The sequence below is a fragment of the Empidonax traillii genome, unplaced genomic scaffold, assembly GCF_003031625.1.
Source record: "Empidonax traillii isolate 1590-97213 ecotype Southwest subspecies unplaced genomic scaffold, ASM303162v1 scaffold489:size526811, whole genome shotgun sequence".
NCBI classification, from domain to species: Eukaryota; Metazoa; Chordata; class Aves; order Passeriformes; family Tyrannidae; genus Empidonax; species Empidonax traillii.
The window spans coordinates 184,611-256,699 of NW_020955682.1; the positions used below are offsets into that span (position 1 = coordinate 184,611).

Sequence of the window (72,089 nt, forward strand, 5' to 3'; positions counted from 1 at the left end):
TGATGGGTTAACAGTAACATATCACTTTGACATCACCGACATTGCCTACACATACTATGTTTGAGGATCTGACGTTTCAGTCTGTTGATACCTGTCTCTCCAAAGCAGACAAAACAAATCAGCTTGTTTAATGAATAAGCTCAGGGGACTTTGTCAACAATATTTGTTTTGCTTTGGGGCCACATTTGCAGTAATAGTGAAGTACAAAGTAGTCAGCTTGTTTACATTCTTACTATATATTCTCTGAATGACAACTCTTATTAAGAATAAAAAATTTTTGTTTTTCCACAGAGACAGAAAATTCAAAAATATTCTTAGTCACCTAAATAGTTGTCACCTAAATTTAATTTGGTACATTTTACTTCTATTTAATTACAAATAGTCATTTAAACTGCAATCCTGGATTTCTTTTTCAGCATATAAATGGATAATATTATTTCAAATATTTTGATACCACCATAAGAATGTTATAAGATTTTCAAGGTATTACATTAGCTATACTTCTACACTTCTGTATTTGGTAGTACAATTCTAGTAGAAATTACCTTGTAATAATCATTGAGTGAATGGAAATCCTTCATAGATTAAAAAGCAGCCTTTATAAAGTTGCAAAACCTATAATGGAGCAACTCAAGAGGTGTAAAAACATCATACGGTTGTCTTATTTACCTAATTACTGATAACTGCAATTTTCCAGAAAGTTGGTGAGCTGCTTTGCACACTAGTCAATCCTTTGGGGGCTGCAATTGTTTGCAAGTGTTTTAGCAATAGTAAGAGGAAAGTAGCTTTTCCTGTGATTCAAGGAAGGTCAAAGACATTGCAGTAAAAACATTCCAGGGAGGCACATGCAGCCTTTGGCATTCTGTAGAGAAAGAGCTTTAAAAACAGCCAGTTCATGCTCTGCAGTATCTCGCAGCTCTGCTAGTCCAGCTTCAAGCTGTTGTGCACAGGGAAAGTGAGGAAAGAAGGGGTTAAAACCGCAAACCCCTGATACCCCTTCACTTTTTTTAACCTACAAGCATCTTGAGAAAGCTTGTGAATGAACTGGTTCCTCAAAATAGAGATCAAATGGAGTCTTCTGTCAATAAAAAAAAATCCAGTAAACGTTCACCTCCGGAAGTACAAGTGGCTGTGGCATCACCTGGGGCAGCAGCTCTATCAGAAGAAAAAAATTAACCAATGCTCAAATTCTGTATCACAGCTTAAGGGAGCAATTTTAGTGGAAAGTGGCAAGCATCAGTCATCACAGGCATAAAATTATAAATTTTTCTGCCACGAATACTGCTAACTGTCCTCCAGCTTGTCAGTATGATGCACTTTGGGTAAAAAGTCAAGTGTCTTTAGATCACTAATGCCAGCAGACCAAAAGGCGCACTATGCACAAGACTATCCACCATCACTCTATGTGGATGTAGAACTCTGTGCATGATGCCCGAGCTCATTACAGTTCTTAATTGTTTGCTTATCATCTTCTGTATTGTCTTGTACATTGTCTGAAAAGTATTTCTGCTAAAATGATGTCATGTGGGGACTTCCAAGGTTATTTTTTTCTGTATAGAAACATTGGGAAAATGCCAACAGCTAACTTGGAAAGTCCTTTCCTTCCTGAAGTACAGAGATATCTCTGCGGCCTTCTGAGAATTTTAGTTGATAAGTGATTAATTTCATTGATGATCAGTTCTAGAGATGATCAATCTCAGATCAAGGATCAATTTCATGAATTCACTTTTGACATTTTCCTGGGTTAAGAACATTAGGTGTTTCGGATACATTGCTAATTTACTGTGTTGCTTATGATAATGTCCCTGAATTTAGAATTTAGTTGTCAAAGACATATCGGTTTATGGGTTTTTTTTCCTTCCTTCTCATCCCTCATAAATATTTCTCTAAGCCATATTTGGCATAGATATGATATAGATGTCCCCTGCCCACTTAAAATCATGTTGCTCTTCTACCACCCATGGAAAAATAATTTTTCTGAGTAATAAAACTAAAAAGGCAAGATATTTTTTGGGGAACATTTCACAGCAGATGTCAATAAGATGTCTTTGCTATTGGACTTGAGAACACAGATATGTACTGCTAGATTGTATTTCATATTTGTAGAAAGAGACAGGGATCTGCCGCAGAGTGATTGCAAAATTAGATGTCTTGTTAAGGTGTTTGCAGTCTGGTTAACATGCAATTTTCTTTCTCTGCAGGATTCATCTGGACCTACAGTTTGTTATTCACTGCATAGATCAGTGTCTGTTTTTTGGATGTCAAAAGTCTCTTTTCCTTAAAATTCATTATAAGTACAGTGTTCCTCAGATTTATTGTTCACTCAGCTTCTAAATCAGATGGAAAAACTACTATAGTAGCAACTTTTTTGTGATAGATCAGCACATTTTATTCATTTTTACTGCAATACTCAGAAATTTAGGCAATGTGGAGATCTCCAGTACTGGAAGAAGCAACTCATTAGCTTAACACTGTTAGATATGCAAAATCATGACTAGATTCTGCTTGGATGGCAACTTAGGTCAGAATTATCTCTTGGTTTGAGTAGGAAGTTCTCTAGCACAGAAATTGCACATTAACTCACAAATTAAATCACTGCATGAAGAGTTTTTAATAATACATAAATGTTCCCTTTAAAAATTATTCATCTATATTACAGGAACATATTGATACTAATGTTTGTCTTTCATAAAATGTAAGCATTAATAAATAATATTGAGTCATGAATAAATAATGTCTTCTAAGTTAACCGGACAATTCCACAGAATCTCATTCTGTCAATCAGATTTTAATCTCATTTCATTACACGAATACCTGTTATACGCTTAGGTTAGATTTTATTTTGATAAGTTATTCTGTAAATTCTACAATAGCAGTCAACTCTGTAATTCAGCTACTGATAGACCAGGAATGCTCTCTATACCGTATTTAAATAGCCATTTACAGTGCACTCTGCACTACGAGTGTATTCCTTCTTCATGGGTATGCACATTCATTTGACATTTTCAAAGTGTATATTAACTGCATTATATTAATTAAACTACAGACTGTTTTTTACATGCCACCTTGTGGAAAATCAATGAAATTTTCTTATCCAACAGCTGATGCTAAAAATTCTGAACTCACAAAGAGCTGTTGGAAGTTATACAGCTATGAAAATGGATATTATAAAGAAGGATAAAATATTGCTGCAACAAGATATAGGTTCTGGTAATTCATTTGTATAGCATCTCTCACCTACAGCAATAAACTGAATGGAAAAAATAGGACATATTTCTGACCTAGGCTTCCTACCGGCATATTTTCACTATGGATTTCTCTAAATGTGATCAAAACACATTTCAGAGCTGAAAGAGTTAAAAGGTGTCATTCTTAACCAATGACTACTGAGTAAAATTTGTTAATTTAGTTAATAAGAGGTGGTTTTTCAAGCAAAAAGAAAGCTTTGAATCCTGTACTTTAAAACCATAATTACGGTACCAGTGTTCTAATGTCATTCAGATATGTGTTATTATATTTTTACAGCTGCCCTGCAACGTCTCAATCATAATTTACAGGAATAAAAAAAAATTGAACATTCATAGTTTACATATGTTAAACAATGCAAGCTCTCAGTACTATTTAGAAAATCCAGTTTCAGCAAAAGAAATCAGAACTATTTCAGCAGAGGTAAAATCTCAGCTATTATATATAAAGTTGAAAGTGTTTCCAGTTTTAATTTCTCCACGAATTTTGCATCTCCTTCTCCAAATCGTGTATGGCCTTCAAACAGGTATCTGGAAGGGAGAATTTTATAAAAAAAATTTGTCTTTGCTTAGAGTAATGCACAGAAATTGGAATATAATTTCTTTAATGGCCTATGGGACAATGATAGCATTTTAAGAAGTCTGGCAAAAATGTAGGGAAAATTACTACCCACTTTTTAGAGGTTTTGATCTGAGACTTTAGAACTTTGTATTTCAAAAACTGTTTAACAAATTGCTTAGTACAATATGGATGGTACTGTTTGTCCCACAGTTAATGACAGTCATCTTTGGTGTCATCTCAGACAGTAGTTAAGAAGATAGTAGCTTAGGTAATTAAATGGGCACCTTGAAGGTCCTTTAAAAAACACTAAGGTAAATGATATAAAGCAGTGACTCAGTCTGAACATGGAAAATAATGTGCTACCATGTAAACAAGAAAGATCAGCAAACTCTTGCTTTGTACTACATGTGCCTTCAACGAAACTAAGGGAAATAATTCTGAACTGCCTTACAAACTAAAACTGCATTATTTCTCCCAAGCTGTAAGTATTTTTTCCTAATTGCATATATTTAAAAGACTTTATGTGTGCGTTATGTATTGAGTACATAAATAGACAAATTATTGTACGTTATGGGGGGTGCAGTTATTCTTCACAAAAATCATGCAAATATGGAGTGAAACATATCTGATGTTCATGCAATTTCATACACTTCTTTGTAGGCTCAGAAAAAAAGATTTAAATTTTTCTATGACCCCTTCAGTTTCTTGGAAGGGAGCAGTTATGTGGGTTTTTAACTTGTATTTATCATAACAGTACATTGCCAAAAATATTCCCATCTCCCAAGGGCTCTAATGAAAGGCTATGTGTAGCTTAATGGATTATAATGAAAATCCAGAGTGTTCAAATGTGAAAGAAGGAAGGGGTGGTTTTTCTCTTTTATTTCCTCACATCTTTTTATTTTCTCTGAACCAAATGGCTCGCTAATGCATTTTGAGCTCACTCCTGTTGAAAAAAGCTGTGCCTCTAGCTGTGAAACAGCCCGACCTACTCAATAGCACATTTGCCCTACTCCTTCCTCCTACACCTACCGCTCTTTCCTTCCCAGAGAGCCTGTATAACTGAGCTGGCTGAACACAGAAGCATGAAAGAGTTTGGGCCCCTTTTTCTGGCCTCTCTGGGTGGAGAGATAAATAATCATCTACAGCTTCCCCCCTACTGAAAACACAGAGGAGCAAATCTTCCTCTCTCCACTTTGCTCACATTTCTTAGTACAGATGCAGGAAAAGGCCAAACAAGCCAGAAGGATTTCTGAGGAAACCTAGAAGGGAACAGGTACTGTTTAGAAACCAGGAAAATACAGAGAAAGACACAGAAATCCTTCTCTGGAAGACTAGCACACCAGTCCAAATGCATACAACCTCCCCAGGTCAGCTGCTGGACCTATTGCCAAGTGAAATAATTTCTTCCAAAGCAGCTACACAATATTGTGCAAGTTGTCCTATGTAGATTGAGGCCCAATGTACTGAGGAGTCTTTCTTGAGGTAATTGAAGATATCACCTACAGAGAGTATATAATTTAAAAAGACTGTCTAAGAAATTTAAGATTCAACATTTTACCCTTACTGCACCTTGAGATGGCCAGTAGAATGTGTCTGAAGCTAACCAGAAAGATCAACATTTGAAAGACACTTTCAGTGTTCATACATACCAATGACAGAAGCAGCAAGTCTAGAATAAAACAATCTTTATGTATCTTCACTAATATGCCCATTAAATAAAATTATTATTTTCTAAGTGATGTGGAAACTTCAACCCCATAACTTGTACCTATTTGTACCATAATGTACCTATTTGTTTCTCATTTTCTGTGGCTTTGTGCCCATGATTTATAGTGTTTGCTTATGAAAACAGAAACTCAATTCCCACAAACACATTAAACTTCTCCCTGGGAAGCTCTTTGAACAGACTGACAAACACTGTATTTGTTTTCCAAAATGTAGTTAAAACTGATCATCACTAAAATGCTTCTCGATAAGTTGTTGCCTTCTTTGGTAACTTATCCTCCTCAGAAAACCACCCATGATGAAACAGCCTGACAGGGTCCTGGACAAACTCCTTTATGAATGCAAGATTTTCAGAGGGCCGTTATGTACTGGGAACTTCTGATCAGATCTGAAAATGGGCAAAATTATTTCAACAGAAAAGCATCTCAAATACAATGCTTACCAGATACTTGCCTGCTTCCTGAGTTCTGCCAGGTCATTTGCCCTGAAGTATTCTGCTCTTGCAAAATCACAGAGTTGGAAGAACCACACTGTAGTGAAAAAAGATACATTTAATTATGAAAGGTTTGTGAACAACAGCACATCAGAATGGTTTCAATAAACCCCTTGACAATCTTTGAATCTGGGAAGTGGGAATTTTCAAAAGAACTGGAAGCAGTATCTTTATGAGGTTCAAGAAAGAAAATCCTCAACAGATATGAAATAGTAGATAATGTCCTATATAGTTCCCCTCTCTTCTTCTCCCTGTAATCTCTTTTAGAGGAATAAAATGTAGTTTGAAAGTTTTGAACATAGTTATCTGTATATAGGATAGATATTGAACTGACCACTAAAAATAGCTTAATAAACCACACTCCACTTGCACTTGATTTAGACACTGACTAATTATTGTTATTTGAAATTTCACTATCGTATTTAACAGCAGCAGGAAAGCTGGACACTAAATCACCTAACTAAGGACACCATCAGTGATTCCATACAGGACTGTAAAAATAGATAATGATGAAAATGGGGGTAAAAATTATTTTCAAGGCTTGACCACAGGAAGAGTTTTGTACTCTCTAAGGAAATTTCTAACTTAGCTTAGTGTGCTAGGATAACCTATATGTGTATTTAGGTGACCTTTCTGGTTATGATTTGTAGTACTATGGAACCTTTTATTGTAATGATCTTCAAGAAAACAAAACAAATGCATTTTCCTTGTATAAAATTATTACATTTATATGCAATCTTTATTGTACTATAAATAGAAATTTTATAATAATCATTCTGGGTGTTGTTATTCTTAAACCTAGCTCCCTCATGTATTTTCACTTCTACTGGGATAAAACAACTCTAATGTCTGCCACTTAAGCAATATTCCCTGTAAAATATATTCAGAGGTACTAAGCACCTTCCCAAGGTGTTAGCAGCACACAGCAAGACTAACAGGCAAGTGAGGAAATTTACTGTCCTTTGAAATATGACTTTTGACGTGTTCCCTCAGTTGTTAAGAGGTTTGCCCATCCTACTTCCAGAAGCTTGTTTAGGACGATGGCCTTTTAACAAAACACTCTTCTTTTTATTGATTCAGTCATTCACAAACTGTCTCACTATGGTCTGCTTTTTGAAACGAGTGATTTAAAGCTTGTGTCATAAAAAATAGTCTTTGAAGTACTCAATGCTCACTGCACTTTTGATTCAGTCTAACATTTCTTCCCTAAAAATCATGGTTGCTAAGATATGACTGTCTGAAAACGCACTCAAGCTGCTCTCCCTTAGTTTGTATTCTTTACTGCAGTAGTTTTCAGGAAGCCAGACAGAATTTAAAGAGCCCATTTTGCTGCACAGGCACTTTTATTTTCTTGCTAATACACTCTAGTTCCTAAGCCTTTTATTCCCTTCTGCCACTCAGCTGTACTTCCAGTCTGCATATTATGTTCTATGGTATATGCAACATTGTTAATTTATGACAATGAATCTCACATTTTACTAAGAGCTGCTAGATTTACTTGATTTTTAGAAAAGGTTGTCTATGGCTCAGTGACATATATTGTCATAGAGAAAATACTCCTGTTCTATTACTACCATAGTTAGTTCCTTTTGTTGTTATTACCAGTGGGAAAACCAAGATCTGTGGATGTCTCTGTTGCCATTTCTTTATGTTCAGTTAGAGTAAAACAAAGCCATTTCATTCCTGCTTGGAAGTTTTGACCCTATGCAAACTTTTTGAAAGACTTCAGTTCATTAGATCAAAGGCCTTCTCTGAAATAAAAGAAATGGCTCTTCATTCCTTTGAACAGAGAGATTTTAATTTTTTCAGTCGTACTTTATGTGGGATAAATCTAGTGGATCAGGTCAGAGAGAACTGGAACACATTAATTCTTGACAGAGATGATGATATAAACAGGATAATACCTTGGAGATATTTAACAATGGAGACAAGAAGATTGAATTTAAGGCTGGAAAAAAAGCTCAAGAGTTATGTATAACTTTTAGGTATCTTCTTTTGACTAGATTGTAAAAGCAAAAAGAACAGGATAAAAAGATAGGGCAGATAATCAGGTAAGGAAAAGCTTATAGTTTTATCTTAGCCGTGGATCCACAGAATTGCAGAACAAAGAAGTTGGACCGGATGCTGCAGGTCATCTGATACAAAGCCTACTGAGAGCAAGGTCAACCGGCTCAGTGAGACAGTGCCTTGCCTCATTGAGGTCTGAGCATCTTCAGCAATGAAGATTTCTCAGCCTGTCTGGATAATCTGTGCCAGTGTCCAGTCATCCTCACAGAACTCTTTTTTTCTACTATCTGGTCAAAATTTCCCTTGCGCAACTTGTGGCTATTTTCTTCTGTCCTGCAGCCATGCTCTTCTGAAAAAATCTGGGGCCAGCTCCCCTACACCCTACCACAGGAAGTAACAAGATCAGCAGAGAATGATGTACTGTTCAACCAGAGTGTTCTTACAAACTATCTATGCTTGAAGAACCTAGGTTATGATAAGGCAATAGGACAAAGGTTGGGAAGGTCTTTTCTTTGAATACATTAGTATTTCTTAGTATTAGTAGTTCTTCTTTTGTCTTCCTGTCACAGGTTCCCAGCCAAGGGTAGGGCAGTTGATTTCTAGTCCCATGCATTGTAGTCAAACTGGACAAAAAGTTGAATTCAAAAGTGTTTCCCCTTTGCCTGCCATTACAAAAGAAATGTTTTTTAAAAGACCATATAAAACTACTACTTTCAGGATTCCCAGTCTCAGACTTTTGAAACAAATCTGTCTTGGCTCAGAATAATTTTCTGATTCATAATGAGTATATATTGTGTTTGCACCAATTTTCTTCCTTAGGTGACTTTGCTTAGAATGACTGTAGATATAAAATAATAAATGAATTTAAGAAAAATTGAGCCCTTCCTGTGGATTAGTTATACTCCACTGATACATCTCAGTTTCTGTCCTCCAACTCCATTCTGTTTTAGTATTCTTCAGCTCAGGGAAATATCAAGAAAAGGATTATTGAATATTGCTGTACTAAAATGTCATATCTTGCTCTCTGTTTTGACATTTTCTTGATCAATAAGTTGTTAATGCAAAAAAAAGAGCTATTTAAATTTTTGTGTGCAAAGAAAGAATATGAGCTGTTACTGGATTTCTCAAAGGCCAACCAGTGGGACACAAAGGAAGCAGCCCATAATAGTGGGAAGCCTTACTGAGAGCAAATGGGACAGCAAAGGCAGAGATACTGTACCTTTGTAAATGAAACAAACAAACAAAAAAAAAAAAGATTGAGGAAAATGTTCTTATCTTCTAAGGGCTTCTATGGATACTCAAAATGTTTTTCTCTCTTACAATTCAAGATGCAGTTAAAGAGGAGGCAGGTCTGGTCATACAACTATAACAAATAAGATTTCGTGGTTTCTTTCTTCTTACCTGGTCATCCACACACAAATTGCCAAAAACTTGTGATACAGGCAAAACCATCTGCTTATTATCTGCAGTATGTACAAGGTAGAGTTATCTGACAATTTGAAGAAACACATAGAAGTGAAGGCTGTGGTGCAAACATTCCCTTGGGTTTCTTTTCTGGTAGCATGATCAAGCAAAAGTCACAGACAGAGAACATGTTTTTCCCACCTGTGTTCAGCCTGCCTTTGCTGGCACAACAAAATGGAACTTTCATTTCTAATGCTTCCAGTTGTGTTACCATTAGAACATCCAGTTTCTCCATGAAGAGCACTTTGTCACTCCTGACAGAATCAACTCAGGCTGCTGATTTTCAGACAAAAAACATCAAACCATTTTATGCGTATGCCTTTCAATCATCCATTGTAAATCAGAAATGCTAGGTTTGATCTTTAGAGTCTTAGTTACTTTAGATGTCAACAGTAAAATAAAACCTTATGTGTGTGGCTCCAACAAACTGATGTCCCATTCCTTTGCAGTTACAGAAATACTGCATCTCATTCTCGCCAAGGTCAGTGAGTCCTTGGGAAAGCAGCCAGTGAAACAGGGCCTTGGGAGAGGGAGAGACTTTCACAATTCCATCTAAAGAATAAGAAGGTAGCAGCAGAGCTCCTTTGTTACATGTTCCCCACCGTAGCTTACAACAAAAAACCTGATCACACTTTTAAAATCCTTGTTGTGGGATCTTGCTCATGTTCTTAAAGAATAATTGCACTGTATCAGTTTCCACTCCTACACGAAATTCTGGATGATACTTTGCCATTTCCAAAGCAGATACAGAGTCTGTTTTTTTCTAATTTTATTTAGATAAAGTAGTGCTTAGCATTAGAAATTTTAAGGAAAAAAAGAATATACAGCGTTCAATCAGGATTATGCCAAAAGCTTTCTATGCTAACTGAGTTCAATGGTCTGAGTATTTAAACACACATTGCTTTAACAGTCCTTAGTACTGATAAGTGAAGAAAGACTGGTTTTGGAAATCGGCTATGGAAATGAAGTAGGCCTAAGTGCAAATCTGTGTTTTCTGTATTTATTCTTACTTGTTTTCCATTTCTAATAGAGTAGGATGTGTTTCTTCATATATGTGTTTTCTTCTTCAGCTTTGTACTGATGTTCTGCTCTTTTGACTACTGGTAAAGCTGCTAAATCAAAATCGGTGAATAAACTTCACATCACAAGGTACTTACTTATTGTAATTACTTTTCCACATTCTGAGAATATCTGTAAGGTGATTAATATAACTTGGTTTAATATAAAATCAAGATAATGATAAGCAATATCTTTCCCAGGTTTTCCACATGGAGAATGTAAGTCCTTATTAATAAAAGAAAAAGCTTTTATATTACAGTAGGATTACTATACTGAACAAAAACTACAGCAGTTATATATACACGTATATACCAGAAATTTTTTGCACATTAAGAAACTTACAAATACCAAATAAAACTGGTGTATGTAGTTACATCTAGATATTTTCTATATATATTATAAAGAATAAGAAAAGATGGAATATTTACTCCTCACACTCCTCTAGTTATTAAGGTGGGTTTAGTTTTTGAAAGTAGGTATATTACATCCAGTTCTCTTGAGCTAGAAATTTAACAGATTCCTAATGTCTGGTGTTTGAGCAATAACTTTTCAATTTCTATTCTTCTTTACTTCTTTTTCAGTTGTCTTTAGCCAGAGGGTACAGCTATTTTACTGAAACATCAATATTTACTTAATCATTAGGCTGTACAACATCAGAAATACCCAGGGAAGAATTATAAATGGTAAATATAACTGAAGAGACAGAAAAAGCAATATAAGTAGCCATAATCAAGGTATGATAAGTAATAATAGCAAATCATTACCAAAAATAATTGGAATGCTTTTTAATCTATGAAAAATGCAGGTAGGTTATGACAGACTCTCTTTTACTCATTATGTGGAACAAAATTAATTTGATGCATCATGCATCTTGTTGACAGCAAGATTCAATACTTTCTGTGTCAAATGAATCGGCATTGTTAAGCTGCACTGCTGAGACACCAAACACAAATGGGCTGGAATACACAAAAATCAGAGACATGCATCTGGCATCCCCTCAATAACGACTAACAAGAAACAGACATTTTAAGGATGCAAATTATATGAAGGCAAACTGTATTGGGTCTGGCTGAGATGGTGCTCATTTCCCCACAGTAGCCCTCACAGTGCTGTGCTTTGCATTGGCAGCTAGAAGGGTGTTGATAACACACTGATGTTTTGGCTACTGCTGAGCACAGCATCAGCACAGTAATATTCCTTCCTCAGTTGAGGGCAAGATCGTGGGAGGGGACCCAAGTAGGCCAGCTGACCCAAACTGACCAGAGGGATATTCCATACCATGTGACGTCAGCTCAGATTTAAAGTTGAGGCAAGGAGCAGGAAGGGGGGCATTTGTTGTCCACAGTGGCTGCCTGCTGAGGGACCATTATGCATGCTGAAGCCCTGCTTCTTGGGAGTGGCCAACCATCGCTGCTCACGGGAAGTAGAGAATAAACCCTGCTATCTTTCACTTTGCTTCACTTCTGCATGTGCAAGCTTCTGCCTTTGCTTTAAACAAAGTGCCTTATCCCAACCCACGAGTTGTTTTTTCACCTTACTCTCTCCCCTGTCCGGTGGGGAAAGGGGAGCAACAGAGCGGTTGGGTGGGCACCTGGTGTTCACCCACCACACAAATATCAAACAGTGCAGACGAATCGTACTTTAGAAGAGTTGCCTTTCATGGGAGCCACGGCAACCAGAGTGGGATCCAGTCAGAGGTTACAACTGCCAAAATCTAGGTGGTTAAACTGTTGTACTCTGCAAAGATGCAGATACTATATCAGAGACTGGAGAGCAGTTCAGATGCCCAACCACTTAACATAGGATTTAGATGTGCAATGGTGGCAGCTAGGGACATTGTCCCTGCCACTGGCTATCATGGGTTTCACATTGACAAGTAAGAAGGGTGCAAAGCTCTCTGAATTATATCATCTTTGGCAGCCCCAAGTAGTGGGCTTAGATCAAAAAAAAGTGTTTCAAATGGAACTAGGAAAAATACTTTTAGGAAATTAAATCCTGCTCTACCCAAATACCACTGGCCCAAAATGATCTAATTACATTAGGAAATTACCAACTAGCAAAAATCAGATGTTTCAGTGATTTTCACAGTTTTTTATACAGTGGGAAAGAAGTGTGTATGCTGGACTATTCTGGGAAATTCTTTGATATTCTGGAAAAGGTCTGGAGCCACTTCCATAAGACACACCACAGCTAAGGAATTAGGCTTTCCAAACAGGATCTTCAGCATGAGTTTCAGACTGACTGATTGGACATACTCAAGATCCACAAGGAAGAAGTCCATGTGACATGAGGTGGCATGAAAATGGAACTTTCCATACTAGTGCATGATAAAAGGCTCTTTGTCTCACTCTCCATGTCTAGTTCCTCCAAGCCAGGTAAGAAGGCAGGAGCTATTTCTTCCTAAAGAAATGTTGCTGAAAAAGTCACACCATTGTTATTAGTTTTTATTATATTGGGGTACAGGGTGAAAAAAAATCTCTGGGTTGATCGGATGACTTACTATGGCATAAAACAAGCATTATTTAAATCAGCAAAGCAAATTTTAGCACATTGGTTCTAAATATGTTTTGCAGCACTAAAGTTCTTTTTTAAAAAACAGATTCTAACTAAACTGTTGCCAACAGCAAAAATAACTCTCTGTAACTAAGAAATTTGCAAATATTAAAAGTAGGATGTGTTCATTTTCAGTTTCTATTAAACAGATTGAATTTAAAGCCCAGTTGCTCTAGCACAATCATGTCTTTTCAGCTTCATGCATTATTTCATGTAGATTAAAACTAATCCTTTCCTTTTTCTAGAGGGTTTGTAGAAGCATGTCTTACAGTTCAGTAAATGTGGCTAGTGAAGTACTTATTTAGAAAATATTTTTCTTTCTTTTTTGTGGAATCTTAGCAGTATCTAGCTTGAGTATTAACCAAATTAACTTTTTCCTCCTGAGTGTCTTTGGCAGATCAGTGAGAATATTTTATCTCCTTTATTTAAGTATCCCACCCATTTTCTTGTCTTCCACTGTTTATCACACTGACCTACATTATACTGACAATGAAAACTTTCACGTCTCATTTGACTACCTATTGTAGCCAAATTGACTTTAAATTGCACTTTTGTCTCTCTAATTTTCTTTCTTTCTCCTACCACTGGCTTGGAATTTCTCTAATTTAACCTGTATATATATATATATCTTTCTCAATATGTATGTGTACAGGGAGAAAGAGAGAAGCAGAATGATGTGTGCTAATACACAGTGTCTAAGATGAAGATTGTTTTTTTAGTAAACAAGATGGGGCTGAGGGAAGTGGCCAGTGTCACTGCAAAGCTACACTATACAATCTTTGAAAGGCTGGAGCAGTTATAGGAGGTTCCTGATGACTGGTAAAATACAAACATCAGATCCAAGAAGGATAAGAAGGAGGCTCTGAGGAACTACAAAACAGTCATTCTTACAGCACTGAGGAGGTTATGGAGCAAATCTACCTGGATTCTTTATCTAGGGCTTATGACAGACTAGAGGTGAATGGGTAAAATCAGCCCCAATTTCCAAACTCTACTTGAGCAACTTGATAGCTTTCCATGATGATGGGAAAGCAGTGGACATCATTTACCCTGCCTGCTGTAGTTTTCAGGGTGGTGTCCCACCGTATCCTTTAAGCAAAGTGGTTTCAAAGGGTGGACTATAACGCAGGTGCAAAATTAGCTGGACTGCTGCACTTAAGGGACTGTCATCAATGGTATGAAGTCCAGCTGCTAGTCATGCTCCTTGGGGGTCACAGCTGGGAGGATATCTTTATTAAAAGCTTGATTAAGAGACAGAATGTACTATGAGGAAGCCTGTAGAAAAATCACAAAAATCACAAAATCACAAAAGTATCCTCGAGGGTTGAGCTGAAGGAGGAGAAGACAATAGGGCATCTTTCTCCCCATCAAGAGACTGGAGAAATGGGCTGACTGGAAACTCAGAAAGTTAAAGAAGGGCAAATACAAGTCCTGCGTCTGGGATGCAATAACAACAATCAGTAAAACTTCTTGGGAAGATCACAAAAATGAGCAACAAACATCAAATGCATTACTGGGTTGCATTAGGAGTGAGGTCAGCAGATAAAGGGAAGCGATTGTTCTTTATACACCACCTGAGACCGCATCCAGAGTATATTGTGCAGTTTTCGGTTCCCTAATACAAGAAAGATTTTGATAAACTGATCAAGTCAACTTCAGGCACACAGCACACAAGGAAAGGCCTGGTAACGTGGGTTTATTCAGTTGTAAGCAGAGAAGACCAAGGGAATGTTTTTTACTACTGCCTTCAGCCAGCAACTTACTCTCATAATATTTTGTTCCTCTAGATGTAACTTCTGTCACACAATTAAATGTTTAATCCATTTTTCTTCACATCATTTCAGGATATAAATGCTGATCCTGCTAGTTCTTGCACTGGATTGGCTGGCTGAAAAGCAGTTTTGCAAAAAAGGTCTCGGGGACCTAGTGGCCAACAAGCTGTCCATGAGCCATCAATGTGCCTAGTGGCAAAGAATGCCAACTGCCTCCTGGGCTGCATTCAGAGCATCAGCAGCAGGTCAAAGGAAGTGATCCTTTTACTATAAGGGTAGTCAAACAGTGGCATAGGTTGCCCAGAGAGTCTGGGGAGTCTCCATCCTTGGAGATATTCTTAAATAGAAAAGGAGGTGGGTAATCAGCTTTAGGTGACACTGCTTTGAGGAGGAGAGGTGAAGTAAATCATCTTCAGCGGTGCCTTACAGCCTCAAATATTCTACAATTCTGTAAAGAATCATGTAGGTAACAACATAAAAAGCTTCAGCACGCCAGAAAATAGCAAGATTACCTCTTTGCTATAACATTCATGTTCTGAAAATCATACAAGCAGCTTTAACAGAATAATTGACTCAAGAAGTCAATAGGGTTTCTCAGAAAATCCGCTGCCATAGTGCTGATAAAGCCTTTGATAAAAAAAATTCCTTCATGGGCTTTGAAACAGAGTTAATAAGAATCTCTGTGAAGTGAAAAAGACTAGTTTTTTTTAGTCTGACAAAATTCAATAGCAACCAAGATCATTTTGTATGTGGCACCAAGTCACTGAACAAACTCAATCATTCTACTTCAGAAGACCATTAGTTTCCACACTTGTTTGCCTGTCTAGGGAGTCAATAAGAGCTTTACCTGAAATAGACATGTTCTACCTCATGCATTATTTCAGCATAGGCTGTGCAAGAAAATAACACGCAAAGCAGAGAAAATGCACTCTGATATGATCTTGGGGATTTTTTGCTAATCTGAATCTGTAGAATAGTGTGTGGACTTCACTTAGCACCCTCAAATACTCCTCAAAAATCTAAACTTATGTAGGATAAAAAAAAAAATAATTCTATATAAAAGAGGAAGAAATATACCCAATAGATTTTTGCTAGCAGTTTTTTGCCAGACTAAACAAAAAAAGTGTCCAAATGGAGACTGTTCAGATGTAATCAATACTGAAACTATGAAAAACACGTAAAATTCAGAGAATTTTTTTCCTTTATCATTTGAGTTTTGGGTAGATTTTACAAGCTAATGATGTTTTTGATGTTATCCCATACTTGCCCATTTCATTTTCCCATTTTATGTAGTTTCAATGACCTTACTACTTCATTAATAATCCTTTCGGTTTTACAATTTTGGTTCCACCTTTCTGGGCAGTAGACAGGTTTTCTCCATTTTCTCTGACAAATTTTCTCCATTGTTTTCCAATCTAATTTGTATTTCTTTCTTCTGCCATCACTGTCCTGTACGACTCATTTTCTTTGAAATTGTGTACTGAACCAGGACCAGAGGCAATGGGCTCATACTGAAACACAGGAAGTTCTTTCTGAAAATTAGGAAACACTTTTTCATGGTTAAGGTAACAGAACACTGGCACAGGTTGTGCAGGGAAATGATGGAGTCTTCATCCTTGAAGAAACTTGGGAGCCATCTGCACATGGTCCTCAGCCACCTGCTCTAGGTGGCCCTGCTTGAGCAGGGTGATTGCACAAAATGACTTACAGAAGTTCCTTCCCACCTCAGCCATTCTGCAATTCTGTGACATCTGCTTTCCAATGAGTTTATTCAATCTTCCTTTTCCATTTTTTAAATTTAATTTCTTTTATTCGGTTCTATGCCACAATTTGCTACTCTGTTTTATATTCTTTGTATATCACTCTGCCCTTCTAACAACAATTCTGATTTACCTTTAGGAGTGTTACCAAAGCAATTGCTGAAGGGAAAAGGTGCAATGGAGCTTTCAGAAAAAGAGAATTACCTGCTAAAGTTAGAAATATAATAGCCTAAACTGACTCCATGGGGTGGGACAACTGATCCCAGTACAAGTGAAGTTTGCAGGATAGAGGGCATGAAGGATAGATATCTAAGGGAATATTTAAATCATTAAAACATTTTTTTTTCTCTTATCACAGGAGAAAAACCTCAAATCTGCAGACAAAAGATGCCCTCTTCTATGAAGATTATCACATTAGCCTCAACTGAAGTTGCTCCTGAAATGCGAAATGTGGTTATTCTTTTGCTCTTGCATGAGAATGGTAACCATTACTGTATTTATCCACTGAAATCCTATTTGAACTTTCTTCTTCTAATCTTAATGTGATTTTACTTTCATGTAAGGCACAATTGTTAATTGAGATTTTGTTGGGTTTTTTTAAAGATTGATATAATCTCTCATGCTTTATCTCCCCATATTCTAATTGAGAGAACCATACAAAATCAAGATGAGTTCAACCGTGTGCCTGAAGTTACACGAGAGGAACACTGGAACAGGGATCTGAATAACGAAGCTCCAGAACAACCTAGGGGCATGAACATGGGGTGGGATTCACCTCACCAAACCCAGTTGCTTATCTAAAGTAGATGTCAATGTGAGACCTAGTCAGCCTAGCCTTTCCCTGTTGTCAGGGAAGAAACTGGCATTTTAGTATTTTTTTTTCATTTTTTCAGATGTCTACTTCAGAATTATACAAATGTGCACTAGAAGTACCTTCTTTGCTTTGAATATAAAGGGAACAGAAGGGAACTACCTTAAATATAGATGTTTACAAAGTTAGCACCAGCATTCGGTCAGCTGAACCCTGCCACTTCTATTGGTAGTGCTGGATCTGTGGTTAAAATTTATTGCAATCAGAAGACTTAAATGTATTAATATGTTTTCTTTAGCCTTGTGAAGCAGTAGCATCTAGGAGATGGCATAAAGATACACTAACATGATAATACGCTATATGAAAAAACCCTGCAATGGAAAGCAAACAAAAAGTTATTGAAAGAAATTACATTCCTCAGAAACTCATTTGGCACAAGAAACTGTGACTTGTCTTCATTTGCTAATTAAGGGGAATTTTCTGTTCTATGCTTGTTTCTTCATTTATTCTTAACAGTGTTACGTTTTGAAGCTTAAAAATCTCTTGCCAATATAATTTTGCACTTCCTAGAATTAATTTTTTTATAGGTAATGATCCAGAAACAAGAAATTTCTTACCATGTCTGACACAAAAGCATCACAAATGTTCTGACAAATCTTCAGCATTGTGCTACAGCAAGCACCACATGAGGAGGCATATTTCTCAGGTCAGAACATTCCAGCTAAACCTCTGACCAATTAAGAAGCCCACAGGAAGGCGACATGCAAAGAAATACTTGGCTTTGTACCCAAAGAAATTAGAATGCAAAGCCTTATTAACAGTCACGATTTGAAGGCTGGTGTCCTGAACCACAGCAGGTTAGAAAGGCCTGTTCTAGATGAAGAAAATTAAAGGTCGTGTTTATCTTTTTGCCAAAAGAAGATTTAGCAATTTAAAAGCCCAGACTTCGCAAACACAACACAGGTTTTCACCCCTCTTTCATTTCCACAGAGTTGCACCACCTTCTGCCATCTCAGTAAATCTCTCTTCTAATCCCTTCAAACACTAAACTAGTGATCTGTGTAATCTCAGCTCCATGTCGGAGAGAACTGCGCTCTTGTAGTAACACTTGCAGATTTTATAAACTTTCTTCTGGGCTTGCCATCAAAGAGAACAAAAAGGAGAGGAAAAATACAAGAGGTATCCTCATAACAAATGACTGAATAAAGAGAATATATACAAGATGACCTTGTTTAGAAAACTTTGAGGGATATCACAGTTGAAATCTTGTACTAAGTCTGTCGGAATCACAACTTCCTGGACCTCAAATTAATTTCTTCTTTAGTCTCCTTCTCTTTGCCAGTCTTTATTCTCAAAAAGGCAAAGACAATTTGGTCTAATTTATTGCTTCAATTCATCAAGGATCTGTGGAGTTCTTTTCAGTTAAATGTTAACTGTGAAGTCACTAGAACAACTTGATTTATTTAAAGTTTAAGAAAAAGTACCCTGCATCAAAAAAATCTGATAGGCTAGGAACTTAATGAATTATTAAATTGCAGTAGGAGCTGTTTTTTTCTTTTATCATGGCTGCTCATAAAGGACAAAATTTCAGTCTTACTGAATTTTCATGGACTTAGTAACAATTTAAATCTTCATGTAAATCCTAACCTGCTTAAGCAATGAAACAGCACATAAGAAAACTACCCCAATAGTTTTGCAAAAGCACCTTGGCTGGATTGGTATTTATTCTCTACAGAAGAAAAGGATACTACAATATTCTTAGCCTGAATTTATGCCTCAGTACACTCTTATGTGTAACTCACCATCAGAGTCTGCAATACATTTGTGTATATTGTCCGTTTCTCTGAATCATCTCGTAAATAAGGTGATTTTATCTCCAGTAGGAAGCCAACCCCCTGGAGTACAAAGTGGTAGTAAAAATAAATTATAGAACTGCCCAGTTCGGACAAAAGAAAATCAACGCAGAGGAAAGCTTACTGGAGAAAAGGATATAGGTGCAATAATTAGGTGAAAGACATACTGGGCCATTTCAAAGCAGCATGCTCAGATCACAGAATGTGCTGCCTGCAGCAGGCAGGTAATACATGCACATGTGTTTTCTGAGACTGGTGACTAGCTGTCAGAAATACTATCTTCTCACAATTCTCCAAAACACAGTTAGTAAAATCTTCTATAAAACCTGTGTTCACTGCATAATCAAGAAAAAAGCATTTTGATACAGTTAAGAATTCTAGCAAAAAGGTTAAAGCTGTAGATTTGGACATGCTTTCTTTATATCCATATCTTCCCCAAAAGGTCTTCCTTTCCTCATCAGAAGAATGGGCAACCTCCCTCTAGATTTGAACAACTACAGTTTATTAGACACTCTTAAGTTCAAAAGATGAAATTCTATTTCTTAGTGCCAAATTAAAGCATGGATATAAATTTTATGGAAAATACTTTAGAAGTACTGCCTACATATAAAAATGGAGTATCCCAAAAGCATTGCTATCACTCAAAAAAATTCATAATTGTCATCATGACAAAAGAGATAAATCAAACTACTTTTAAGATGAATGGGACATCCAAAAAATTATTCATCTGGAAAATTATTTCAGGTGATTTCAAATAAATTCTAGAAAACAGGACACAATACACATGTGGAATGGTGCCATACCCCTATTACATAAATCAAATTCCATGACAAAATAATGTCAGATAGGAAAAAGAATACTCAGTTTTTGTTCTTCCAGACATTTTTCCTGATAAATGCTTATTATCATAGAATCATGGAATCATTAAGGTTGGAAAAGACCTTTAATATCATCAAGTCCAATCATTAACCAAAACTTGCCAAGTCCACCACTGGCCCGAACTGCCACATCTACACATCTTTTAAATACTTCCAGGGGTGGTGACTCAACCTGAGCAGCCTGTTCCAATGCTTGACAACCCTTTCAGTGAAGAAATTTTTCCTAATATCCTGTGTAAACCTCTCCTGATGCAACTTAAGGCTATTTCCTATTGTCCTATTGCTTGATGCTTGGATTTTCATTTTGATTTACAGGTTTTTTAATAATCACTTTTTCAAAGAAATTGAGAAAAAAAATCCAGTGCTGATACTTCAAAAGACTAATCCTTGGTTTGATATGTGGTTATCTGTACTATTTAACTACACACATACACATAAAATAAAACTTCTCTAGTATAACACTGTGATTTCCATATGACTAATATGACATTTCTATGCGATCATCTCATTATGACAAATTATTTTCGTAAAATGTTTGTGACACAAGAGAACTGTAATTATTATTTTGTTAAAGGAAGATTATGAAGATGTGTCAAATTTTCTGATGATTAACTTTGCATGGCATTTCTAGTCTTATAATCTTCCTCTACCTTTGGCTTAACATGCTTTTTAAAAATCCTGTGTGTCAACATTTTACACAGAAATGCAGTGACACAGTCTCGAATAGAAAACTGCTCCTGTCTCATATGGGCTGCAGGCTCAGGAAAGTGGAAACTTCCTCTTTAAAGGAGGTTAAAGTTTTCTCACTGGTGGATAAAAACAGGCTAGTTTAAGCAGGCTAAATTTATACGTTACACTATAATTCTTAAAAAAAAAAAAAAAAAAAAAAAAGGAGAAAAATAACATAGAATCTGTAATCATTGAGGAATAACAATCTGGAACAAAAACAACTTAGAGACCATGCAGTGCTATTCCTTCCTTTCTGGAGGGCTAAATTTTCTACAGAAAAGTCTTACCAGACTCTGTCTGAGAAAGGTTGCTGACTCTTTCTGACACAGCAGGCCTCTGCAGTCAGGGAGTTGCCTCTACCCACGGGGATGGGTCACGGGGTTGCCACTGATGAGCTTGAGAGAAATCAGGGGAGCCAAAACACACACCACCATGCTGAGCCAAAGGAGAGTTAAGGGGGACCAAAGGAGGATCCCCACTCTATGACTACAGGAAATGGTATCAAGAAGAAACCTAAGATCTTTAAGATCAGCAAGTCCTAACATGCTAATGCTTGAGTCAATGATCTTAGAGGTCTTTTTCAACCTTACGAATTCTATGATTCTGTGATTCCCTATTAACAAAAAAGGAAGACGTCCTTGCCTCGTCTGCTGTGTCCACTCAGACCCTTCCCTGACTCAATGCTCTGAATTAGCTGAGAAACTTCTCTGCCTTCTGCTGATTTGACTCACTGTAGGTTCACTAGGCTGTACAGATACAGGGGCAAGGAGCAGCCAGCAGGCAGAAGGCCAGGAACAGATAGAAATGGGGCTAAGAAACGGGACTTCTCCTTCTTCATGGGAGTAAGCACTGCTAGATACACCTGGCAAAATCACAGCCTCACTAAGAGCAGAAGGGATCAGACTATTATCTGTGTGCTTGATACGGAAGTGGTTGGATGGAGAAACACTGAGCTTTCTGCCTCCCTCTCCCTCCTGTAATGCATCACTTGGCAATGCTCATTTGTTGAATTCATTGTTTGTGAGCATAGAAGAAAAGCATGCTGGTGCCAAGATTAAATTTTCTGGGTAGTTCCTAAAAGGTTTAATTCAGTGTTTTTTCAGCAAAAATTCCTGGAAGTCAGACATTCCTCATTCAGTCCAAAACTGACAAGGCTAAAGGCATGTTTTGCAGGTGGGAGACATTTTACTGCCTTTCTTAAGATTTCAGATTTGATACTTCCATAGAGTTCTTAACATAGATGCTTGTGTTACAAGCTCTTCACCCACATGGGCACTTGTTTGGGAGCACAAAAATTGGTGTTTTTCAAACGGCACATGTACTTATGAATGTAGAAGTGCAACGAAGGTTAAAAGACTTTAAGTGACACCGTGTGCTTCAGAAGTAGAGGAAAAATCTTCCAAAAATGCAAACACTTAAGTTTACTTTTATGGCTAGACTCCAAACGGTGATCATGTTTACCTGTTGTTGGATAAGTGGAAAATTTTAAGTCCCTATTTTGTATCACAGGGCAGCTCTAATTGAATGCTCAGCAATATATTGTATCTAACAGGGACTACAGTAGGGGAGAATAGGAAACAGAGCAGGAGGAATTAAAGCAGGCTAAATAACATTCCTTTAAACACAGCTCTCCAGCACTTTGTGCTCCATGTTGTGGTTTGAAAATGCCATCAAGAAACTTTTTTTCCCCATGATGTATATAAGCAAAATAATCTTGGTAAATGATCATGGCAATGTTGGGAAATTGTATTCAGGCTAAGGTGTCTAGTAAGAATATGCCTCCATCTACAATGTAACTACTCAAGAAACAAACAGCTCCCTCTACCCCCCAACATAATTTTACACATTCCATGTTATTTCAAGAAACAGATGCACCTTCTAGAACAATTTTACTCTTTGGAAGGTGACTATCTTGCTCAGGCAGCTAAATACCAATCATTAGATCTTGGGTTTTTTTTTTTTTTTTTGTACTTTTCAAATTTCACTTTTTGTTTATTTGTTTTGTTTATTTTCCCTCTCAATTCAATTAAACTAGGTCTAGTCAGGTGGAATACAAATATGTGAGATGCATAGCTGCGATGTACTGCAGTTCTTTTCTCTCTTGCTATGATATTAACAACCAGAAGGACTTCCCCAAAGAGTTGTCAGAGATATTTTAGTTCCCCTCAGTCACATCCACAGCATCCAGGAGGATATTTTTTTTGTTATTTTCTGGTTTGGATTTTTTTTTACATTTTCCTTAAAAGCTTTATGTTGTACAAATGCATTCACACATTGCCAGAGATCTCAGTTGTTGAAATTGTCATTCCTTCTATTATCTACACAGCTAGAAAAGTCAAACTTAGGTCTCATTGCTATCACACAACATATTTAATCTGGGTAATTAGGAGCTGTAGGGAAAACAAACTGCATAAAGAATTCTGGTTTTTTCTCTGGTTTCAATCACAGGGAAAGGAGGGCAGACTTTTTTTGGAAATGAACGAGTTTCTCTGGAGTTGAGGAGAATGTTGTAGTGTATAAACCCATCAGTGAAATACAGTCCTCTATACCATCCCTGGCTTGTTTGCAGACAGGGTGCCTAGTCCCATTAACTACCCCAACTGAAAGAAAAATCATGTACATTCTTGTTCCTTTATTCACTGTAAATTCTCAGTGAAAAAAAATCAACCCTAGCCTTCTAAACAGGTTTAGACAGCACAGTAAAATCCTAAATTTGCAGCACTGGAGAGGCATGAAATCACTTGGATTCCTGAATCTACATCAGAAGATTCTGACCCCTGTATAGTGGGTTTGCGTGGCAAGGTTTTGGTAGTGGTGGGAGGGGAGTAGAGGGGTGGCTTCTGTGAGAAGCTGCCAGAAGCTTCCCCCACATCCGACAGAGCCAATGCCAGCCATCTTCAAGATGAACCTGCTGCTGGCCAAGGCTGAGCCCAGCAGCGACAGCACCATAGTAGCACCTCTAGGGTAACAGATGTAAGAAGGGGTATAAAAAAACCCCAAACCTACAGAAGAACAGCAGAGAGTTCAACAGAGAGAACAACAGAGTATATATGAGAGAAATCTCTCTGCAGACACCAAGGTCAGTGGAGAAGGAGGGAGAGGAGGTGATCCGGGCATCAAAGCAGGTTTGTTGGCAGGACTTGTGGCCGTGTGGGAGGGACCCATGTTGGAGCAGGGGAAGAGTGTAAGGAGTCCTCTCCTTGTGTAAGGACAAGGTAGCGAGATTCAGTCCCAAAGGGAAAAGGACAGAGGGCAGGGGGGTGTATTTTTAAGATTCGGGTTTATTTCTCATTACCTTACTCTGATTTGATAATAAACTAATTTCCCTACGCCAAGTCTGTCTTGCCTGTGATGGTAATTGGTGAGTGATCTCTTCCTGTCCTTATCTCCACCCACAAGCCTTTCCTTGTTTTCTCTCCCCTGCTCAGCTGAGAGGGAGACTGACAGTGCAGCTTTGGTGGGCATCTGTTGCCCAGCCAGGGTCAGCCCACCAGTCCCTGACAGTACCATCAAATACTTGATGCCTGCTTAGGACACAGCTCCACAGCACCTTAAGCTGACCTAAGATGAAGTGCAGTTTCACCGACAACCAGATGTTCTCCCTCACATCCTTTTTTGTTGCTGGTTTCAGAAGATAACCAGATTAAAACCATTTAAAAAGAAAATTTGGGGTTTTTTTTGCCAAATCAATCTCTGAACTCATTCATTACCAGGTCACAAGTGTTGGTTCCTCTGCTTGACAGAGGACAAGACCATGTGGCCAGAAAGCAAGACTACCCAGGCCTGGATTTAGACTATTCTCACCATTATAGTACACATATGTTTAATATAGATTTAACAAAGTAAATATGGGTACTATAATACCCATATAACAAAGTAAATATGGGTACTAAATACAACTTCATAATATGGGTACATACAACTTCATAAATATGGGTACTAAATACAGCTTCAACAACATAAGGATTTGTGTCTGCTTATTTCCTCAGAGGGGAAGCACTTAAGAGTGAGAAGCAAGAAATTAAGCTCTAAAAGGATTAGTGTTTTATTTCACATCTGCATTCACGACCTTAGAACACACAGCAATGCATTAATGAAAGTTGAAGATGACAGAGCTATATAAATCAAAGACATAAACATTGTACCTACATACAAAACCAACTGATTTTGAAAAGGGGGAGAACAGGTATGGGATGGCACTTAGCTACACAAAATGCAAGGTTAAATGCTAAGAGACACCTATTAATTAAACCTAGTTACAGGTGTGATCTCTTAGAAGCTGGGGGACGAAAAAGCTGTGAGATCACTAATGGATTACAAAATGCGCACGAGCCACCAATTTGCTATAATTATGAAAGGCAGACACAGTAACATAAATGCAGGAGATACAGGAAAATATTAATGCCATTGTACAAGCTGCCAGCGAATTTCTTCTCCTTGCTCTTTTTTGATATTTTTTCAGTTTTGCCTATGTTCAGATAAGAACAGCACAAGGGTGAAAAGCTGGATTTCATGCCTGGGCACCAAAGCAGTCCTCAGGTAAAAAATTACAACACAAACACTCAAAATGCTTTGCCGTGACAAGTCTGGCAAGCAGTATGTGATAATAAGCACCACAGTCTGCAGTGAAAGCTGTCCTTCCTGCAGACAGAAGAGACTGTAGAAGATATGAAAGCAGTCTGGCAAAGTACTTTCCACAGTGGTAATACTGACATACCCATAGCTAGAAACCCGGTCATCATCTGTATTAAGGGATGAACAAGCTTTAAAGACAAAAAGCAGTTTGCAGTTCCATGACACCTTATTAGAGTTTAAGAGAAACTGGTTTGTCAAAAGTCAGGGACAGACAAAACTGGAAGGGGCTGTTTTTTTGCCGTAAGAGTATCCATCACTCCAGTTCTAGCTCCCTGTTGCAAGCAAGATGTGAACGGTGTTTAACATTAAGGGGGTGAGAACCGGTGTTTGCGTCTATCTTCCCTTCCATAACTTCAACAAGCACCCGCAGAACATTTTGGTGTGAAAGCGACACAGAATCATCAAGGTTGGAAGGCGTCCCTGGAGATCATCCAGTCCAACCTCCCTCCCAAGGCAGGGTCACCTAGAGCAGGTGACACAGGAACACATCCAGGTGTTCCAGACGTCTCATTATTTCTGTTGTTCTCCGCGGGACCCCCTCCAAAAGCTCCCTGTCTCCCGTGTACTGAGGAGCCCAGATATGGACATAACACCCCAAATATGCCCTCCGGTAACCAAACCCGACGGGGAACCACACCCCCCCCCACCCTCATTACACACAGACTCGTGGGACCACCGACTCCAAGCCAGCAATCCCCCCTCCTCCCTCCCGCCCCGCCCCGTTCCCTCCTCTCCCCGCCCCTCAGCCCCGGGCGGTCCCGGCACACTCCCACCGAAACGCCCAGGAACCGGCGCCTGGGTCCTACCTCGGCCGCAGAGCAGGCCAGGTCAATGCCTCATTAGAAATCCTCCCCGCCGCTCACCGGCGCTCCTCGCGCACCCCTCAGCCTCTTCCTCTCCCGGTTCCAGCGAGATGCCGAGGCGGAACGCCTCCTCTCCCTGCGCCGTAGCCGGGTCGGCGGGGCATATTTGCCTCCCTTTTGTAGCCAGGCGCGCTGCGGGCGGCCCAGGCTGAGCGCAGGCCCCGGCGCGGCGCTGACGTGTCGGCGGAGCGGCGGCGGTGCCCGGAGCGCCATGTGAGTGAGGGAGGGACGGGGGGAGCCTGCGGGGGGCCCGCGCTCCTCACACACCCCTAAACAGTCTACTGTCTCCACAGGTCGAAGGTCACCTTCAAAGTGACGCTCACCTCGGACCCCCGGCTGCCCTACAAAGTGTGAGTGCTGGGCCGGGCCGGTGCCTCTGCGGGTGAGGGGGAGGTGAAAACGGGGAGCGGCTTCCAATGGCCATCCTGGCAGGGCATTCCGCCGGCGGGAACGGCTTTGTGTTCCTCTGTACGGAACGATGGGCGCTGTCCGTGGTTAACTCGCCTCTCTGGGCTGTCCCGCTTTGCCCCGGTGCCCTGCGCGTCTTTCGCAGAGTCACAGAATCACAGAGGTTGGAAAAGACCTCTGAGATCATCGGTGTCCAACCTATGATCGGTCACCACCATGTCAACTAGGCCATGGCACTAAGATGTCCAAAGTTTCCTTAAACACCTCCAGGGACGGTGACTCTACCGCCTCCCTGGGCAGCCACTTCCAGTGCCTGATAGCACTTTCCCCGAAGAAATTCTTCTCGATGTCCAACCTGAACCTCCCCTGGCAGAGCTTGAGGCCATGTCTTCTCGTCCTGGAGAAGACTTTGCTACGAAGCGTAATCCTGCACTTCCTGAGAGCTCCCACAGCTGCTGAAAGTCAGACATTTCCCCACTTTCTGCTAAAAATGCTTCTCTTGAAGCATTTCACACCCACCATGGCCCTCTTCTCCACTTAAGTAGCGCTTGCACAGCTTTGGCAAGAGTGCTGCCACTGGTAAAAGTGAAGTTTGCAATTAGCAGTTTAATAGCAGATAAAGTTGCCTTTCCGTTTGTCTTGGCAGTCATGTATTTACTTGCATTGCAATTCCAGGTTAAGTGTGCCTGAAAGCACACCTTTCACAGCTGTCCTGAAGTTCGCTGCAGAAGAAGTAAGTAGAGAGCGATGGTTTTTTTTTTTTTTTTTGTTTTTTAACATTTTGAACAGTCTTGAAGCAAGCCTTTTTAACAGTAAAAAACAATGGTTAATTCAGCACAAAAAACCACTGCAGTTGGTTGTGGATGGACACAAGCTTTACTGGCCTCTTGGGGGCCTGCCAAAACTTTCAGAATCCTAAACTTAGTGGTTTTTGCACAGTTTACACATCAACAGCAGGCATTGACACACTTCCTGTTCTTTGCTATTAAATTGAAACGTTTTCTATCAGTGATGTAAAAATTCATGACAGTGAAGAGAACTAGAAGATATTGCAATTGAGTACTTAGTACTAAAAACTGCTTATGTAGAATATCCAGGAAATTCTTTAGAATTAGGAAATTCTTATACTCTTTTCACATTCAGTTCCGGTAACCTCTGACTTTGGATGACATACAGTGCTTGATTATAGAAAATACTGAGATTACATATGGGCTAGATTCAAAACACTGACTTAAAGGAATAAGATGTGTATAACATGTTCTTTGGCTTCTGGATGTTAGATCTTTCACATGGAATCCTATACCGTTAGGTGCCTAAATTGCCCATGTAACATTTGAAGAGACATATGATGATGTTGTTTCAGATTCAGCATTGGAAGATTAAGAGACATTCACTGGGTGTAAATAGTAAAATCGAGTGCTCAAAAGCATGATGGGTTCTCTTCATCTAATCAGCAAAAGATTCAGTTGAGAGTCTGTTCTTGGAATTTCCCCCCCCCCCCCCCCCGTCTTTTTAAGAAAACCTGGGAAATCTTGGTTTATTGAAAACTTATCTCTTCAGGCACTGGAATTGTAATAAAATAGTTAGGAGGGATAATGGACTCCATGTCATGAGTCTCCTTATGCTGTGGTCTAGTGGGTAAAGGCGCTGCACTGTCACTGCAGAGACCCGGGTTCGATTCCCGGTCGGGGCCACTCCCCGGGCAGATGGAGCTCGTTAGCCCTGTAAGGCAATCCATCTACGTCCTGAGGACCTCGCTGCCACCGTCCAAGCTCGCTTGGCCCCGGCAGATGAACCTCAGGATTAAAGGGTGGGCTCAGTTCCGCACACAGTGTGTCTCACCTAAAAAATGCAATGCTCAGGCTGGAAGGTGTAAAGACCTTCCCCGGTTCTTCGTTCGCAAAGACTGGCCATTACATTACTGTTACACCGCTATGTGACAGCTTGTGGGGGGAGCTTGTGGATTGTTTTTGTTGTGAATTTACTTGAAGAGAACATTATACAGAATATTACATGCTATTAGAGATATTTGATCATTTAATTTGGTTTTTACTATGCTTTCTTCCCCCCAGTTATTTTTATTCTGAACTAATACAACTGTGACCTCACAACCCATACACAGAGACCTAGACTGAAAAGTCTAATAAATGAGTATGAGAGACCTCGAACAATTGGAAGTGGGACTGAGTAGTCAGACATACTGAGAGGGAGGGTCCTCTTTTGGTGGGAAAGATGTCATGGAACCCGTTAGCATTGCTTACTTGTGGAACCACATTAGATGGTCATAGGATCATCTGAGAACTGGGTTTAGAGAAGAATTATTTACTTAAATATTCACATTTAGCAAACCGTTATTTAATTGATGTATTTTGAGTATCTGTGGGAATTTCACTGTTTGACCTCAGGCCACTCTGGATCGGCACTGAAGCTTTTTGCATATCTGTGAGGCCAGGCAGGCAGAACAGAGTGCTTTTTAAACAGAGAATAAAAAAGATTGTCTAGACTCTGCCCCAGGAATGAAGTTCCTTTGTGAATTGGCATTGTAAAAAATTAGATCATTTTTGTGTTATATGAATGGGGGTTTTTTGTTCCTTGAATTGTGTAGTTTAACATTATCTTAGCAGTTTGTTGTGACTCAGGTACCAGTTTCACAGTACCATATATGAGACATATATGGAAAAGATCAAAATGTGGGCAAAATTGTTGATCTCCAGGCAAAGTGCATTATCCTCTTAGTGACTAAAGCTCCTGGGGCAGAGAAGGATTTACATTCTGGCTATTTAGCCTTACAAGTTTCAACTGAGAAATCTTTCAGAGTCTTGAAGTTTGGCCAAATCAAAAAGAGAATATCCCTGGAACAGTAGAACTGTAGCTGTGATGTAGAAGGATCATCTTACATATCAAGTGTCAGTCACGGTGCTTGGTCAAAGGTTAGTTTTTCCAAGTAAAAATTTCTGAATTACTTTCATTGTTATGTTATCTTAAGTCTTCATTTATCTATAGTTCTTTACAGAATTATCACAGTTTATTGGGACAAGTGTTCTCCTTTATGATGTGTGGTCTCTATTGGGGTTTTTTTCCTTCATTTGTTAAAGCTACTTGGTACATGTCTCAGGCGTACATTTGCACAATACTTACTAAAAAAAAACTCCATTACATTTGTGAAATTATTACTAAAATAGTCATCCACTTCCATTAAATGAATTCAGCTCTAAATCTTAAGTAACTCTTTTCTCATTTTTGTTGTACGTGAACCAACTAAAATTATAATTTAATATTCCCTATATATTTTCTGCCTTAGCTATGTCTCTTATGCTGTTTTGTCCTACTCTTATCTTCTTTAGTTCAAAGTTCCTGCAGCAACAAGTGCCATTATAACAAATGGTAAGAATATGGTTCATATATTTTTTTAATAGTATTTGTATTGAAATTTCAGTGAAGAGGTATTGATAAAAGCAATAGTGTCTCATATTTCACAACCTCTACAGACTGCAAATTGAATTTAATAATATTGTAGGATTATTTAAATTTCTTATGCATGAGATGAAGATACTAAACCACTAATTCAGTTTTGTACAAATATATAGCTTAGACTTTTCTGTACTGAAGATTTTTTGTTACCTCCTGTGAAAAGACTATTCTTGATTGTAGGAAATAGCTGCATGAAGGCCTAATGTAATACTTATATCTTGTTGGTATGTTTTTTTGAGCTACAAGTTTAATGTTTTGAATTGTAATATGTATTTCTGTTTCATCTTTTCCTCTTTTATTCTTTTTTTCCAGATGGTATAGGAATAAACCCTGCACAGACAGCAGGTAATTTACTGTATATGAATCCCAGTATTATGTAGTTCAAATTAGTTGTAGCTTAGTCCTGCAAAGTAAATGTGTTTAGGACTACTGGACTCCTGAATGAAAGCATCTGTACATTAGTTCATCGTGCTTACAGCTGTACATATTTAATTCACATCTCCAGTTTATTTGTTCTACCTCTTCTAATATCTAAAACTGCTGAGGAATTATTCAGTAGTAGTATAAGACAGCATCTCATACCCAAGGAGCAGATAAATCTAAAACATCTAGAAGCAAAATGTTGTCATCACAGTCTTAATTTGCAAATCTAAAATTAGGCACATGGATTATTTTTTTTAACATAGACAGTGCCATTGCCCTGTCAATGCTGTGTGATGTTGCCTTTAACTGGAAAAAAACCTAACAAAATCAAGGCAAGATAAACCCCCAAACAAACCAACCAGAAAACAACCTACACTAAATCCAAGACCCAATTCCTACTCAGTTTACAAGTAAACATGTATCATTTAGATATAATCTTGTGTTCAACCTTATTAATTGGTATCTCAGAATAAAATATATTTATAAATAAAATATATATACTTTTTTTCTTTTCTCTTACTTTTTTCATACTTTAAAGTTCCTGTAGATTAAAGAGTTATTTTCGTCTTCAAAAACTTCCCAAAATAAGATATGCAGGAATAAAATCATATTAATCCTTGGGTATTTTGGAAGCTTTGTACTGTTCCACTATCTCCCCATCTTCCCCATATGCTCAAGTATGACCTTCATTCTCCCTACGTGATTTCATGGAGCAGAGGAAATGAAAGCTGAAAAGGCTGGGCTTAGCACTTAATTCCTGTATTGATTTCAATTTTAAATCCTTGATAGTTTAGGGAATAGTGTGCCATAACTTTAATAAAACCGCCGTGATATTAATGATGAAAACAGACTGAGAGGTGGGGTGAACTGTCTTCAGGAGATGCAGCTGTGGCCTGTTGTAAAGCGCTGAGAGCTTTAGGATGGCTGTTGTAATACAGATGCTTTTCATCTACAATATTAAGATTAGTAAGCAGTTCTCTGGTTTGCTGGTGTGACAGGTTTGTGTTCTATGGGTTTTATAATCTTGGTCTTGGCATTTATAGAAATGGTCTTGGCAGATCTCTAAAAACAGAATGTTTTCTCATAACACATTTTTTTGAAATGATTTTCAAATACTCGTTATGTTGAATATAAGAATGGTTATGGTCCTGAGGTTGAAAAAGGGTAGCTTTGTTGTAATATACAAACAACTTCAACAGATGTCAAATATCTTGGTCTTTTTTACAAGAGCACTCTACATCCCTCGAGTGGGGTGCTTGGGAGAGAAATACAATTATTCTGTTTTTACAAGTTAATGCAAAGTTGAATAAGAAAAGGTAGATATTGTTAAAATCTGATATTGTAGAATCACATATACTCTATTTTTTTGCAGTAGCAGTATGAAATAAAAAAAAAATAAATGTCCCATATAGTAACTAAATAATGCATCACTTTTAGCAATGTGATTTAATTTTCAAGTGTTACATTTAATAGAAGAAAACAGCAACCTGAATGAGAGTCCTGAATACACGCAGAAAATATTCTAGGCAACTAAGTACTAAGCACTTCTAATTTTCATATTATGTCTTCTTGATAAGACTAACATGATTAAGAAAGTGCCATAATGAATATGAAGTTCAAGGAGTTTTAGCGCTAAAATGAGACTGACTTATGCTTGGATATTTGGAGAGCCTTCCTAAAAGCAAAGTACAATTGAAGTTCTGAAGTTAGAAGCCATTAAGTACTGAACCAAGGAAAGAATTAAAAATGAATGAATGTATGACTGACTTCGAGATAAAAAAGTAATCATGGAGAAGTACAACTTCATTTTCTGGTCTTGAAATTATTATGGCATATAGGTGAAATCAGACATTCAGGTGTGGATGTGCAAAGTTTCAATGGCTGCACCTTGCAAGGTCTGGCATGTTTATTTAAAAGTAGAAAGTCCTTTGGAGTAAGAAGGACAAGACAAAATTCTATGGAAATATGAGAAATTTATGTCTGCTATGTTAGAGGAATTACTACAAAGATGTTAAACACTGACCTACTATTGTTATCCTTTAAATGTGTATGTTTTTTGAGGTAACTTATTTTCTAGGTTAGTAACACATTCTGTTTTCTGTGTTTGTTTAGGAAACGTATTTCTAAAGCATGGGTCAGATCTCCGGCTTATTCCCAGGGATCGAGTTGGGAGTTCATAACATCTCCTGAAAGCTGTGGAATAAGTGACATTTCCTTGCAGTAGAGGTCGATTTATTTTGAAACTCCAAAATGCATCTAATGAATTGGATTTTTTTAAAGCTAGCAAAAATGACTTCCCAGGATTTGATTTGGTTTTGGTTTGGGGTTTTTTTTGAAACAGAGATAAAGTTTTATTTTCTTGTCAAAATACATTAACTTATGTGCTGATTCTTCCCTGACTAGTAAAAGAATGGGCTGATTTCATGTTTTGTTGCTGTAAGAAAGATGGACTTCTCTGTAGGTGTTACTGACACCACGAGGGTAAACACACAGCCACCATCAATTGATATTTAAAATACTGGGTATTGTTGAGCCTACTCTGTGAAAGGGGAAATGGTGTTACGATTTTGCTACAAAGAAATTATTCCTACTGAGTGCTAAAAGTTTTTTTTTTTCCCTGTACTTTTTTTCTGAATTTACTTCCATGTTTAGAGGAACAGCTTTCACCTGGTTCAAGTATTAAGCTCAAGTAGAAGGGAAATTTCAGGAGTTTATCACTCATATAGCTGCCAAATGTTCCAAAGTAATTTCAAGATTTAATTACTGAAAGTACATTAGATAAAGGAGAAAACAGAGGTTTCTGTGTCTTAAAATATTTTATGTCATTTGATGTACTGTGAAGTAAAATGAAACACAGTTTCAAAGAATTTGAGACCTACTCTTCTCACATGAAGTGCCATCAGCTGAAAAGGATTGCAATGTAATTTGGGAATTTGTAGGTACTGGTCAAATATGTCATCACATTCCTTTTTCAGTAAACTAATACTGATTCTTTCCAGAAGTCTTGTTTTGTCACTGCCTGTTACATGGGAAACAGCATAGAATTTACTGAAATGTTTGTGTTCAGGTTATAAATTGTCAGGTGTAAACTATCAGTCATGTATTTTGAGCAATTGCTGCTTTTCTTGAACTGGTTATCTACCCTGTGTTTTAATGTATTTGGCAAAATCTTACCATATTGCATTTTTCTCTCTCCTACTGAGTGGAACAGAAATTGCAATGGGCAATGTAGTGCTTGGTTAAATGAGAACTGTCACAAATACAACTGTCTTGTGCAATAGTTGTGCTCTAGAAAGATGTTCAGGCAATGTGTCAAAAAAAACAAAGTACAAAATGCCCTTCTGAGTATATAGAGAAAAACTCATCAGAAATCAATATTTGACTATAAACATATTCCAAATCAAGATAAATTGTAAAATTCTGTATTTTTATTTTAATAAACAATTATATGAAACAAGTGCAAACATTGCTTCTCTCTTATTCTTAATTAGATTTTGACAGTAATTAAAAACTCTTCCCTTTAACCTTCTGATCAACATGCTGCGAGATTCATTCCAAGCCAAAAGACTATTATGCAGATTTCTACAGAATGCTACCCCTGAGGGGCAGAATGCATAGTTTATGCTAATCTAACTCCACAATATAATTAGGATGAGCCAAATTAATTACTTGTAATTTTTGGCTGCAAATATCTCAACTGAATGCCTGAAAAACACCTGATACTGGAATGTAACAAACAGCAATCTTTTTTTTTTTTTTTCCCTGTCTGAAGGTGCAGTATAGTTTTTGAAAGGTCATCTTGGTTAAATGCATTTTGAATATAAGATGTTTTGATGTTTATATAATTGAGGGTTGTTTGAAAATGATTTCAATTGCTGGCTAACATTTCTTAATGCTGTTACTTAGCTCATAACACAGCATAAAGTATTTGACATACTGCATTGCAAGTCTGCTTATGTAACATGCTAAGGATTTGTTCATTTGGAAAAATAACTGATCTTTTTAGTACTCTGTTCATGACACTTTTGTCACAATATGGTTTCCTAACTCTTAATGTGGCTTCTCTGTTTGGTAAAGAGACTTGATTCCAGTTCTAAAATGTAATAGCAGATATTTGCAAGTTGATTTGACCTATGCGAGTTTATTTTGTTAAGTCATGTTTGACATGGTTGTATAGGAAACTTTAAGTTAACCAGACTTTGTAGGGCTTGGGAGTTGTTAGAAGATTGTGTAAAGTGCTGTATTTTCAGACTTACACTGGTTTGTCTAGCCATGCTTTATGGCAAACTTTGGAAGTGAGCTCTACCTGGAGCTTGCAGTGTCTGGCTCTGGTTATAACTTGACTGGTGTTAAATGCAGGACTTGCACTGTTTGTGATTCACTTTGTCACGACTTTGCTGAAGTCAACTTGCAGGGAATCTTTTTCTGTGTTCAACATTTGTAAAAGGATGGCTGTGAAGAAAAATTTTGGCAGAGGGATAAATGTGGAAAGTCCCACCAAAACTTTCAAAGAATTGTAATTGTTCTTTTGTTTTATACAATCATAGAAGTTTTATTTTGATAGAATTTGAAGATATCATGGAAATTTTTTGGGGAGGGAAGCACAATAATCTGATAAAGTATGATCGAGCACTGGAGAAGTTAGGAAATGGCCCTGATAATAGTTCTGTCAGTGATACGGCTTTCTTCCTTGTGTTCTTGTCACAAAATCCAACTTTATTCTGTGAGATGAAAAGGCCGTTTTCCTTTCTTGTTGCTACTTAATAATCCTAAAAATTGTTCACAGCAGGTCGCAAAAGCTGAGGATTTTTATTCTTCATGTTTAGTTTGGTGGTGAAAACCCAGCTCCTGCTGCTGCTCCAGTGATACAAAGAGCAGTCAGAGCAGAGAAGGAGCTGTGCCACTGGGACTGCGCAATTTGGGTTCTGAGAGTGCTGGGGTTCAGCAGTCCTTTTTATGGCAGCGTGCAGGTGGCCTTCAAACAGAGCATTTTAATGGGGCAGTGGAAAAGACTAAATCCTGTAGTCATCCTAGCTGTGAATACTGTTTCAGTGATTCTAGCAGGAGTTCAAAGCTCCAGCTGGGTAAAATTCAGCCTGTGCAATACAGTGTTCAGAGTTAAATAAGGTATACTCAATGGTACATCTCACTACTGAGTTTCATCCACTGATGGAAGGCAAATACTGGAGAGTATTCACAAGGGCAAGAGTGATCTTTTTGAGGCTAAGCTTTGCAGGCTGCTCTTGAAGTTAACAGAAGAGAGAGTCTGCCAGAGAGATTCCGGGGACCTAAATGAATCTTCTGTTCTGAATCTCTCTGTGGCAAAGCCTTTATCTCTTTACTGACTAGAGAGCCGTTGAGGAATTAGTCTACAGGGGCAAATGTTAACCCTTGTGAATACCTTCCCCAACACTTACTTCCCTCTCCCTTTTAGTATTGTATTTTATGTACCTTACTTGACATTGTTTCAGCTTGACGTTAACACATTATACAAAGCTCCCAGGGGGCTTGTTCAAAATTAGAAGAACCTTTTTGCATGAAAACAAAACTGCTTTTTGATGTAACATAATTTGTTGAATGCAATTTTTTTTCTTTTTACAGTAGGTTCAGCACCCTTGGTGGTAACGTGAAGAAGACTTGTAGTTCTTTACAGAAAGCTTTGCCAGGTTAAAATTAGTTTTGTTTACAAACAAAGAAGATAATGTGTGTACTGAATTAAAAAAAAAGATTCTATTACTTCATCTTTTCAGAGTATAGATTTGGTCTCCTTTCTCTTTCTGAAGTGTTTAAATGTTCCTGGAAAGCAGATTTTAAAGGGTTTGGGATGCATACAAATAGCCACTAATAGAAGGACCAGGTGCAGGTGTTCCTGTTTACTACTACGAAGAAAATCCTGAGGCCATCAGTGGGAGTTGTCAGTGTCTTTCACTGCTGAGAAATATCAGAGGTGGTGTATAAGAACTATACCAACAACCTTAGAGCTTTTTATGATTTTAATGGAGAAAATCATGCTTTGAACTGTAGATATTTGTCCTACAATCAGGTTCTGTTTACAGACCTTGAAAGTATTCGTTTGATGAGAGTGAGATCACTGTCCACAATCCCTTTCACTGCTCTTGAGATTTGATAAGTAAGTCTGGAACAGTCTGGCCATTAAAAAATGTTCTGGATTTGTCACTATGGAATTCTGTCTCTAAGGTGAAGTGCACCATCTTTATCTTCAGAAGACTTGGCTGTGACAAAAATTTGTTGCTCTCTGATGGTAACTTTTTGGGTTGGAAGGCACCTTAAAGGTCATTTAATTTCAACTCCCCTGCCATGGGCAGGAACACCTTCCACTAACCAGGCTGCTGTCAGCCATTTTGTAAATTACGTTTTTTATGTTTACCTTGAAAACGAAAAGACAATGTTGGATGTAGCTAATCAACTAATGTTTATTGCAGTAGCTTTGTAAACCACATTCTCTTCACATGGGCAGTGGAGGGGATACATAACATTGCTACTGTAATAAAATTCTGTCAGAGGATTCATGTTGCTTGAAAAATGAACATCTTTAAATTCATTTTTACATAGACGTTTCCAGTTAGCAGTAGAGATTTAGCAGTAGAGACCCATTAATTTGTGACAAGATTCCATTGCTGGGGGCTCTTGAAGAGTGTGCAAATAATACTGGCTAACAGTAACAGTAGCCAGGCATCTTTACCACCAGCACAATAGTGAAAGTTTGTGCAAGCACTCAGTGTCAGTATTTCATTTATATTTGTCATCCTGTGGCCGTGAAAATTTAAGGTGGAGATCTTCCATTGATTTTCAGCCTTAAGGGTCAGGGATTGCTGAAAATTTAAGCACCATATCTAAACACGTGCAAATGACAGGAAAGCAATTTTAACCATGTACTTTTTTGAATTAGCCTGTGACTTTTAAATTTCTTCTGTCCTACTGACTTGCCAGAGGAACTTAATAATGTCAGAAAATTTTGCAGCCATGGAAAATGTTAAAGGGGGATAAAAAAAAAAAAATCTAGAGGATCTTAAAAATTAGAGCAATTGGGTACTACAGGGACTGATGAAACCTGATATCCCGTTTTGTTCTTTCAAAATTTTCATTGGTGACCACTGCCTTGTAGTTATTCTATTGCCCTGAGATTCCAGGCGCTTCTAGTTACAAGCTGAAGAGGCAACTCATCTCCAGGCATCTCTCAAGGAACATTCAACTACTTTCAGTTCTGACCGTTCAGGACAACTATCTGATATCAATTATACTTCTATTGGAGACCTCACGTCTTTTGGCATCAGAGTAGTGTAGGCTATTTTATCTCTAAATGATTAAGTAGTTTATACTGGGAAAGTCTTTGCACCTAAGGAAACATAGCAAACACATAAAGTATCCCTTACTCTAAAAAAAGTTAAAGTTATCAGGTATTTTTTAGCTCTCTGGAATAAAATTAAAAGCAAACCTGTAACTTTACCATTTTATCCGGAAAGTGGCAGCTGTCAAAGTATGTGTTCTCTTTTCATACTGTACCTTAAATGCAAATTTTATTTTCAGTTTGAACAGTGAGATCACCTGGAAAGTGAAGTAAATTAAATTGCTGCTGTGATATGATTGCATTGAATAATGACCTCAAATGAGAATGGCAAGGAAAAGCTGTAAAAGCCTCTAGTGTTCATCACAAAATTAAGATGTTTGGAAAGATGTTTTAACTCAGGGTTTGTCTGGTTAGTGGAAATGATTTTAATGAAACTCTTGACAGCTTTTGTCTGAAGATTTGACATTTGATGACATATAATGCATAATAAATATTCCTGCTTATTATTGCTCAAATATTAGCTTTAGTAATGCTTCTTTGGTATAAGTGAGGGATATTACTGCATAATAAATCTTATCTTCTGCATTGTACTGCAATTCATGCTTCAGTGTAAAAGCTAAAGGAAGACAAATAATTACTTTCATTATCTAGTGATGGTGGAATGAAACATCAATTTTGTCTAATAAAGAGAAAGAACAATGAACTGTGAGGTGGCAAAAAAGTAGTTATGGTATCAATAATATGTATGATCATCTACTTAAGTTCATGTGAACTTTTCATATGAAAAAATTAAATATTGTTATAAGAATGAGGAAGATTAGCAACTGAAGTGCATTGATTCTGCTGCTTTTTGGATACCAAGAAGAGTGTCTTGTCTTCTTCCTTTCCCAGTGTATATGTAGGACAACTAATGGGACCAATGCCTTCAGGTGCCTGTTTCTATGGAGTGTAGAAGAAGCCTCATCAGCAAGTTTAGGCTGAGTGAACTGCTAGCACAAGCAAGATGGATTCTAGTCAGGAAGGCTTTTACAGAAAACAGGCATGAATCAGCACAGATGGGGAAGAGGATGCTTTGTGTTCCCTGCAGATCATGGGTTTTATTAGCTTCCTAGCTACCCACAGTATTCCTGGTCATAAACACAAGAGCTTAAGAATCTGTTTGAAACTAAGCTAAAAAACCCCTGAAGATTCTCCTTTAGTTAAACTCCTTCAGAGGTATTCAGGCAATAAATGAGTTTGAAATCTCATAAACAGCTCTGTCAATTCAGTTAATTTCTTGCATCATAAATTTAAAGATGTTAATCTTTCTTCACTAAGGTGATTTTTCTCACTTAGGTAATGCTGCTATTTTCACACTTTTATCACAGAATCACAGAGTATTCTGAGCTGGAAGGATCATCAAGTCCAACTCCTGCACAGGACAGATGCAAGAATCACACCATGTGCCTGAGAACATTGCCCAAACACTTCTTGAACTCTTTCAGACTTGGTTCTGTGACCACTTCCCTGGGGAGCCAGTTTGAGTGCCAAATATTTTTAAATTTTTTTTTAATTCAAGTTCTCTTCCTATCTACTTTTTTATAATTTTGTTTTGCCTTTGTTTTAAACCAGTTCAGATTGTCATTAGGTTGAGCATTGTTCCATCACAGCTATTCAAGTGCCACTTTCCCTTCTTTTCCTGAGACCTTTCCACAGCCTCAATTTCTGTTACTTAATGTAGCACAATTAAAGTAGTCGACGTTGCTGGCTTGTTCTGAATTCCTGAACAACCGTCCTACCTGTTCTGCTTTCTTAATACCCACTCTAGCTGATACCCTAGCTATATTTTTTTTTTCTTCTTCCTGGTCCCAGGGTTAATTTGCTGTGTGAGAAGGTGCTAGAATATTAATGTATATAGCTGAAAAAGTCTCCTCTACACCAAATACAGGTTCACCAAAAAAAAAGAAAAAATAAATCTGGCATGCAGAAGACAGACTCCAGTGTTCTGGAAACATATAACTGGACAACTCAAACATGAAATTAGTTTTATCCTTTTTTTTTTTTTTTTTTTTTTTTTTTTTTTTTTTTTTTTTTTTTTTTTTTTTTTTTTTTTTTTTTTTTTTTTTTTTTTTTTTTTTTTTTTTTTTTTTTTTTTTTTTTTTTTTTTTTTTTTTTTTTTTTTTTTTTGTATTTTCCAAATTGCTTCAGTAGAACTAAGTTTGTGTTACAAGACTGAGATCTGAAAGGCAGTTTTGTGGGGTAGGAAAGTAGTTGGAGGTGGAAGAGCTTCCACTCGTGTACCTGGCAAATAGTTTAACCCGAAGTCAGCTTTCTATCCCATTGCAGGATGGTTTAGTGCTTGTTTTCCTGAGAATACTATTGTTTCAGGTCATTGATTACCCACTGCTAGTCTTACACCAGAGGTTTGGGACGTGTATTCTTCTAAACACGAGTTCTTTTCACATCTTTAATGAACTGTACTTTATTTTTCTGAGAGATAGATATATATTCAGCTACGTCTGTTTACTGCTTATAAAAGTCCAAGGACAAACTCTGTCGTTGAGCTGAATGAGCTTTGAATCAGACATTTATATGGTATAGGCAAGAGTGCTGCAGATAGTTGACAGGGAGACATCTCTTCTGGCCAGAGCACCAGCACTCAGGTCATTCAAGAATTGTCTATTTCTTCTATCATGCTCTTTAATTAATTTGAGCAAGCCATAAACTGCTTTTTGCCTTACTTTTCCTCTGTTATCTTCTTTTTGTTCTTTGTTTTTAACTTTTTGGTCTGGTTATCTTCCCTTTTTTCTCTCTCACTTTTTTTCTCTTCTTGAATAGTTCTTAAAGAATACTTTAATCCCATTATCCTACAAATCCACCATACACTATTATTTCCTTCATAACTGCAGTAGCTGATAATCAGTAGGGCCAGCACTCACACAGAGTGATGAAAAAGACAATAAACAGAGCATAAGAAACTGTTTCAGACATTCTAAAATAATCCTAGCTGCAGCAAGAGACTATAAAAATTGTGTTTTACTCAATTAAGTAGCATAGGATTTTTATGTTAATGGAGGCTATGAAAAAAAAAGCCCTTCCCAAGAACTGAAAGGCATCTCTTGGGGAGCTGCACAGAACTGTCCTCTTCCAAGGAGGGAAGGAACCTCACATGAATGTTTTTGGTTGTAAATGGGACATGGGCTGGGTAAAATGAGCTGACCTAAGAAAAAGAAGGAGGGGAAACCACAGTGGAGTTCATCATCCAAGTGTGTGCATATCTTGAAATAGGATACTGGAATCTCTGAACATGGGTACAGGAGCTCCCAACATTCTTGATACTGTGCCCCCACCCCCATACACTGCCTTCCCTCCTGCTAAGGAGCATCTCCACCTACTCACTGCTGAGCAAAGGTCTGCTGGTCTTGAATAAGGGGAGCAGAATCTGGCAGATTGGCACCACCCCACCTCAAATACAATGCCAATCTGCCTTCCCTTCAGAACTGAGGAAGCTAATGCAGGGTTTGCGTTGTTGGAGGGTACAGCCTATGCATTTCATCCAATATGTGCCTTGCAGGGGTGCACAAATTGCTGGATTCTTACTATGCTTGATCTTGCCATTTTGCAGCACACTTAAGCTATTGTTAAACAAAACACTTTGCAAAGCTCTGTGGTTTGTTGAATAGCATCATTCCAGTTATTAGTGGAATGTGGAAAGCAACCTGTGACAGTATTAACGTTCAGCTTTGTGGCTGACTGGCTCAAACTGAGAGTGACTGATTTATTGCAGAAACTCTATAGCAAATAAACTGTCTGCCACTAAGAAATGCTAACTTAACGTTTTAATCCAATTTACGGGCAAGTGAATTGATACAAAGTCTCCTCTTTAGTTACGGTTGCTTTCCATCCACAGGACTTGGAGTACCTGCCCTTGTCTCATGCATAAACCAATGTGCAAGAGGTGGAATAAGAGAGAAGGAAGACATTAGAGCTGGAAGACATTCTTTTCCAAGTCTGTTCCTTTCATCTCTAACATTCCCAATGCAGGTCCCTTCTGCACATCGCAGAGGAAGGACTGTAAACTGTAAAACTTACTCCCTACCCACAAGAGAATATGTGCTTCCCCAGAAAAGGGGGTAAGTATAATATAAGGACTCTCTGACTTCAAAGAAATGATAACACTAGAAGAGCATTGTTTTTCTTTCTTGTCCTGTTTCCTTCAAGGGCTGAACTGAGCTACAGCCAGGAGCTTCTGTTCTAGAAATGAGAGCTAGATTACTTTGGCAAAATGGCTATTGCCAGCAGTGGAAACCTCAGGAAGTTTTATATTGGGAGTTATAATTGCAGAAAGTAGGTAATGACATCAAGTAGGAGAGCCTGCAATGCTGGAACCGTAGATATATGTTATACATAGGTGAGAAAACAAGCAGAATAGTATATGAATGAACCCAATATAAATTGCCTTTCTGGTGTAGTATGTACATCAGTCAACAAGACTACAATAATAATGAGTTTCTAAGTCCTTCATGAGCACTTCCTTTTGGCTCATATGTTTTTAGTGTAAGATTTGTGAGCAGACTTGGTTTTTTCAACAGAAAAAGCACAAAGCTGATGAAATGGATAGACTTTTTTCTTAAAATCTCAGGGATGGGGAGAGGGGGAGAGGATGGGAATAAAATCACTCCACAGAATGAAAAGCTTCAAATAACAAAAACTGGTATGTTTGCACTCCTGTGTGTGGAGGCATCACGTGTTACTGAAAGATGGAAAGACCTTATTTTATTCCTCTGAAAATACTAGGATTTATTTATACATATCTATGACTCCAGAAGGGGATAAAAGTGTATTTGCTATGTTCCTAAGAAAAAGCAAGGCAGAGGAATTTAATTAATCAAACTTTGTTGCTTTATTAAGGCTGCTTTCTGAGTACAGTTTTTCATGTAGCAGAGGGCAGGTGATAGTTTAAATTAATGCTTTATGGTGTAGCTTTCTGTGAAGAAAAGTGCCTTAAATGGCTACAAACTCAGTATACCTTTGCTGCTTCATTTGTCTCTTATAAAACATAAATTGTACATTTTGGCACTATGTAAAATGACAGTTCTAAGCAAGACAGCCATAGCAAGAAGAACAAAATGTGTATATTTAAGGACCATGCAAAACTTTCTGATTATTGGTTATAATCTAACTATTATTGGTTAGAGCTGCCTGGGAAATTTAATTTTGATCTAAAAATACAGATTAAATTCCTGTTTAGAGAAATTAATTCTTGAAGTTCTTAGAAGCACAAGGTTTGCAATAGACTCTTGCTGGTAGAAACATTAAACATTGAAAAGAATTTTCTTAAAACTTTGGAGGGAACTCTCTGCCAGCACCCATGGCAACAAGGTGGCATAGTTGTGTGGCAAAGGCCTCGTCTTGTGTGTCTCCTTTGTTAGATGTAAAATGGCCAGTCTCTTCGCGAACGAAGAACCGGGGAAGGTCTTTCAACCTTCCAGCCTGAGCATTGGATTTTTTAGGTGAGACACAGTGTGCGCGGAACTGAGCCCACCCTTTAATCCTGAGGTTCATCTGCTGGGGCCAAGCACGCTTGGACGGTGGCAGCGAGGTCCTCAGGACGTAGATGGATTGCCTTACGGGCTAACGAGCTCCATCTGCCCGGGGAGGGGCCCCGACCGGGAATCGAACCCAGATCTCAGCGTTGACAACGCTGTGGTTTAGCCACTGCACCACATAAGCCAACTTGTCTTACGTTTGTTAGGTTATATGATACATTCATGCAGGCCATGAGACCTCCCTGCTACCCTTCCCTTCTGAGAAACTGCCTTAGTCAAATCGATTTCTCCTAGAGGGATGGTGGAAAGACAAAACTAGAGAAAGCAAGAAAAAGAGCAAGTCTTCTGTCTGTGCTGGGACATCATCCAGCATGGCAAATGTTTAGGATGAAGAATAGGAGTAAGGAATAGGAATGATTCTTGTTTGCCTGCTGTACTATAGTGGATCAGGTTTTGCTTTCCAGACAGCTCAGTGGTATTCTGAGTTAGACAATTGTTTGCCCCATCCCTCTGCTCTCAGAGAAGGTTTTTACTTTTTTCTGGGACAGACCTGCCATCGCAGTTTCCCAGCTCTTGCTTCTCTGACTTCTTTAGGGTCAGATCATTTATGATGTGGAAAATTTAAATATGGCTACCTGTAAAAGCAAAAAGTGGACATGCTGATGCTGGAGATATCTATCCACTGCAGTTCAGAATGTGGCAGTAAGAAGGGAAGCAGATTCTTTCCCATGTTCCTGAATAAATACTCAAACCAACATAATTGCTGAAGATGCAGAAGGTACCTACCTATCTGTAATCAGTCCTTACCATTATAAGCAACTGTTATAAATGTTTTGCCTGTTAATTAAGTGCTATCCTGTGACTGGGATAGAGTATGTTTCTGTCTGAACTCCCATTCAATTTAAAGATGACTTTCAGTAATCTGAATCCCTTGCCCATACGTTACATGAAAGAGAGATATGTAAGAGAGATGATTTCCCTTCCTGTAAGGACTATTTCATGACTTTGAGCAGAAAACTGTTGCATAGGCAGTCTTACTTTTGGCATTCTCTACTTTGATTTTACTGTGTTGATCTCAACTATATATATATAACTATATATATATTTTGAGTACCTGCGGATGAAATGCCTTGTGTAAGCAGTGGAGGTGATAGGATCTTCCAGACAGAAAGTATTTTTTGAAAATAAACTCTTCAAGATGAAACCTTAAAACCTTCTTCTGGTCCTTAAAGTTTCACAAAAGTTTCCTTGAAGCTCAGTTTTTACCAGTACAGCTCTGTCTGTCCTGTGTTTCTGTGCAGTCTGATGCACGTCTGCTCTTGTCCATCATTAAAGAAGGAATTGTTCAGTCCCTGTGACATGTGTGGAAGGATGTACCTTGCATATTTCTTGGGAGCTAGTTTTTCTGGACTGCTTTTTTTTGAAGTACAGTTCCTGCCCCATAGACTTTTATGCCTTACTCTGACAATCAGTTCCTTCACAGAATGGAATTTTATTTGTGATTTAGGTTTGCATGCATTACAAAACCTGTTGGGACCCTGAGGCACTGCCAGCCCTGCCCAAAGCCCAGGACCTCCTGTCAGCCCCCCAGGGCCATCGGTCCCTGCCTCAGTGATGTTGCAGTAGGTCTGGTCTCCAGGTCCCCACAGCCTGGGCTGGCTGTGGCCACCACTGCACAGGATTGAACATGATTCGCACTGAAAGTGACTGACACTTCTGTAAAATATTATTGAAAAAAAATCATACTTAAATTACTCTACTCTTCTATAAATTTCTATTGACTTGACCTAAGTCTTGGGTCTCGGTGCATATTTGTAATATAAGTTATTAAGAGTAAGGGATTTAAATTAATACACTTTTCTAATTTCTAATGCATAACTACAGTAATTCCTAATGTTACACATTGTATTGTTTTCATTGTAAGGATTAATTCAATTGATGTCATGGTGAATGTCTAGTCTGTGCAGAAAGTACAATTAATTATGAATCCACGTTCAACTAAGTTTATTATGCTGAGCATATTTTTTTAATTAGTGTTTAAAATATTTGGTATATGTTCCTTTTAGTTATTTTATTATTTCTTAGTTTTTCAGTGTCTCTATTATTTTTGAAATGTGCAAAACAGTAACAGTGGACAAAGAAAATTTCCATTTAGTTTTAGGGTCTGAAGACCTGATAACCTTCCACAAGAAAGTAACTGGCATGGTAGATGAGGAGACAGCAGTGGATACTTTCTACCTTGATTTCAGAAAGGCTTTCTACATTGTTCCATGTGAGATCCTAATAGAGAAGTTGATGGAGTATGGTCTGGATGAGCCCTTGGGCTAAAAACTGGCTAAATTAACAGGTCCAAAGGGTGGTTACCAGTGACATGAAGTCTAGTTGAAGACCAGTGACTAATACTGTTCTCCAGGATGGGATGGAGCATACCCTCAGCCAGGCTGCAGACAACACCAAACTGGGAGGAGTGACTGATACACCAGAGTTGTGCTGCCATGCAGAGAGTCCTCAACAGACTGGAGGAATGGGTTGACAGGAACCTCCTGAAGTTCAACAATGAGAAGTGCAAAGTTTTTTGGGGAAGGAGTACAGACAGTCTCACACACACTCATGTTTTGATCCAGAACACTAGCAGACCAGTCCCAAACCAGTTACTCTATTCTTACACATAGCTTATACAAGGGCTGTAATTTCTAAAACATAGAGCTGATCATGCACAACACTATGTATTTCCTGTAGTGACACCTAATTACATGACTAGGGGGAAAATAAAGACTCATTCTCATGTTTTGGTCTGTTCTTCGTGTTGTGGCCTGGAGCTAGGAAACCATTGCTAGTTAGTACCTGTGTCATAGTCACACGAGGGAGCAGAGTCTCATACTTTCTGCAGTCTGTTTTGATGTACTGCTTCTAAGATGGAGGATGTTTCTTGTTCATTGTAGTTAAATATGATTCATCACACCACTGGGTTTTGCACAGCACACAGACTGCTTGGCAATAAACTAGAAAAATAACATCGTACGTCTAATGTCCTGGTTCAATTTGCTTCGGAAACAAGGCCTATTTAATCACAACACTAAATTCAGCCACATACCTACATTTTATTTTTGCAGAAGCAGCACTATGACCACCTGATGTATTTCTACAATCAGGAACTAAAAAGGAATGCAAATCTGGCTAGAGGGAAATGTAGGTCAGAAGTCAAAACACATTAAGAGAAATTTTCCCTTTTTTCTTTTAGTAGCTGTAAAGCTTCAAATCAATAACTGCAATTCCCAACAATATGCTCCCCTAACAATTTCTTTCCCTCTGCTAGAGTCCAAGGTCTAGAGAAGTGTCATGGATTTATTTCTATGTCACTCAGAGCAGGGACTCCTGTATGTCCTGTGGCATGGAGTACCTCCTTCCAAGAGCACACCTTCAGCCATGTTTCCAGTTATGTCTTTTTCCATACCACTCTTCCATGCTCCTCATATGCCCCCTCCATTTCTGCACATCCTAGAACCCAATGCCCTTTATTCATCATGCACGAAGGCACCATATGTTCCTCCTACAGTTGCAGTTTTAGCTCAGGACAGGTTCCTGACAGCAGTTTCAGAGCGGGCTAAAAGTGGCTGTGACCAGCCCAGGGCTCTTCTTGGCCATCTGCTACAAAGGTCCCCCTGCAGCCTCCTGCTGCCAAAACCTTCCTATCTACATCCACGCCCTTTCATTTATTAATCTTGTTAGTCAAAAATCTGCATTATTTTAGCTGTTAGCTAAGAAAGAACTCCCATGGTCTTCAGCATCATAAATGATGGGTGGTTGCATGTTTTAAATGGCACCACAGAAAGGGAAGATGTCTGCAGATGAGGAAAGCAGAATCTGTGGTGTAAATAGGCACTGGTCTCCACAGTAAGTGTATTCCCATCCATGGTCTGAGAGTCTGAAAAACGAAGGTTTTTTTGACCCAATGTCCTGTGTTAGGTTTTATAGATACTTGAAAATGTTGTATTTCATGCCCATGGGCTTCTGCTAAGTGTTTTTTGTGTTTGTACCTTGGCTTGACATGTCTTATCAAGAAGGACAGGTTGGAGAGGTCTGAAGATGTTTCAAGATACTTTACAAATAACCTTAGACACTCCAAGTTGCTAAAGCATTTTCTCTTTTACCAGCTCACATTTTTAGTAAAACACTTGGAAAATTCAAACCAGCTATTTGAAGACACTTCTAAGAAGTGCTTGTTTACAGACTCTAAAAGCTATCTGAAATATTATGGTTTTCTTGGATTCTGAATTTTTGAGATGTTCTATTTATATCTATTTATATAGGGGTTATTTATTTTTTTATGTATATTGGGAGGGAAGTGAGAGATGAATGAATGAATGAATGAATGAATGAATGAATGAATGAGAAACATTTTTCACTATTATTGAAAGAATATGATCAAAAAGAAGATACATTTTGTGTTATTGAAAAGAGCTGTACAGAGAATTGACACCCAGGCAGTTTAGATTCATATGTAATATTAGTAAATCACTAACATGATAAAAATGTCACTGCTGTTCTTTACTACAGAAATTTAAAACAAGCTGAGTCTTCAAGAAGCAGGCCAAAAGAATAAGAAAAAAAGTCCTTGAGTTGAACAGATTATATTGTAATTATTGAAGAGTAAGTGAAGAAGGGAGTTAGTTATCTGATTAACTAGTCCTGTAAAGGTCTTCACAGCTGTTCATAACTCCTCTGTCATCAGCTCTATTATTATTCCTCCTCCCTACTCTACTGGTCCTGGTCCAGCTCCCACCCTTTTCAATCCTGTATCCCATGCCTTCCTAGCCCACCTGACCCATCCTGCACCCCTTGCAGTGTCTTCCCTCTTCTCTATCATCTCTTCTTCCTTTCCTTTACTCAGATACTAGGCAGAGGGATGGAACAACTGAGAGAGCTGTAGGTTCTCCAGGGAGTAGCTTCTGCTGTTGGAGGAGTCTGAGGTCAAGGGTATTTTCTTGTGTCTTCAGGAGATATGAGGTAACTCTGGATCATATCCTGGCAATTGAACTGTAAAAGAAAACCCACAGGGTGTTGCTAACTGAGTAGGTACTGCAATGTAAATGTGCTGAGGACAGGAAAAGTGATGTTCTAGAGACATCTGTGGAAATTGCTGCATCCTGTGCAATGGCCTCCTTGGAGCAGTTTTGCAGTGATGTATAAGAGTGTTTCCAAAAATATCTGGAAGGCCAAACATATCTGTGCCCTTAAAAAAAGAAAATGTTCCTTATCTATGAATCAGAGGAGCTCGGGAGGTCAGTACTGGAAAAACATTTGCCAAATCCATTTCTGTTTCCTGGGGCTTGGAGATACTAAGATTAATAAGTGCTTACTTAGACCTCCTTATATTTCTTAGGAATCAGAAATTAAATTGAAAGACCCCTGCATTGTTCTATAGATCAAAATGCCCATAATAAGTAAGATCTTGGTTACCATCATGACAGCACTATATTTGTAAATGAGACAGGAAGAACAATAAGTAAGTTCTGTAAGAGTTATTCTAGTCACTATTTTTATTTTTCTTTTTCCCTAACAGTGACACATAAGGTTTTGATCTCAGACATGGAACAGCTAGATCTCTCTTAACCAGAGAATGATTTTATTGTATAATACAAGAATTGCTATGAAACTAATTACATTTTTTATCACTTTGCCTCAATCTCCAAAGCATTTGCACACCCACAACCTACCCCCTACTTTTTGTTCTATAACAACACATGAAGAATAAAACTTTAAAACTGATACTCTTTATTTGTATTATGCAATAAGACAGCAGGTACTAGGGAAAAAAAAATGAAACCTTCATAGCTATTAGTTAAAAAATGCGCAGAATTCAGTAAGGCTTTTCTTTTCATGCATTTATCTTAATATATCAGATGTAGTTATCTTACATGATACATTTTCTTTGTAGCTAATAGAATATTTCTTTCAATGGTTTAGCATGTTTTATATTATCTTTTTTTTATTTTTATTTTTATCATTGTAATAATAAGCATAGGACTATGGGTTTTTTTCCGAGTAGTCTGAAAGCTTATAACCTTTCTACGGTTCAAAGATCCTGACTTTGACAACTGGAATGGTATGGATAACTAGTATCTGTCTGCTGAAGACAGCGGGTGGTTTGACTAATTCATTTGTCTGCTGACTCAAATTACAAGCCATTACATTACACATCTACACACAGTTCATTTATCTACATCTACAGTAGGTGGTTGAACCTAGCCCTAAATGTATCATGTCCCAAACTTTCTCAGCTGCCAATGGAAAATTGTTAATATGAAAGTAGGAATTTGGCTTTACAAAGTCTGGAATGTGCTTTACAATTAGTGGCTACATATCAGTGTAGGATGTTGTACCTCAACCTCTTCTCAACAATTGCCCAGATTTGCCTTATCTCCATGACAAATATTTGTGCCTGTAGTAGCCTGTGGATCATATCAACTGACTAAATATAGGTCAATTTAAGACGAGATTTGTCACTTTCTGAGTTCTGTTGACTATACAAGTTCTATATCTAGGAGTATGGGAGATCTTTTGCAGCTGGAAACTAATGAAATACCTCATAACATCTCAAATGATGCCAGAGGCCTACGCTTATGCAATTAACCTCTGCCCTAGATCTCTACTGATGTTAGAGTGTGCTCACAGACAAACACTGTCCTTACTCTGTAGATATCCACTGTTCTAAGGAAGGTAATACATGAAAAGCCAGTGTATCTGCAGTCAAAGCTCAGGGCTATACCAACAGAAAACCTTATTTTTATAAAATTCTGGCAGTATTCTTTACCTTCAAACCCAAATGACCAGCAATCACAAATATTTTGAGAAAGTGAAGACACGTCACTGCTTTCAAGATTGTGTTTGTGTCAAAATACTGTCCAGGTAGATACCATTTGCAAGATTATGTAACTGTAGCAGTCATCAGCATAATGAAATGCTATTATGTCTTTTATTATTAACCAAGTCAAATTACTATTTATTCTCTAAAAGCACATTTCACAAGTTCATGATTGAAATTCTCAATAAATTTCCCTATTGTATTTTCCTTATACATATGTAGGGAAATAATGGAAAGGTGGATGCTCATTAAATCTACAGCTACCTTTTAAAGGTGCTTTCTCTCACCTCAGATAACCTTATTAACTGGGTATGTTCTTTCTTCTGTTTTTCAGGTAAGTGGAATAAAAATATTTTGTCAGATATAGGTTACTTATATACAGTGTCTCATCGCTGAGGGCAAGATTCATCTTCTCTAACTTAAACCATCTACAGCATATAACATCTGAATTATTTTCCCTGGTTTACCTTTGTCAGTGGAGAAAAGACCAATGCTTTTGGCAGTGCATTTTTATTTTCCTTAGTTATAGAAGGACTTTGTAGTGACTAGCTCAGGTAAGAGTCTCTTACATGATAATCAGCTAAGATCTTTGTTTGCCGACAAGGCATTTTCCCACCAAGACTTAGAATGAGATGCTTTTAAGGAAATCTCGTCATGTTGGAAGAAAGCATGGCGTGTCAGGAATTCAGTCAACATAAATATGATTCCCTGATGCTGCTTCAGGACCAAGGTACTCTGCTGTCAAGCCAAAAGGTCTTTTTTTTTTTTTTTTTTTTTTTTTTTTTTTTAGCTAAACCAAGGTGTGTAGCAGGTGCTCTTGAATTATTATAAGTCTGTAGATGAAACTAGCATACTGAGTAGTTCTGCATCACTGGCTGGGGAAGCAGCTGTGGGAACATGTCAGGGAAGAGACTAAGCTTTACTATATTTATTGACATGGAGGTAAATTAGATTTTCTTTTGCCTCCACTGCAGTTTTCCAAAGTGATGGCTAACACAAATTAGCTATCTCAAAAGCAGTGTGTGTTTTTGTCTACTAATGACACATATTAAATAAAAGGTGACAGCTATTATGTACTCGGGCAAGTTGTATGCATTAATAATGTGTTTACCATTACCAGATAGCACATGCACTCTCTCAGGTCTGCATGAGTGATCTGGCTACACTAATAGCTGTTTTGTTGTGACAAAAAAAAACTCCTTATTTTTAAATTATTGAATATTTTCCAGTAAAATGACTTTTACAGTTATTCTGTTTTCGATGTTGCCATCCATTATTTTCTGGCAGCACAGAATGAAACCATGGAGGAGGATGCCAGTTCTCCTTTTGCTTTCATATATGTAAACATGAAATAGCTGCAGCAGTGTAAAATTGGAACAATATAAGAAGGCCAGAAGTGTCCAGCTCAATACAAACTTGCTTTCTATATTTATCATATGTGTGCTCTGACATGAAGGAATTTCTTCATACAAAATCAGTAGATGCAACATAGTCATTCTTTAATTCAGGGAAGAAAAAAACAACAACACTATTTCTATTTATTTTCAGCATTAGAAATGTAATGGGAAAAGAGTTTCCTCTGTTTAAGGAAAATAAAAAATAGTAGACAATCTTTTCAGTTGGATGCAGATATCTCTCTGTATAATTAGCATATATTCACACACTATGCATAAAATGAAAATGTTACCAGAAAATTTTGTATATACTATTCATAAAGGTTATTTTTCTTCCTGACTTCTTGTTTGACTCAAGCTGACTATGTATTTCAAACAAAATCTTTCAACAATATTGAGGGACAAAGCTGAAGGTTGCCCATTAATAATATGATGAGAACTTCTCCAGCCACCACAAGCTTTGCAGCGATGGCAGATGTGATGCTCTGGGAGATTTTTATGGTAAGGACATCCTTTTTGTTATATTACAAAAATTACAGTTCATGCGTGGTCAAGAGAAACTGACTTTAGTAGTTAAATCTCCAGGGTATCCATCCTCTAGCTTAATTACTCCTAGCATAAACCAGACCTTCTTGGTGCTACCCTTGAAATATGATATCATCGCTGCCTTTTACATAATGTACATTAGAAGTTCCAGGCAATTAATTTCACCTAAACTTTTTATGCAAAACTAAAAACTGTGTGTTTCTCATTTTCTGTGTATTCTAATAAGACACACTAAGATCTGATTTTCAGATAGATGAAGTCAATGACAGTTGCAAGTGAAGCCATGTCACATATATAATGCACAAGCTTATATGCTCTAAAAAAAGAGCTTCTAACTATTTCCAAATTATCGTTTGAAATTAGTGAAAACACAGCATCTCATCTTAGTTCCTGAGACATAAATCTGGGGTTAATATCATCTCTTACTGCTCCGAAGTTTTCAAAATGTATTGTATTAGGGCATGGAGCTACCAATACAACAAAACAAGTGTAACTCATCAATCTGAATATAGTAACTATTCACTGTTTTGAAAGAAACGAAGGCTGGTGACCTTTCAATAATACGCAGTCACATACTTACAGATAAAATCTTTAAAAAGACAATTCTGCCTGTCTTTGTTCTGTCACTTCTCTGCTTTTGAATACTCAGCTTTGTGATTCTAATCTTGTTCTTTTGATGTGGAGGTTGGGGTTTTTTTGTTCTGCAGTTTCAGCTGCTAAGACAATAGGCCCTACTTAGAATGAAGCCTCTGTTTTTATATGATGACATGCAGGAATTTTATGTCCTCTTAGGACATGATTTTAATAAGAGTCAAAAGAGAGAAAAAGGGACCTTCCTTTAGTACGCACGCAGACTGGGTCACCTCTTGATTGTCTGAATGAGTGGGCAATTCCTTGGAGGAATATGGTTCTGACCTCAGAGGATAAGTGTACTCTAGTAAATGGAAGTTCAAAAACATTGCTGGTTATATTGGTTTTGTTTGTTTGATTGGTTTCTGCTTTTTTTTCTTCTCTTAGTTCAAGCACACGTACAAACTTGTGAGCATGGAACCTGTAATGTGGTTGTGCTGTAACTTGTAACATATAATGTGATTATTAAAACAAAATTCAGTGCTTTTCTCTCCCAGGTGAATGCTCAAACCATTAGGATGCACTCTAGCTACCTTTCATTTATTTTGAAGTTCAAAAGAAAAGTTTTGAATTTATTAACTAAATTATGATTTCAACTCAAATCTCCCAGTGCTTGGGTCAGGGCTATGATATAAATGATGAGGTTTATATCTTCCAACAGTCTTATTAGAAATAAGAATCTGTTGCCATTTTCACTGCAGACCTTGATCCCGCCAATTCATGCAAAAAGTCTTCGTAAAGCATCTAGTGGATAAGACATTACAAAATCAAGGAGGATTTGGTTTGAAAGTGAGCTTAAGTTGAGATGCTGAGGCAGTTCAGAACAGATTTGCAACCAGAGCACAAATGCCTCTAGTGTTCATCTGTGACACATATTTAAGATACAGAGAAGGTATTAGTTGTGCCTACCTATTTAAATTCATCTCCGAGTGTCCTCTGTACATCTGTTTTGGATTTATTGTCCTCTATTCTGTGCCAAAAATTTGCAGTGTTGCAGGTGGGTAAAATTTCCCAGAGTTGCCAGCTGTAGGTCAAATTGGCTGGAGGGAAAGCATCAGATTTTCAAGCAACTTCTGCTGACTCTGTTGGAGTCATTCTGTGTTGCCACTAATTTAGGCAAGCTGGAAAGTGTGCTGTGAATCTTGGAGACAGGAGTGTTTGGAGAGTGGACTATGAATCTAGGAGCCAGGGATTCTTGTCACAGCCTGTAAGCAAGGAATGCTATCTTTATGTTAACTTAATTCTTGTTGGTTGGTCTCATCTAGTCTAAGTCATTATAATTTACAAAGGAGGTAAAACTGTCTTTTCTCAGTCCAGCAGCACGGTAATTTACGCAACCTACTCAAAAAAGTATTTCTCTTCACTGCTTTACTGTGGTCCTTAGCAAACAGCACACTGAGAAAGGTGCTGAGAAAGGTACATCTTTAAATCTTACTGAGTCTGTTAGAACTGCTTGCAGCTCTGAAGAAACTTAGTATTTTGCGTATGAAAGTAATGCTTTGGCCCACCCTTCATACACTAAAACCCGCTACACTTGCAGGCTGGATTTAGAAGAGTCCAGTGGAATTAATGTGTATACCCACACAAATTATTAACTGAATTTTGTTCAGGATAATGATTAGTTTCAATCAGAAATATCCAGGATATACTGGTATCCTAGATACAAAAGGGCCTTAATGATGGCAATCACAGTTCGTATTGTATCTTTGCATATAAAACCCACACAAACAGCAAATAAAAATCCTGTATTTCCCTGGCCCATTTCTGAAAGAAAATAGTGATATAATGGCACTCTGATAACACATTCCAGAAAAAGCAGCTAAAGGCATAATTTCTTCAAATTAATGGCATTCAACTTTGTTCCTTGCGGGGGGCTTCTTTAGATTTTTCTCTCAGATAAGTCACTGTACTGAAATTTCAGGTCATTGAGAAATCATTGCTTTTGTATCTGTTAGCTGCAGTCCCACACATGAACCCCATCAGTCTTGGTTGTTTGTTAGGTATAATTAATTTTGAAAGTGCACTGTGCTGAATAATCGTGTAACACATTACACACTTCACAGTTATTTGTATCCATCTTTCATTTACTCCTTTTTTTTGGTATAGCAATATGTTAATCCATCCCAAGAAAAGAGGAAAAGGTCAAGAAAAACATGAGTGAATGCAAAATAAAATCACTTTTTTAAAATAAAACTGAGCCATAAGTTTCTGGCAGTAATCTGAGATACTTGACAGTGGAGCCTGAGAAGGAGAGGTCCAGGCACTTGGGAACAGACCAGAGAACAAGAGAAGGAGTAAAAAAAAGGAGCCTTGAAGCAAGCTATTACTGTTTATATGCTGACAGAGTTTGCCCCTAATGCAGAGTCCTGCATTTATTAAAGATAGGATAAGCTTGCTAAAATTTTAAAAGTACAGTTTTAGGTATTCTTAAGCTTATAACCTTACAAGCCTTTGACAAATTTGTCCCATGTCAGTGATCCAAATGACATCAAATCCAAATCCTCGCAAAAATCGAAAGGTACTCACAGTTAACATTCCATCTCACATTCAAATCAAATTTGTCTTCAACCGATAAAAATAGCTTTTGGGCATTTCTCTCAAATGAACACCATATGAAAAACTGCACTTCCATATGATTCTGGGTCAAGAAGCAAATTATTTGCAGTAATCCACACTGGTTTGCCAGGTCTGCAAGCTCTGAAAAGCATGTGACAGTTCTGTAATGATTCAACTTCTCTGCCATTACATGACCAGACCCTGCAGCAAGTGGTGTTAACAGGGGTAAGAGAAATAAAATCCCTATATATCCCAAAGATAATCGAACCTGACTCCTACAAGCATATTGGTAACAACACTTCTACCTGTTTTTTACAGAGCTCCTCCTTCCATATATTCAGACAGATCTATGTCTTCCTCTAAAAAGAGCTTCAAAAATTTTGTGACATAGAAATTACCTAGTTTACAGTTTTCTCACAAAGTTGAAATTTAAACAAGCCTGAAGAATGCAGATTTATGTGTATCTTTACACACCACTGTGCATTCCACTGAAACAGATTAAATGATGTGTGCATAGTTAAGCACACGTATAAAGTCTTTGTTATGTCAAAACCTCATTTAATTTTTCAGACTCCTTTCTTGCTTTTTAAAGAAGTAAGAGGTTGTGATTTAAACAGGGGGTTTAGAAGGGTTTAAAGGGGACATACATGAAGCTGATTTTTACTTTAAAATTGTGAATGTTCTAAAATTTCTGCCTACATATTCCTACAGTTGGAAATAAAAGAAATTTTCCTTCTAAAATCCAGTGAATAGAAACTGTAGAGCTTTGTGGATTTTTGATGAGTGTCTATTCCTTATAGTAGGGAGGGTAAAGTTGATCCTTTTACTGTTTATGTATAAAAGGATTAAAGAAGTATTTGTGGTATCTATTTAGCTGGGGACAAGAATTGCTAGACACTATAGGAGACATCCGTAAGAGAAACCTTCAAAGCTCCTGTACTCGTACATGGCTTACAAAGTATCCTGGAAACACAGCTTGGATGAGGAAGAGAGGCATTTTGGAGAGAAAATCCCAGGCCATGCATGAAGGGAACTGCTATGATTTCTAGATTATATAAATACAGGTAGCCTGACCCTCTTCCAGACTAGTTTGGGCAGTGATTCTCTTCTCAGGATAAGGAATTTAAGTTGTTTGAAGAAAGTTTTTTGTTCCCAGATAAGGATGCAACATTAAAGACAAAGAAGGAAGAATGGGCAATACCATAAAGTATATTCTGGAGGCAGGAATAAGTAACAGAGAGTAAAATAACTGCTTTGGGGATATTTCTGTTGTCAGTAAAATGCTATACAAATAAAAAAATTTAAAAATTTGACAGTCATATTGAAGCAGTATCTCTGCTTGCATAGATGTTCTCCCAAAGGGAAAAAAAAAAAAAAACCAAACATCTACTTTTCTTATTAATTTCATATTAAATTCTTGTGTTTAGAGGGAAATATGCAGTCTGTTCAGCTGCTGCTGGTTTGAATCAGTCACAGTGTCTCTAGAGATTCCTTCTGCCACATAATCCCACTGCAGGCTTGCTCAGGAACAGAGATCTTTGCATAAGAGCTGCAGCACAGTTATTCTTTTATATTTTTTTATAAATGTGAAAATCTTAAGGAAATCTCCACAAACATCTGGGCAAGTAATAGCCACCCACCTACCTCAAGTAACTTATAAGCCATTTGCTACTGTTAACGAGTAGTTCCAGAGTTTCATGCAAAGATAAGTAAACCAGGTACAAGTCTTCATTCTTAAATCTGTGGGTGCACAATTATGGGCCAAAGAAATGTAATCTGTTTTGCAAAAAAAAAACCAACCAAACAAAACAAAACAACAAAAAAATTAGATGAGACCATCTTTGGACTTTGCAAACATAAAACAGATTTTCCATTACAATAGTACATTTAGATAAACATAATAAAACATAATATATACCACATATAGTGGTATAATAATATGACTTCTCTACTTCTCTGTAAGAAGCTCTTGTTCTTTTTTTTTTTTGTGGGGGGTGATATTCATATCAACAACTCAGGCATTTCTACCTACTATCCATTCAACATTCTGTATTCAGCTCTGACCTATGCTGGACCATTAGCTGGTCTGTCCCTTTCACTTCATCTATCATCTGGCAGCTGGGTTTACATATGTATTACTACCCATAATTCTTCTGACACTTTTCACAGCCTTCTGTTAGCTCTCCTACCACCATCTCCCTAACTGATTGCATGATTTGTCCCTCAATTCAAAGATGTTTGGCTGTCTTTCTTCTTTTTTCACAAGTGTCTCAGACTCACACTTCATTAGAGTCAGACTCAGGCTTCGCCATTCAGGCACTGAATTCTGAGGTGTGGTGGGTTTCATGAAGAATAGAAGGCAATTCAGCATTGCTGCAGGGATTCATGATCTTTGAGCACATTTGTTGTTTTATTGATCTAAGTAAAAGCACACAGTAGCCAAGTGCAGTGCTGAATCAGAGCCATAGATAGTGCTTCATTCAATTAAATGAAAACTTAAATGCTTTATAACAAAGTATTTAATTCCCATATTGCCCAAGGGATACACATGTCTCTGTCAGTCATTCTTCTCATTATCTGCCTGCTGTCCTATTAAAAGTGCCCGCTATTCTATCAGCTGGAGCTACTGAAAGTATCAGGAAAACCAAACTCAAAGTAGTAGCCATAACCTGTCCTGTTTCTCAGTTGTGGTTTCTAATATGCTATTTGTAATTGTAACCCCAATGATGCTGGTGTTTATTTCTGAACCATTTCAAGTTTTTCTTCTTCTTAATCTTGAAATAAGAATGGTACGCAGGGAGACATGACTTTGAAAGATTAAGATTGTTTCTGACATTTGAAAAAAGAAATTACTCTGAACATTTGAATTTTTTCCCCTGGAAAAGATGTGTTTTGAAATTTTGATTTGTCAAAAATACATCTAGAACAGAAAATTCCCTAATCCACCCCATATTAATAAATTATAACAATTACATCAGCTAAAGATTCAGAAAGATCATGAATCTTCTCAGCTTTTCTGAGAATTTATATTTCCTTCAAACAACCTAGTTTTTTCTGTGACTGTAATATTGTGCATGATGGTTCTTTCAGTTCATCTTTAGCTCTGACATGTCTGTTTTTCATTTAGCATTTTTGCTTCCCTGAGGAGTGTCAGAGTGAGCTAGAGGCTCAAGACAGTGCTCACTGCTGTAGCTTCCATGGACCTTGTAAAGAGCAAAAAGCAAAGAACAGGTGATAGAGGTGTAAATGAGTGGCTCACTGAGAATTATCAATGAAGAAGCACCTAGTTTTAGACAAAACAATTGGAGAACTGGTGTTTGAGAAAGGAGTAAGAAGTGTAAAGAGTAAACTGGAAAGGGTATCAGACACTGACATGAAGGAGGGATAGGAAGTGGTTGAGCCGGCTGCAGAGTTAGTTACTTGGATGATGGAGTCACATGTCCTCTTTTTCAGCTTTAAATTGATATTTGAAAGATTGAGATCAAATCCAAAGCCAAATGTCCATGTCCACCATGTTATCAATGTGTAAAGGCTTTAGACCCTATATCAACAGGCATCCAAGAATTAATGAAGAGAGGATGACAGATAAGCTAGCTCAATCAGTTCTCACTTTTGCACAAGACTCATCAAATAACCAGAGAGAAATGGATGTTATAAATACATGAAAAAAGGCTGGATTTCATTGTAGTTTAATTTAAAATGACCACAATGTTTTTGTATATATATGGAGTACTGAAAAATGAGGTATCAAAACTAGTGATATATTGCTTTATTTCTTAGTCCCTATCCTTTCTCCCACTAATTAAAAAAAAAAATTCAAAAAACTTCCAAAAGAACCAAACATTTAAAAAGAACTATTTATCTCTAAATGTCAAATTTCAATATTATGAACTAATTTATGTCTACAATACATGAAATATTTTTAGGAATTCAGTTGAAATGCTCTTACAGTGCCATCTGCTGAAAAGCAGCTGAGGCTTCAAAGTATTTGTCAATTTATTCCTGCTAGGGCATCTGTAAATTACTGGTCCATCCTGGGTACTTTTCAGTTGTTTATGCCTTACAGTATGACAGCACAAAATCTGTAGACCAAGTATGGGGGAAAAAATAAACACTGCCCTTCCCCATATTGTTAAGGGCATGGTATCACTGAAAGGTAAGCAGGTACCCAACTGTCTCAGACAAGAGGATCCTAGCATGCTTAGGGTTTAAATTGGTTTAGGTATATGCACAGCTCAAAGGCTGGATGTCAGCATCAATTTTTTTGCCCTCTGTCAAGTTGCGTTTCATAAAGCAGCCTAAATTTAATAAACTCTAATATTTCTAAGAAAAAATAAGCTGGTATGCATTGGTTAATAAATTTTTAAATTTACTTCAATTCTCATATCTTGAAATGCTTGTCAAGCATGTGAATAATTCTTTTAAAATGAAGAAGACAGACTGCATAGATTAAGGTAAGCCTTTGTCACAGCCTGAACTTGGGCCATGTGATAGCAGCCCACTTGTCTGAACTCAAAGATGATTTCTTTTTTTTCCCTTTTTTAATCAGCAACTAATCCAAGTTTCAAATTGCTTCCTAATTACAGCTGAATATTTTTGTGCTGCTGCTATGTTAAGAAGACTCTTCCTTCATTATTTTTATATTACTTTATAAATTCTTTTGTTACTTTATAAATTATTCTGGCTTCCTAGTCCACAGTGAATCAGATTTTCAATAGATCTCACCTAAGATCTGGTCAATAAGCTCAGAGCTGTGTACATGCATGCAGCATTTTTTTGGTGTACATAAAGACGTAAGGCATCCTGTGAGTGAAAATCAGATTACTTCTTTTCTCCCCCAGACCAAAGGGAAGTTTGGAAATGCAGTTTGAAATGCAGTGCATTTGGCATTATCCTCCTGCTTGAAAAGTTTTCAGTGGTCATTTTGAGAAGTAACAAAAGGTATTCCAGCAATTAATCACAAGCTGTACACTGTCAGAGTGGACATTTCATGAATAACCAAGAGGCTGAAGTTCTTTTTCATACATTTTGCCATGAATAATTTAGACTTGTAAAAGCAAAGTCAATCAGTAATTCACTGAAAGGGAACGAGACTGAATTTCAATTAACTCTGTCAACCAGCATGACTAATTCTACCCACAGTTCAATGGATGTAGGATGTGCAAAAGTCTTCCTTGTGATCACCATCTCAGTATCTGTTTGGTGACAATGTTCAAAGGTGTTTGTATGATTTATTGTGTATGATTTATTTGTATGATTTATAAGTGATATAAGTGGTAGGAATTGCTCAAGCTAAGCAAAAGTTACAGAGATGTGTTTAAGCTTGTATGTTCCTATTTTGCTTTTTTGGGGTTTGAATTCTTGTGCAACTGATCCAGAGACCTTAGTCAATCTCCCTATGATTACTGTAGTAAGATATTCTTACTCCAGAGGCTAAATCTTAACAACTGAATTTCAACTCCATTTTTGACCTGTGCTCTTGCAAGCCTCTTTCCCACTTCTGTCTTCCTTGTTTCTTCAGTTTTGAAGAAATACAGGTAGATTAGCTTCTGGAGTCTCTGCGCATATTCAAGGTCTTCTTTTTTTCCTGTGCCTTTCTTTATTTAAAGCTGTGGTAAACAGCATAACGCTAAAACAGCACTTAGTAAGGCACAAAGAAGGTCTGGGGTAAATGCTGCTGATTTGCCTCATTTCAATATCTAGGAATTTCCACATTGAAAAAAAAGAAATCATAAACAAAAAAACAACATCCTTAGGGCAAGCTATTCAAAATATATGCATAAAGATTTGGATGTTTTGGAAAAATTTGACAGATGCCTGTGTTTGTAGGTGTCTACTTATTTGGAAATTTTAATTCAATTTTCATAAGTTTGTGTTCTGAATCAAGAAGAAAATACTATGAATTTTGCTGAACACAGCACTGTCTTGGGTCACATTCATCAGTTTACAGGAGATGGTGGATATATCAAGGGTTCTAGTTGTTAAAGTTTTTTAATTAGCCCATTCTGTTTATTAACCATGATTGCTAGAAAAGAACTGCTGCATATTCTGGGAGCATTCTAAGGACTGTGAATTTTCTTCGTGGTGCAGCCAGCCCGATCCTGTTATCTTTTTCTGCTTGCAAAAATGGATTATTTCCAATGGACTTTGTTTTGAAAAATGCGCTAACTTTTGTATTGTTGTTACAATAATAGTAACAAGAGTAAGCTTGGCTGACTATTTTGGCTCAGAGAAACAACAGAATTATAAATGCAGCTGATGGAGGAAATTGTGAAATCTCCCAGAACACTGCAATTATTAAAGAGAAAAAATAACATGCAAACACTTCCCAAGTGTAACCATTGCTTAGTGCAGTGTCAGAGCCTTACCATTTGCTTTCATTGAGATTCAGTAACTTTCACACAATTTTAGGGCAAGATCTAAAGTCCATTAAAATTCTGTGCACCAGATGATTAATACTCTACAATTACCAAAGAGATCAGTATTTGGCTGGTAACACTGCTTGTGATCCAGCCCAGGATACGGTTGGCTTTCTGGGCTGGAAGCATGCATGGCCAAATCATGTTGAGCTTTTCATACACCAGCAGCCCCCAAGTCCTTCTCAGCAGGTCTGCTTTCAATCCTGTCATCTCCCAGCCTGTGTAGTTGCTGGGGGTTGCCTCAACCCAGGTGCAGGACCTTGCTCTTGGCCTTACTGAACCTCATGAGATTCCCACAGGCCCACTTGGAGAATCATTTGCCATCATTAGGATCTTCAGGCATCACTGGCCTCAAATGTTCTTTAACAGAAAATGGTGATTCAACTGTGCTTCTCCATTATGGCACAATGAAGTCTACAGGTAGATAGTAAAAAAGTCCTTCATTTTAAATCACATTAGAATTTACTCCTCTATAAACAGATCATTGCAGAGATGTTCTTTTAAGAAGTGCCATGGAGACTCTCTCTGCATTTTACAGGTCCTGACACCTTTGCTTCTATAGATTATAGGTTTCCTGAACAAACGACTAATTTCTTCATTAACTGTGGAAGTGCACACAGTGCTCCTATGCACTGCACCAGAGCCCAGGCATTGTTTATGTGCATTCTGTCAGCCATCCTCAAGATGTTCAATATTCTTACACTCTTCAGCCAGCTCCTGCCCTAAATTACATATTTGCAACACTAATAGCTTCAGGGAAATGAAAGCTCAGGGCTGAACATCCCCTGACACTTTTCAAAGAGGCTGTTTTAATCCCCACCTTGGAATTTCAGACACTAGCACTCCAGCCAGCAGTTTTAAAAAAAACACTGAGCTCAGTTCAACAAAACATCACCCTCCCCTTAGTGTTTTGGACTACAGGTTATTAGAAGTCAGGGAAACAGAGTGCTAAAAAAAAAAAAAAAACACTAGATCTTTCTTCAGATTACACTCCTAATACTGAAGAAATTAGAACTCCATTACTCTTCTAAAAATCACAGCTACTGAGATTTCCTAGGGCTGTATAGAAGAATCAGAGTTAAAAGAAAGTGGGAGATATTCCTGCATATTGGAATTCAGCAGGACACTGCCTGCTGTACCACACAAGCTATCAAACAGGCCAGAGAGAGAAGAAAAGCACAGATAAAATGCACCTGTAGTTTCTACTTGAAGATATGGTGTATGCTCTTTTGAATAAAACATATTCAGAAAAATACTTACAAAAGCAAGGACACTGAACATCTGTAATCTCTGCAACCATCTTTGCAAAGCATTGTTGTACCATCCTTTCCCTTCCCGTTTCTTGCTCTTACCTGTCTTTCTAGAGAGCCTTTAGTGATGTTTGCCTTAGGCAAGGTTTAGCAGAAGCTGCAACATCTTTTTAAAACTTAACACAAAAGGAAGAAAACACAAGCTCTCAGGTATGTAAGGCCTTCCTTGACTATGTGCCCAAAAGTCTATCTTTCCTTCTGCTAACGGGGTTTTGTTTAAAGATATGTTTCTCCAACTTGGTAGGGAAAAGATTTGGATCATTAGCAGAAGCAGGTGAAAGGAAGACTTTTACAATCTGGTTTGGGCCTCCTTTACTTTTTTTGTTAATACAGATCAGATTTATTAAAATTTGTCGTTGATAGGTATTTGTATTTATATCAAGCTGCTAAATAGGAGGTATCTGAGAACCTCGGGTCTTCACTCTGGCAGTTTTTCAGGGTATGTCATCAGCCTGGAATTCAACCGAGCTTTGGGAAGTGCCAAAGTGGCTCCTCATCACACAAAATGTAACTGTACTACAGACCCATATTTAGAAAGGCCAAGAGGAGCACTAAATCTATGATTGTGTCTGTGAATTTTTGTAAACCTAAATCAGCCCCGCTTACCGACATGTCCCAAGCCTTGTTGTACTGGTTTCAATACAATTTAATGGCATTTCACTGCTAAACAGATACTTAAGTATCCTGCAGAAGCAAGACCTCAACTTCTGTAGGCAAATCTGCATTTGGGAATGAGGAAACCAGATTCCTTCCTAAATTCTAGGATATGTAGGCTCAATTTAGATACACAGTTTCAGCAGTAAAAAAAGAAGAGGGATTGAGGGGTGGAGGGGAATGCATTTGCTAAAATAGGACAGATATAGTCTGTATAATTCCAGCCCCTGAACAGCGAATTGTCATTTTTGCATAAGAAATTTCAAGGTAAAACATGTTTAGCAAAAACAGTGCTTCACAGCCTTCATGGGCATATAAGACAAGTTCTGCATTTTACACTGTGCTTTACTCTGTATTAACCTGAAGAGATGTATATTGACAGAAAGGAAAAGGTCATTATTATTAGATGAGATTGAAATGGAATGATGAGTTTATATAGCAAGCTTTACAACTTGTTGACAAACATCTATATTAACAAAAATAATGTATATATTTTTAAAGCTTTTGAAAATGGTGAATTTTCCAATTTGTTTTTCAGAATTCTATCTCAGTATATGTCCAGCTCCTCCTATACTTTCAAAATAGCAATACTTAGCACTGCCATAACAGCTTATAAGTTCCTGGCTGCATGCAAACAATTACTGATGTGCATCCATATTGGCAAAATTAAGCCCACACGTAGCTTTGTCACGCACATACAATTTCTCCATCATTTAATCTCAGTTGTAAATGACAACTTTGGAATTCTCTGCCTCTCTAAATCTGCATTTCTCATTGAATTTAAATGGATTTCAAATATATAAATAACTGCACCAACGCTTGAATATTGCTTTCAATTACTTTGAGTTTGCTGCTGTTCACATGGCATTCATGCTGGTCTTTCATGCTGTTTGCATTAGCAAATCTCTTCTTTCTGAAACAACCTCCCGTATTCACGATTAACAACTCAATCCAAAGTTAATTTTTTAAGTTTTTTCTCTGACTTTTTAAAAAGGTACAACTGGTGACCTGTGGCTACAGCTCACACATAGTTCTTTTAAACAAGACTTTATTTGGAATCACATTGATTAGAACAGGTTTTGAACAAAAGTAGTGGGCCTGTTTTGCAGAATGCAAACTGAAATGCAGTATAGACCTAAAGTGAAAATAAGAACATCTTATTACAAACAGACAATGCATTCAGATACCCAGTAAGAGATGGTCAGGTTGTGAAATGATCATTTCAGACAGCTGCTGCTCCCCATGTGTAGCAAAACTAGACTGACTGATTTTGCCTATAATGTTGTTATGGAGTGGCCCTGACCAGGGACTAGAGATGAATTTTCTATTTCTAGCTGCAACAGCAGCCTTGGAGCTGGCTCTGGGAAAACAGTGCAAGGAAACCTCCAATGCTGATTGTGACATAGTACCCAAATAAGGGGCACCTCACCACAGTGGGCTACATGTTACATCCTGCTGCTGGGCAAGGAGCCTTTGTCTAGCCCCTCTGGGCTACGAAGAGTTCTGGACAGTCAACAGCCATGATTATGGGGGCAGAATGCTGCCTAGCAGCTCCTCGCTGTTAACTGATGAAGGAGTAAATGGGATTTAGACCTGGAAGAAGTTCAGCCTGCTCACAGGGCAGCATAAGTGTGCAGTGCCTAGTCTTCCCTGTGGCCTGTATTTCAGGCCATTAAGGACAACCTAAGCATCCTTCTTGGGCAAAAAATAAGTGTACTTTAATATGAATATCAAACTCAGTTCACATCTTAATAGGCAATGGAGGAAGATGAGATCAAGATCAGACATCTCGGAGAGTAATGCTAGTTCACATGAGCATAGGCAATTCTATTAAGGAACATAGACATGCTGGAAAGGACTATGAAGACCTGTCCAAATCTATTATATGATAAAGGCCTGAAACGTTTGTTTAGAGCTGACCAACTCTATGAGAGTCTCTGTAAAATACAGAAGTTAATAAGTGGCTTCCCCAGATACTTAACATATTTCAACTTCTACTTGCAAAGAAAATGGGTGTTTACTTCAAAAGCAGGGAATTATTTCAAAATTATATTGAAATTAGGAAAGAATGAGATCCTTGTACTCAGTGGAAGGTGTTATAAAAAACAAAGGTGAAGCTAGAGTGAAAACCAGAAACTTTAAATGATTCTCCAAGATTTCTTTGTTTTATTCTTGTACTCACCTATACCTCATTTTTGCACAGATTTCCATCTTGTTAGAGGTGTATACATGTCCATGTTTACCCATGGTGGTTAAGGCAAACAAAGTCACTTCTATTTTAGAGTAGGAAATAAACTCTGTTGTAACTGAAAGACAATGCAAAAGAGAACTTGGAGCTTTTCAGTGCCTGGTTTATCCAGGTCAGAATTCCACAGCTGCTGCTAAAAGGCATACCTTGGCTTATTGATTGGTTGAGATATGCACAGAGCTGTGCACTAACCATATTCCACTTCAGATATTTTCCAACAGCATCAGCGGGTCCCAGACCTGCCACTGGCTCCCCTTCATTTCGGTGAAATTCTGTGCAAAGATGAGCAAGCATGACCCAACCTAAAAATTTTCCTTTTATTCTAAGTGGAAAACAAGAACAAATAAATGTGCTATGAGGAGAATGCTTCTGAAGGCGCCATTCCCATAATGATTTATAAACAACTGTCCAATTTAATCCAAGTGCGTTGTGAGTCTGCTAAAAATATTTAAGAGATACTTTTGCTGTTATGGTTATTAAACATGCATGAGACAGAAAGTAACAAACACACAGAAATATCCATAGTTTCCCAAGATGACTTATAAATACAATAATAGAAGACTTATATTTAATAAGTAAAGCAGAATAGTTTGGTGACAGTGGGGCAAGAACACAAAATCCTCAGAAAATAATGTGCTGTGCAAAAGAGTAACAAAAAAAAAGAAAACTTGTCTGAAGGGTAAAAAATAATGATAAATAATACTGAAAGAGAAAATGAAATATTGGTGAGCGAGAGACTTCAAATGCTCAAGGCTGAATGAACTGTGTGATTATCCACAGTGATTACTGAATGCTTTTATAAATCTTCAGAATGCCAGCAGCATTTAATTTCTTTCTAAGACCAGCAGAGCATTGCACAGGAAGAGGCATCAGCCAACTTGTTATCTAGACTAAGAGGTGGCAAGATTCTGCACCACTGTCAGATACTTTCCCTGGAGGAAATGCATCATACACGTAATTAAGTTGAACAGGAATTTGTTTCCAGTACTGCCTTTAAGAAATAATAGGAGGGAATCCTAAAAGACTCTCAAAAATCATGTCTTTCCCACTATCAGATTTATTAAAAAAAAAAAAAAAAAAAGCTTACTTCTCTTTATTTATAGACTCTTTCATGAGGGGCTATTTCTTTCCTACTAAATCTGAAACTTTTACTAAACAGAACAAAATCACTCCTTATTCCAGAATGCTGCATTATTCTTTTCTTCTTCCTAGCATGGACTCCTAAAAAAATAGGGATTTTTTTTTTAATGCAGATCAGTTTGGTGTGATCCATGGATCAGCAGGCCAAACTTGTAATGACTGAGATACTATTAAATACTGAGCAAAGGCAAACTTTATAAGCTCTTATAGAATTTTCCATTTATGCTAGGTTGTAAATCTTATTACATATTCTTCTTATACTGATAGTGTAGTTCTGACTTACTCAATAAAAATCTTTAAAATTACCCGGGCAAAAGGCATTTATACCTTGCAGTTATTTCCAGCTGCTTTGTTTTCTTTTTGTATCTCTCCTGTTAACGAGTGTATATAAGAACTCAGTTCAGAGAATTAGCATCAAAGGAGAGACAAACAAGGGATTCTCATATTTCCACCTTCTTGTCTTGAACTTTGTGAATGTTGCTACTGACACACCATTTGATTCCTATTATTGTGGGGAAAGATCTACTTAGATTAAATGCAAACTGTTGCAACATTCTGAATATCATCAGTGTCTGTTTACATCATATGAGAATTTGTTTCCTATATTTAAGGTCTTCAGTTCCTTAGTTTCACCAATTCTTGTCTGAATAGATGATTAGGACCAGGACCTATCCACCTGAAAAAAAGTCCTAAAATCTCTTGGCTTCCAGACTCAGAACAAACTAATTTTTGCCTTAGTATGTGTTTGTGTGTATGCGTGTGTGATTAATGGTAGCATCGTGTTTTGGTTTAGCAAAAATGAATACCTGTCCAGATATTTTAAATATCACACAGCAGAAAGTGTATGAAAAAGCCTGCTGAAGATGTGGAGGCTTTGGTTCTGCAGAGATTGATACCACTGATTGTCTGGAATTAGATGTGTCAGATCTGCATTTCACTGTCAATCAAAATGAACCCAGAACTTAGGTGCTGTTCATTCCTCTCATCTTTCTCCTGGCATCACCTCAAAGAGCTTTAGCATTTGTACGTATTTCAAAGAGAGAGAGAGAGAGAGAAAAATACTTTTGATGCCCTGCTGGTTAGAGCACTGTTTTCCAACCTGGGGATTGCACTCCACCGAGGAGTCACACGAGTGATGAAGGGGAGATGAACTCTGCTTACCCAGCTTTGCCAGGAGCCTTAGTCCTACCCCCAGACAAAATCAACATTCCTGTGAGAAGGCAGCACTGGTGACCCACGATGTAACCCAAGGAGGTGACAGAGGTCAGAGGAGGGTTGAGGGGGCAGCATTGAGAGAAAGAAGAGCTTGGGATGTGGGGACATCAACCTAAGAAAATATTGCTGTAGCTTGAGCAAGGCATGGCATCAGGCATCCTGTAGAGTGCAGGGAACTCAGTGTGGGACACTGTGGGCCAGAGGAGAGACTCTGGCATAGGCCAGAAGAAAGTAGGAGGAGACAGAATCACTGAGACCTCCCTAACTGTGGCTGGCAACCTCCATGGCCATATACTTATATGGCCATATAAAATTATATGGCCTTGGATGTTTAGAGCATGGTTCTTACAATGGCAAGGTCACAGGGTTTTATCCCTCTATAGGCCATTCACTTAGAAACTGGACTCGATCCTTGAGGGGCCCTTCCAACTCAGAAGATTCTGTGCATACAAAAGTGAAAAGGTGTAATCTTCTTCCAGATTTGGGCAGGGTTTGTTTTTTTTACCTGGCTCTCTAACTTCCCGTCTCAGGCTTCCACTCAACCAGTCTAGCTGTCTTTCACTGTGATGGATAAATCCCCAGGAAGAATTTTCCTTTCAAATGTTTCGCTTTTCAAGTTTCCCAGCCAGCAGAGCTGGTTTCAGTAATGGAGTACCATTTGCCCTGGCTTTGCCACAGCTGGTTTCACTTGCATGAAATTTTGAAAGTTTCTTTTAATAGCCTGCTCCAAATACAAATTTTTCAAGTTTAATTTTGCGCTGCTAGGCTTTAGTCTGATGTTCCAATATTCTATGGGTTTAAAACAATGGTATGAAAATATGCAGTTTATAACTCATCTAAAAATTGTTTTTTCCTATGTATTGAGAAGTTGGCCTCCCCAAAAGACTGCTGTCTGAAAGACGCAGGATTTTCCAGGTTCCACGTCAGAGGGCACATGCAGTGGAAAGATTCCAGACATAGTGAAATAAGTTGATTCAGCAAACTGAAACAAATCTGGTGTGTCAGGACAGATAATTAGTTCAGGGTTAAAAAGAAACTCTCCAGTTAACCCTACTTTCTCAGACTTTGAAAAGAGTGCACTTAAATTATCCAGCATATGTACTATATGCGTATGTTATGCATCAGCTCAAGCTGTATATGCATAACTATGTTTTTCCTTGCACCGACCTAATGAGGAAGTTTGAGATAGATCTTATAGAAAACTCTTAGAAAAAAAAGCCTTTTTTTTGCATTCAAAAAGAAGCACAATGGAACTTGAAATATTCTAATTTCACTCAAAACTTGCAAAAATAAAATAATTAGCAATTGTAATTCACAATCTGATGCTCAATTAAAATTCTGATCTTGACACTGATGCTGGTTTATAAGACAAAAGATCCGATAAAATACTTTTGCAACTAGGCCAGTTTCATAGGAACTGATTCCATGGATTCTGTCTCTGTTCTATAAGGATCAGGACTACAATGAATCCCCCTCAGTCAGAGGGGATTCTTAGTTTCCAGAACTAATTAAAAGCACATATACACACACATAAATATATTTATACATGAATGAAAGTTTTGAGGCTGAGACTCATGTCAGAACTGCAATGTACTGGGCAGGTTACATTTTCTTGTGCTTTATTTAAGTGTGTCTAACACTTCCATGCCCTTTATGCATCCACCTGTAGTGGAACAAATGACCTAGAAAACAAAAATAGCAAAACCAGTGAAATGGATTAATAAATATCATGGCACAGAAGTTTCAGTCTAGTATACAGCAACATATAAAAAATCACAGGCTTGCTTTGGAGTATTTCAAAGAGTCAGAGCTGAGAGGCAAGACGAAAACTGCAAGACCAATGACAAGGAGAACCCTCAGAAGCTTGAGTTTATACTCAGTGCTCCAAAGAGGGAAAAACAGGAACCAAGGAGAATGTTCACACTACTTCTCAAAATATGAAAGACAAAGACTGAGCTAGAAGAAAAAAATAATCCCTTCATAAACAGGGGACCATGTTAGAGGTCACTGTATCTAAGTGATCCTAAACTATTTCTGGTCTGTAATATCCACGGTAATACAGTGGGCTGTACACTAAACCATCTTATTTAGGGTTGAGGAAATGGTAATAAATGCAAGTATTAGTTTTGAAAATCTTACATTGGCTGTGATGTCAACAAAGGTCTGACAGTGGGAACTTTGCAGGCTCATTTTCAAAGCTGAAAGAAATCATGTCACTTTGGCTCAAGATTTCTATATTGAATATATTCTATTTATTTTGAACCATTTTAAGTCCAGTCCTACATCTGGTATTTACCTACAGCTCAGAATGTGAGGTCATCTGAGTAACTCACTTTTTCTGCCCTATGATTACTGCCAGTGATTCAAGAAAAGGGGTAGATTGTGAGAATAATTTCTACCATACACATAATGGTTCTAATATTTGTCTTGAGCTCTGTACTCCACGATAAGGACTGGTTCTGAAAAAAAAAAAAAAAAAAACCCCAAAAATTCTTTTCTTATATCCCAGATAATTTAAAATCTCTTTTTTTCCCTCTCTGTCTTCCCTTGGATTTTATAAGTAGAGGTACCTTTTAGGTTAGGCATGATATGAAATGTAAAAAGTTTCAGAGTTCTCACTGAGAAAAAACCAGAAAAGTTCCACAGAGGGTTTTTTTTTCAGTGTTTTTAAATTTAAAAACTCTAGAGAAGTAAAACATCACAAAAAGAAGGAATAATTTTTCCTTTGGAAAACCATTTATATCAAATGCAGTACTTCTGGCTAACTACAGATGTTGACCAACTGTAGTAAAAAATTTACCCTGATAGAGGAGTTGTTCAAACCACCTCTGTCTGAGGATAAAGTGGGTCTCAAGTTTGCACATGAGGTATTTAGAGCCTCACACAACAGGCTTTGATTAATGATTTTGTTCTCACTATTGTAATTTTCTTGTGCTTTATAAGCAGGTTACGTTCTTGTTCTTTTTGATTTCTTCAGCTGGCTGCCACCCAGTTTGATATTTTGCTACCCTTGTCATCTTTTCTCTGTAACTTCTGATTGACTGTAATTTTTTTCTTCTTCCTCTGTCTTGCTTGCATCATTCTTCCCTCTTTCCCATGCAGGGCATTTATTATTGCCCTTTTACTTCAGAAAAATCAATGCTAAATACATAATAGATGGTTTTTGATCCTCATGTTTTCTTATTGCTGAGATCTGTCTGTGCTTTCAGTCACTTGCCACTGTCAGACAGATCCTTAGCAACATAAATGTGCAGAACTCCACTGCCTTTACTGGAATCACTGTGCTTTATATTAGCAGAGGATCTGGTTTGAAATCCAAAGATGCTGCTTTGGTTACACCTCAAAAAGCAGCACCATTACTTTACCTGTTCAATTTAAAGTCTTGTATTTAAAGAGAAGAACCTATTTCTTTCTTGTAGGAGTATAGTATCTTTTAATAAGGTTTATATACTTTTAAAATGAAAAATGGATTTTACAAAACCTCTTTGATTCTGCTTATGTGGTCACATGTATTTTTTTGAAAATCTGTAGACTCTTGATAGGAGATAGTATGAAAACATTCTC

The 72,089-nt window shown here is 37.7% G+C and overlaps 1 protein-coding gene across 2 annotated transcripts; it reads left to right on the forward strand.

Moving 5' to 3' along the window:
- Window positions 1-26,556: 26,556 nt before the first annotated feature.
- On the forward strand, window positions 26,557-34,238 carry UFM1 (ubiquitin fold modifier 1). 2 transcript variants are annotated; one of them, XM_027896249.1, is made up of 6 exons: window positions 26,557-26,622; window positions 26,703-26,759; window positions 27,493-27,550; window positions 30,162-30,201; window positions 30,601-30,633; window positions 31,667-32,817. In XM_027896249.1, coding segments are annotated over exons 1-6 (363 nt in total). In that variant the 5' UTR covers window positions 26,557-26,620; the 3' UTR covers window positions 31,840-32,817. The 2 variants fall into 2 exon arrangements, with proteins under 2 accessions (XP_027752050.1, XP_027752051.1); XM_027896250.1 differs by lacking the exon at window positions 31,667-32,817 and adding an exon at window positions 32,824-34,238 and having other exon boundaries at window positions 26,558-26,622.
- The last annotated feature ends 37,851 nt before the right edge of the window (window positions 34,239-72,089 follow it).

What these genes read in the sequence shown, in the direction of transcription:
- UFM1 (XM_027896249.1), top strand. An exon ending in TGAAGTTCGCTGCAGAAGAA is followed by an intron (nt 27,551 to 30,161) that starts GTAAGTAGAGAG and finishes TATCTTCTTTAG; the next exon opens with TTCAAAGTTCCTGCAGCAAC. An exon ending in AAACCCTGCACAGACAGCAG is followed by an intron (nt 30,634 to 31,666) that starts GTAATTTACTGT and finishes TTTCATCTACAA; the next exon opens with TATTAAGATTAGTAAGCAGT.